At 48.5% G+C, this 71,295-nt stretch overlaps 1 protein-coding gene across 1 annotated transcript; it reads left to right on the top strand.

Moving 5' to 3' along the window:
• The first annotated feature begins 43,418 nt into the window (after window positions 1-43,418).
• On the top strand, window positions 43,419-69,303 carry CCND2 (cyclin D2). Its single transcript, XM_059683833.1, has 5 exons — window positions 43,419-43,902; window positions 45,732-45,947; window positions 48,428-48,587; window positions 56,981-57,129; window positions 63,969-69,303. The coding sequence occupies exons 1-5, from the start codon at window positions 43,708-43,710 to the stop codon at window positions 64,116-64,118; spliced, it is 870 nt and encodes a 289-aa protein (XP_059539816.1). The 5' UTR covers window positions 43,419-43,707; the 3' UTR covers window positions 64,119-69,303.
• Window positions 69,304-71,295: the final 1,992 nt, after the last annotated feature.

The raw sequence follows: 71,295 nt of genomic DNA, 5'->3' as shown, positions 1-71,295 counted from the left end.
GTGAATGGTTAGTAAAACTTGGAGATGGCAAACTTGATAGCAGTTTTCATTTAGGAATGGATGTTATTGAAATCCCCCATGAAATGATTTGTAACGGATCTATTATTGAAGCCACCTTTGGAAATAGTATATCTATAGATAATATTAAAAATATATCTAAACGTACGATTCTTTGTCCAAAAAATGAGCATGTTCATAAATTAAATGAAGAAATTTTAGATATACTCGATGGAGATTTTCACATTTGAGTGATGATTCTATCGATTCAACAGATGATGCCGAAAAGGAAAATTTTCCCATTGAATTTCTTAATAGTATTAATCCTTCTGAAATGCCATGTCATAAATTAAAATGGAAAGTAGGTACAATTATCATGCTACTGAGAAATCTTAATAGTAAATGGGATCTTTGTAATGGTACTAGATTTATTATCAAAAGATTGTGACCTAACATAATCGAAGCTGAAGTATTAACGGCATCTGTGGAAGGAGAGGTTGTTCTGATTCCAAGAATTGATTTGTCCCATCTGATACTGGCCTCCCATTTAAATTAATTTGAAGACAGTTTCCCGTGATGCCAGCATTTGTGATGACTATTAATAAATCACAAGGACAAACTCTAGACAGAGTAGGCATATTCCTACCTGAACCCGTTTTCAGACTGGTCAGTTACTTGTTGCTTTCTCTTGAGTTCGAAGAGCGTGTGACATTAAAATTAAAGTTGTAAATACTTCATCACAAGGGAAATTAGTCAAGCACTCTTAAAGTGTTTTTACTCTTAATGTGGTATACAGAGAGATATTAGAATAAGTTTAATCAATTTATCAGTCATTGTTTTTAATCAATGTTTTTATATTATGTTTTTGTTGTTTTTATATCATGTCCTTGTTGTTATATCATGTTGTTATTGTTTATTTATTGATCAATTTATGCATTATTTTCACATGCATTTTACTAATTTTCTTTCATCTCTGACACTTCTATTATAGAGAAAGGGCAAATAGTGATATTAAAGTATTTCTTCTAATTAATTTCCTTTCAATGTGCACAAATCCGTGTGCTGGGCCACTAGTTTCATATAATACTGGTTTGGTAGTAATGAACTTTTAGATTTTTCTTGTCTGGGAAGTTATTTACCTGTCCTTTGATTCTAAATGATAGCCTTGTTGGGTAGAGTAATCTTGGTTGTAAGTCCTTACTATTCATCACTTTGAATATTTCTTGCCATTCCCTTCTGGTGAGAAATTGACTGACAGTCTTATGGGAGCTTCCTTGTAGTTAACTAACTGCTTTTCTCTTGCTGCTTTAAAGATTCTCTTTGTCTTTAACCTCTTGCATTTTAATTATGATGTGTCTTGGTGTGGGTCTCTTTGGGTTCATTTTGTTTGGGATGCCTTGCATTTCCTGGACTCACATGTCTATTTCCTTTACTAGGTTAGGGAAGTTTTCCATCATTTTTTATAAAAGGTTTTCAATTTCTTGCTCTCTCTCTGGCACCCCATGATGCTAATGTTGGCATCCTTGAAGTTGTCCCAGAGGCTTCTTACACTCTCTACATGTTTTGGGGTTAATTTTTCTTTTTGCTGTTCTGAATGGTGTTTTTTTGCTTCCCTATGTGCCAAATCGCTAATTTGATTCTCAGCTTCATCTACTCTACTTTTGATTCCCTGTAAATTATTCTTCATTTCAGTTAGTGTATCCTTTATTTCTGACTGATTCTTTCTTATGGTTTTTGTGTCCTTTTTCATTATGTTGAAATTCTCACTATGTTCCTGGATCATCCTTATAGCCATTGCTTTGAACTCTGTATCAGGTAGTTTGTTTGCCTTCATTTCATTTAGTTCTTTTTCTGGAGATTTCTCCTGTTCTCTCATTTGGGACCTGTTTATTTGTCTCCACATTTTGGCTGCTTTCCTGTTATTTCTATGTATTAGGTAGAGCTGCTCTGTCTCCCAGACTTTGTACAGTGGCCTCCCCGGTCAACCCAGCTGTGTCCTCTAGGTGTGCCTCTGTGGGCTGTATGCACTGTCCTGTTGTAATTGAGCCTTGATTGCTCTTGGCATGTCACTGGGAGGGAATAACCCCCTGGTTGATCAGCTGCAAGGACCAGCAACAACTATAATGGAGGAGCTGCTATGCAGGAGCTGACCTTACAGAGCAGGACTTGCTTCCATAAGGCTTTGGTGCTTACCAAGTCCGCCCCTTGAGTGTGTGGCTTATGGAGGTGGTAGGGTTGTCTGAAGCTGTCCACCAGGTCACTGGCTCTGGGGCCTTGCAAAGGAGTTACAAGGTCAGCCACCACCTGTGCCCTGCCTGGGGCCACCCAGCATGAGCTACAGAGCAATCTGCAGATGGATGCTACTTGTGCTGGACTAGGAGGTGCCCAGAAGAGGCCAAGCTGAGAACCAGGACCAGCTGCCACTAGTGCCAGATCTGGGGCCACTTAGCAAGAGGTACAGGGCACACCAAGGCCAGATGCTGCTTGCTTGCAATTTATGAACCTTTGAGAGATTTTAGGAAAATCTACAGCAGGAGCCAACACAGGCAGTTTGTTTGGAAAAGTCACTGGAAATGGCTTGGGTGGGCCTGCAAGTTGGATGGGGTGGGGTCTCAGGGAATCACCAGGGCTGGATGAACAATGTGAGCCAGGCTGATGGAGATTCAGAAAAGGCACCCACCTATCAGCTCTGAGGGGGTAGGTCTCCAAAAAGGAACAATGGCCTCTGCCAGCACTTATTGCTGACAAAACGCTGCTGCTCCAGCTCTCGCTCTAATGCCAGATAATTCAGTTCCTCTCATATGCCCCTGGTGCCTTGTGAGCTGCTGCCCCAGCCATGGAGCTTGGAGGGAGGGAGTCCAAGTAAATCCTTATGTGGGCCCCTTAAGAGGAACTGCTTGGGACTCCAGCAGCCTTCTTCTCACTCAGCCACACACTCTGCTGGTTTTTACGGCCAGAAGTTATTGGGGCTTCTCTTCCTGGCACTGGAACTCTGGGGAGCACCTGTTGTGAGGCTGGGACCCTTCATTCCCCAGAAGGGACCTTTGCAGTGGCGATATCCCTTCCTATTTTTATCTGGCACATATGGGTGTATGACCAGCTCATTTTGTATCTCTGCCCCTCCTACCAGTTTCTATGTGGCTTTTTCAAATCCCTAGTAGTAGGACTTTCATTCGGCTCAATTCAGGCAGTTCTGAAGGATGGTTGTTCTATAGTTTAGTTATAATTTTGATGTGTTTATGGGAGGATTTGAGTACTATGTTTACCTACACCACCTTCTTGACCAGAAGTCTGTTTTAAAGACAAAGTCCTCACTACTTCATAGTTTGTCTAATTTCTCTAGAATGTACCTAGAAACAAATTAAGTTGTACAATCCCTCCTTGTTGGGGGTTTAGGTTAATAAACTCATGAATTCATTTAAAAAATATATTGAGGCCTACTATATGCCAGGTACTAGGGATATGGCATTAAACAAAATACACAAGGTTCCTGCCTTCAAGAAGCTGACGTTCTATTGCCACTTGCTCCCCATCTTCTTTTTGAAATGTTTCTTTTTTCTTCTAATTCTCCTTGGAGTGAGCCGTGACATACAAAGTAGGAAAATTCAACTGAGGTCAGAGATCCTATTATAAGTTGGAACAGAAATAACACAAACAGAGGTAATAGCACCTTTGAGGATTCTTTGAAGATATAAAGAATCTCTGGTGGCCCCTGTCTGTCCCAAGGACAGTAAAGAGGTGATGGGAGACCCACCCCTGGTGCTGAGCAGTGGCCGATACAGTGGCAGGAGTCCTTCATCTCTATTCTTAGGAGACCTTTGGAGCTCACTCTCCTTCCTTAGGTTGAAAATTCCATACCAAACCCCAACTGTAGCTGGGACACTAGCTCTCTTTCTGAGACGGACGGGGCATTAATCTGAATGCCAGATAATCCTGTTGCAGAGTTCAATCCTAGAAGCCATGAGAAAACAATTACAGGAATCTCTGGCTGGCAGAGCCTGACCTACACCATCAACATTCTTAGGGTTGCTCCTTCTTACAGCTGGGCCTCTCCACTCTGCCTGCCTGTGCCTTGCTGTCCCATTCTCTGCCCCAGCCTCAGACCTGGAAGGTGAAAGGGAAGGATCAGGGGCAGGCAAGGCGCGAAAGCCTTCAGAGGACGTGAGGCAAGTCCCCACTGAGGTCAGAGATGGCTGACAGAAAGAGTCGGAAGACTTGGATTCTAGTTCCATCTCTTTCTCTGGCTAGTTTATGTTCCTAGAAAAATCACTTTACTGTTTGTGACCTCAGCTTCCTCATCTGAAAAATGGGGAAATGTATTAGCGAAGGTAACACCAGGTACTACAGCAGCAAGAGCCCCAAAGCTCAGTGGCTTAAGAGGAGACGTTTATCATTCACTTAAAGTCCACCTGGCATGGAGGGTGGAGGGCTATGTCACATCATCATTCAGGGACCCAGACTGGCTGTGGCTCTACCATCTTCAATGTGGCTTCCAAGGATGTCTAGCTGCCAGACAGGGCAAGTGAAAAGCGGAATGAGGATTTCATGGGAAGGGTCCATGGACTAGGTCTGCAAATGCCACGTGTCCCTCTGTGTGCATTCAATGCAGACATCTCACTGCAAGATAGATGGGGAAACATAGATGAGCCATGCTGCCAGACGGTAAGGGAAGCAGACAAACTCCCTGCACTGATGGGGCTCCCCTCCTAGGGCCTCCCAGCTCAAAGTGTGGTCCATGGTCCACCAGCATCAGCATTGACTTGAAGTGTAGTAGAATCTCAGGCCCCTGTCACAGATGGGCTCAATCAGGATCTGCATTTTAACAAGAGCCATAGGTGGTTTGTGTGCACATTTCAAGTGTGAGAGGAATGTCCTGTGAGGGGAAATGAAGAGGCTGGTCCGGCACTCTCATTGCTTAGTTAGCAAGGGCTGTGGAGTGAGATGAGCCGGGCTGAATCCTGTCTCTTCCACTTGCTAGCTGCATAATCTCGGGCTAGTTACTTCGTTAAGTCTCCGTTGCTGCAACAGGAATAATAACAGTACATACCTCTCAGGGTTATTGAGATTGAGACCATCCATGATTAATACACATCACGGTGCCTGTATTGTTTGTACTCAATAGATGTTAACTAGTTTTTGATTGTGTGCCCTTATCAGTTTAAATACATGAAGAACTGTATTTAAAGGGCCAGAAGGTTGAGAACCACTGCAGCCTCCTCTCTTTAAGACCTGTTTCCTAGTTCCCCTGGATCTGTCCACATCTCCTTGAATGCAAGAAGCCTACTGTTTCCCTTGGAGGATCTTCACTTCAGTCAGGGAGGACAAGAGAGTGCAGAAGAGGGGTGAGGAAGGACAAGGACAACGTCCATGATGGACTTGCCAATCAATCAAGACACTTTCTCCCAGAGCCCAGACTTGCCCGAGAAGCTGTCTCACACAGGCTCCAGGTAGCTGTCACTAACTGATTGATGTAGGTTTGCAAGATGAAAACTATTTGCCGCTTCTAGTAGCCTTGGGCATTCCCAAAGACCAACTCTCCCCCTTACCCTCAGCTGCACTGGTGTTCTTATCAGTGACTAATATGTGGACAAGGAAGGGAAGGGGAGCAACGACCAGCAGGAAGTGTCTAGCCTGGGGGGCAGTAAGAATGGTGAAATCGTTACAAATCGGGGGATCCAGAGTGGGAGTTATTCTGAGGAAGCTGCCTAACTGGAGGTATGTTAAATTTGAGGTGTCTTTAACACATCTAAATGAAAATATCAGAAGGTAGTTGAAATATCAGAGGATTAGAGTTAGGAGGAACATCTGAGTTGGAGAGAGAGAGATCTGGCCACTGTCTGTGGCAAACACTGTTGATTATCCAACAACCATTTCCCCTTTTTCTGAACTAACTGTACCCCACTTTTGCTTCCATGTAGAGCGTCCATGTTTTCAGAGGATGGTGGACCGTCATCCAGTACCAGACTCTAGCAGTATGGGTGAATCTTGATATCCCAGTACAATCATAGGTAATTCCATTCCCCTTCCCAGCATTTAAGATTGGGAGGAATGTAATACAATTCTGGACAATAAAATGAGAGGGAATGTCTGCTGAAAGGATTCTAGAAAATTCTAGAATTCATCTCTTTTTAAAAAAAGAGATGAAAAGAATCTTCCCTTTTGCTTGCCTCTAGATTTGGCTCTGTGAGGAGGCATTGCCTGAAGCTACTGACTAAGATAAGACAAACCTGAGGGCAAAAACCAACATGCTAAGGATGCAGAGCAGAAAGATGGAAAGAAACTGAGTCTCTGGTGATATCATAGAGCTATCAAATTATCCAGCCCCAAAAACGACCTCAAGCTCCTTGCTATGTGATAGAGACGGTCCGTTCTCCTTATTTGAGCAGTTAAGTCAAGGTCTGTTATATTTCAATCAATACACCATCTATGCAGATAAATATCTACATAACACAGGTGACCACTGAAACCAGGAGAATGTTTGTACAAATCAACAGGCACTCAGGGAGGGAAAAAGCAATGAGGAAGGCCAATGTTATGGAGTCAGAGAAGAAAAGGAAAGAGCAAAGAGACAGAGAAAGAGCTCCATTAGGGCCAGGGAGAGAATGGGAAGGCCCGGTGTCACCCAAGCTCATGGGATGAGAGGTTTAAGAAAAACACATGATAAACAGCTCAACAGTTAAAAAAAAGAAAAAGAAAAATACATGATAGGTGAAATGAAATCATGCACAGAAATAAAGCTGCATTACTTCAGCAACAACAGAGTGGTGCCGAAGCCAGTGGATTGCTTGTTTGGCTGCTCTGCTCCCCAGCACCAGCTACTCCACGGTGGCCGGGATGACCCCGCCATCTAGGACTTGGAAAGCCTTGGGTGAGAAAGAAGCATCCCTCTGCAGATATGCAAGCCACATGGCCAGGGCTTCAGGGACAGGGGGGCTTACAGAATGCTGCCCATTGTCAGACCATGGTGCTGACACCTGGTCCTGACCCTATCTTCTGCAGACAGAACATGAAACAGTTTTGTTTATCTGTTGTAACTTGAGGGAAGTCACTTTGTTGCATTCTTGGTACTAGTACAGGGAACAGCCCCAGCTTCCTGCTACTGTCCTCCCTCCGTCTTCCTTCCTCCTTGCTCCTTTAGTATACTCTGTGCTTCCTGCCTTTGGTCACAGGGCTCCCCTTGCCATGGGTGTCCTTCTTTCTCATCCCATCTCCACTTGTTAAAATCTCTCTTCCTGTCCTTCAACACTGGCACCTCCTTCGTGAAGCCCTCCCTAGTGTCTGGGTAGAAATCATCTCCGGCACTTAAGTGCTCCCATTTCCCTTGGCTTGAAGCTCTGTTCCCCTAAGCACCAGGAGGGAAGTATTTGGGGCATTTGTGGAAAACGAAAACATAGACCCAGAAAGAAAGCCACCTATACAAATAACTGCACAAAACCTGACCCACGTGTGTGCAGTGAGTGAGCACAGGGGAAGTGGAGAAGTGACCTCCTCCCACCTACACAAGAGCCCTTCCTCTCTTCCCTTCTCAGATGACCTCTGGGGAAGAACAACCTTGGCAAAGCAGGCCGGGGAAGTCCCCAGGCCAGCCCTGCACTGCTGGCCTTCCCCACCTGCAGAGAGTAAAGTGACTTCACAGGCACCCAGATACATGTCCGCTTCCTTTGGGCCAGACTCACTCTGTGAGGCTCCCTGTGCTTGGCCCCGCTCCCTCTCTGCAGCCTTCTCTCCTGGGCTCTGGGCCCAATGTCTAGCCGTTCTCTGCTTATCCTTCTCCTTCTTTATCTGGCGTTGTTTCTTTCTCTGTCTGCCCATCTATGTCAGACGCTGTCCTTGTCCTTCCTCACCCCTCTTCCGCACTCTCTTGTCCTCCCTGACTGAAGTGAAGATCCTCCAAGGGAAACAGTAGGCTTCTTGCATTCAAGGAGATGTGGACAGATCCAGGGGAACTAGGAAACAGGTCTTAAAGAGAGGAGGCTGCAGTGGTTCTCAACCTTCTGGCCCTTTAAATACAGTTCTTCATGTTGTGACCCAACCATAAAATTATTTCGTTGCTACTTCATAACTGTAATGTTGCTACGGTTATGAATCGTCATGTAAATATCTGATATGCAGGATGGTCTTAGGGTCGTTCAACCCTGTGAAAGGGTCATTCGACCGCCAAAGGGATCGTGACCTACAGGTTGAGAACCGCTGCTTTAGGGGGTCTGGCATCATGCAGCAGAGAACCTTACACATGTTCACTACACTTGATTGGAGCTGGAAGTAAAATCACTGGTCAGGGTTCAGGAAGCCTGAGCCAGAAATGCAACCTGTCTCCTCACTCGTGTCTTAAACTGGTGGCCTAAATGTTTTTGATTGTGTGCCCCTATCAGTTTAAAAAGCCTGAGCAGTGCCCTTAATGCGCACACAGTTACCCATTTCAAAGTCATACATGAAATGAAATTGTCAATTTTGGTAAAGAATGCTCGCTGCCTCCTGCTATCCCTTTTCCATTCTTCTGAAGTATTAACCCCCCTAAATTTTAGCTGGACACATAGCCATTCAAAATGAAGACTATATTTTCCATAACCTAGCATTTAGGCAGAGCCATTTGCATTAAGTTCTGGCCAATGGGATTTGAGGGGAAGTGATGTATAAATTCTGGAACCTGCTCCCGCTCCCTCACTTCCCCCAGGCCTCCCCTGGGGCACAGACTTGGTAGGAAGCCATCTGGGGCTCTGTGGAGTAGGATCTAAGATGTAGCTTTGGCGAGGCGACAGGAGAGGAGGAGCCTGGGTCTGGACAGCCAACGGAGCAGAGACTGTGCCATCCTGTGCTGTCTGCCTGTAGACACTTCAGTCTAGTTGGAGTCCCGGTGTCATGCAACTGAGCCTATATTTTAACAATGTCATTTATGGTAACATGCCCATCATAAAACATACATGAAAGATAGACTATGCAAAGAGCGCTATTTGTAAACTAAACTTTTTATTTTAGAAAAACTTTAGATTTATAGAGAATGTGTAAAGATAGTTTAGTTGAGAGAGTTTGCATGTAGCCCACACCCAGTTTCCCATATTATTAACATCTTAATTGAGTGTGGTACATTTGTCACAATTAATGAGCCAATACAGATGCATTATGATTAAGAAGCTGCTGCTTTGCCATGGTCTTTTTTAAATAAATAGAAGTTTACTATTTTCATCCTAACCCCGTACATCTTGCTCGCCCTGTGTCTGTGTGCTTTGGGGAGACCATTGCTTCAGGCAGTTCCCGGCCAGTTCTCTTGCTGGTCACACAGACCAGGAATGAGGCACTGGGAGGAGCACCGGGTGAAGGGAGAGCAGAAGTCCTGAGAAATGTTTGAGTTGGTATCACAAATGAAGAACCCAGAAAGCTTCTTGGAAAGTCGAATTTTGCCGGAAGAGATAGGGACTGGTTGCAAGAAGTGTCTGGCGTTTCCAAGATAAGGACTGCCTGGTGCAGACCCCAGGGCTGGGCAGGAGCAAAGGTGAGGTGGGGGAGAGGGCAGGGAGGTGTGATCTGGTTTGCGTCGGGCATGTGTGCTGGGAAGCAGGATGGAGCAAGGCTGAGTCAGGGCGGTGGTGACAGACCGGGTTGTGGGTACTTTCCTTGTTGCAGAGCTTGTCTGTGTGTTTTGGAGCCCAAAGCACCGTCTGTTTTGCTGGGCTTTGTACGTCCTGCCTCTTCATTAAAACAGTGGGATTTCCCTTGACACTGGGGAGCCCATGTATCTGGAGGGCTGCCATAGTCTTGGAAAAATACACAAGACTCCTCCTTTCAGAACAGGCCAGGAGATGAGAGCAATCGAGAGCACCAAGGCCTTTCCTGTCACCTCCCTGGAATATACCCGCTGCACACGCTGCACACCCCTTGCTGACCTGTTCAAAGTCTGATGCCCAGTTAGGAGGGAGAACCAGGTTTTACAAAGCTGGGCAGGGAAGATGCCATGGATTGAGGACATTCAGAAAGCAGGATGCCTGGGGTCACCTCCATTTTTCCTCATTTGGAGAGAAGTGAGCCCAGGGAATTGTGCACAGTGTCCCAGCACCCTGGCCATCATGTAGGAAAGAATGTAAGGGCACTTATGACACAGTATTGAAACAACCGAGGGTTTTAACCTGTGAGCATTCCCAACAATGGAGAGTGGTTTCATTCCTTTTGGATTTCCATGTCTTGCTCAATGCCTGGCCTGGAATATGTGCTTCAGAAATGTGTGTTGAATGTGTTGTCCATCTGAGCATATTTACCTCATTTGTGTCAGGGCCGATAGGATCCTGGGTATCCTGAGCCTTGGATACATTACAATGCATTGCATTGCATTACATTACATTACATTGCATCACATCACCAAATTGCTTCTGCACCTTGGTTGAGCTTAGCAGAGGTTCAGGCTACTTTTTGGTTCTGCCCACCAACTTACTCCACCACCCCACGTATGTCCACTCCTGCTCCTCCACTGAGCTAATTAGAGCTTTAGGCTAATGAAGACACCGTTATTGCTTACCTGGGCTGGTTAGCTTTATCAGGCTGAGGTCCTGGGTCCTGGGTCTTGGCAGTGTTTTTTGTGTGTTTGCTTTTCTTTTTTTTTTTATTGATTTCAGAGATGAAGGGAGAAGGAGAGAGAGAGAGAAGCATCAATGATGAGAGAGAATCATTGACTGGTTGACTCCTGCATGCTGCCTACTGGGGATCAAGCCCACAACCCGGGCATGTGCCCTGACCAGGAATGGAATCGTGACTTCCTGGTTCGTAGGTTGACGCTCAACCACTGAGCTATGCTGGCCGGGCCTTGGCAGTGTTTTTTATAGATGAAAGGTACAAACAAGTACAGAGAGTTTTGTTAAAATCCATAACATCCACTGGGTCCATAGTGCCCAGAGAATAAAATCCAAAATCTTTAGGGTAGAACTGGGATGCTTTGGCCTCCATACCCCTTGTACCTCCAACAGTGTCTTTCATAGTCTTACTCAAATCCTAACTCTTATCACCCACTTCCCCCTAACATAGATGGTTCGGTCAAATTTAATATTTACCATTCCTTACATTTCTTATGCTCGTTCCCAAGCCTTTGCTTGAATCTTCCTATGCCTGGTGGTGACACTCCCATCTCTCCGTACCCAAATCTTACTGCCTTCCAAATTCTGAATTAAATCCCATCTCTAAGCTTCCTGTTACCCTGGCCACCTGCTGGGCGGTCATTAAGATCTCACATCCTATATGTTCTCAGAGGCACATTTACTTCCCAGGATTATGGTTAGTTTTACATACGCTGTGTCTGGGTGTGCAGAGAGCGTGGATGCTGGCCCCTTTGTTTCCTGTCTCTCTCACTCTCATCCCCAGCATTGAGCCCAGGAGAGATTCCGGTACATCCCACACTGAGGGTTGGGGAGAGTGGTCAGTAGCATTTCCTCTGGTTGGGAGGGCAGAGTTTTCTTATTTGTCCACAGTCTGAAGCAGAACACCCCAATGGACCATCCTTCCTTAAGCTAGATGAGGCCATTACTGTGTGAGAAGGTGACGTTAGGTCTTGGGAACCATGAGATTAAGCAGGGATCCTCTGAGCTAGCCTGTCCCCTGGCAGGGGGAGGAGCCTCGGCTGGGAGAACTGGCTGGCCCAGTCCTTGGAAAAGGTCACCCAGATCCTCAAATGGGCAGGAGGACTGGGTTATGGATTCCCAGGAGGCTCAGTGGACCCAAAAGAGTAGAGAGACCAAGTGCGGACATGGCCATGAACCCACCCAGCCCTCTTCCTGCTCTCTCCTCCCATGTCCCATTGCTCTGCTCTCCCTGCCTCCAGGAAGAAGAGTCAGAGGCAGGAGTGACAGCATACAGAAGAGGCCAAGGGCGCGAGGACCTTCTCTTTTGGGGATCTTCTTCAATACCTTTGTCAAGGTGGGCTCAAATTTACAATCTGAAGTTGTCTTTTTAATTCAGAACAAAACATATAAAGCTACTATTCTTTGTAGCCCATCTCTACCTGGCACAAATGAATGATTTGCTAAAACAAATGTTTGAAACTGTTTCCGGTGTGAAAGGGTCTCCCGTAGCAGCCATAAAGGTTCCTGTGAGGTCAGCCATCCTCTCCGGCAGTGTTCAGGGGCACAGTCCACAGACATCACCTCCCAGCTGTCTACTTCTTCCCTCCTTTAAAGGTCTCCAGAGAAACACTTCGCAGCCCCTGGAATTCACTAGCCCAGAGCTTCAGCAGAGCTGGTTCCCATCAGTAGCCTTTTCCCAATGTCCTCCATGCACCCCTCCCCCACTTGCTCTGTGCCTTTTCCCTCGAAAGGCCACTGGGATCTTTGGATGGAAGGCACTTAGCAGCTCCATGGGTTTCCCGGGCAGCAGCTACTCCCCTAGACTTGGGTACTGATGACCTTCGCTCCAATACAGCCAGACCCATGGGCTTGGAACCAGAGTCATTACATTTGCTTCCCTCTTATTCTCCAAAAAGTGTGTGGCAGCGGGGCTGGCTTCTGGGAAGTGACTGGGCTCCCCACCACCTGGTGCTACTCTGAACTTCTGACTCAGGGAAAGAACAAGAGAGCAGCCTGGGGTTGAGTCCTCCATGCTTTCCTGCTGAGGGCCAGCTCACCTGCCTGTGAAACACAGCCCCACGACGGCCCAGCTGTCTGTGCAAGTTCCTTTATCTCTCTGAGCCTCAGTTTTCTCATCTGCGACAAGGGCAGGATAACAGAACAACTACAGCAGTCCCCTTTATTCATGGGGGATGCGTCCCAAGATCCTCCATGGATGTCTGACACCACGGATAGTACTGAACTATATACAGTATATATTATGTTTTTCCAATACAAACCTATAATGAAGTTTAATTTATAAATCGGGACAGTAAGAGATTAACAATAACTAAGAATAAAACAGAACAATTATAACAAAACTAGTGGCCCGGTGCACAAAATTCATGCATGGAGGGGGGGGGGGTTCCCTCAGCCCAGCCTGCACCCTCTTCATCAGGGACCCCTTGGGACTGCTGGCTCCTAACCGCTAACCTGCCTGCCAGCCTGATCACCCCTAACTGCATCTGCCTGCCTGATTGCCCCTAACTGCCCTCCCCTGACGGCCTGATCTCACCCCCAACTGCCCTCCCCTGACAGCCTGGTTGCTCCCAACTGCCCTCCCCTGCCGGCCTGATCTCGCCCCCAATGGCCCTCCCCTGCCAGCCTGGTTGCTCCCAACTGTCCTCCCCTGCCGGCCTGATCTCGCCCCCAATGGCCCTCCCCTGCCGGCCTGATCTCGCCCCCAACTGCCCTCCCCTGACAGCCTGATTGCTCCCAACTGTGCTCCCCTGCTGGCCTGATCTTGCCCCCAACTGCCCTCCCCTGCCGGCCTGATCACCCCTAACTGCCTCTGCCTCAGCACCTACCATCATGGCTTTGTCTAGAAGGAAGTTGGATGTCTGGTCGACCCAGCCTAATTAGCATATTACCCTTTTATTAGTATAGATACTGAATAAAAGTTATGTGAGTTAGGTGTTTCTCAAAGGCATTGTGATGCAGCATAGGCCACTATTGACCTTTCAAAGAGGCATGATGATGTCATGTTTTCCACCCATAAATTTAATGCCTCTTCCATCTTAGCTAAGCACTTACCATGCACTATGGTTGAAACTTTTGCATTTTGAGGCTTAACAGCAAAACTAGCATGACTTTCTTTATCCTTCTTCACAATTTCACAAAAGATTTGTTCTTACTGTAGATCTTAGCAACTGTAGCACACATTTTTTTTTTCTTTCCTTATTAAGTTGAGAACTTTCACCTTTTCATTGAAAGAAAATACTTTATGGTTTCTCTTTGGTGTATCCAAATTACCAGCATCACCACTCTTACACTTGGGGGCCATTACTAAGTAAAATAAGGGTCACTTGACCCAATGATCCCACTTCTAGGAATATATCCTAAGAAACCCAAAATACCAATCAGAAAGAATGTATGCACCCCTATGTTCATAACAGCACAATTTACAATAGCTAAGATCTAGAAACAGCTCAAGTGCCCATCAGCAGATGAGTGGATGAAAAAGCTGTGGTACATTTACACCATGGAATACTATGCAGCTGTAAAAAAGAAGAATCTCCTATTCTTTGACACAGCATGGAGGGACCTGGAAAACATCCTGCCGAATGAAATAAGTCAGTCAGAGAAAGACAAGTATCACATAATCTAGTAATCTAAGTAGCAAAATAAACTGATGTGTTATCTAAGTAGCAAAATAAACTGATGAATGGAGTGGATCCAGAGACATGGAAGCATGGAATAGAGTGTGGAATCTCAGAGGGAAGGTGGGGGAGTGTGGATGGGTGGGAGGAAAAATAAATAAATAAAAAATAAAACAAGGATCACTTGAATACAATCACTGAAATATCAGGACAGTTGATCTGATTACTGAGAGAGATGCCTACTAAGTGACGAACAAGGGATGCCTTGGTCACAGGGTGAATAGGTGGACAAAGGGATGATTCATGCCCTGGACGTGATGGAGTGGGACGGTGTGCGATCTCATCATGTTACTCAGAACGGTGCACAATTGAAAACTTCTAATTTATTAATTTCTGGAATTTTCCATTTAATACTTTTGGACCAAGGTTGACCGAGGGGTAACTGAAACCACAGAAAGCAAAACCACTGTACTATCAAAAATAAACAGCTGTTAGCTAGAGAGTGGCACACAGGGGTAGCCCTGGGTGGCTTCTCATGGTGGGACTCACAGGCTTCGTCTGGGAGGCTGTGGGGCTTCAGGCTCGGAGAACGTGGGTCTCAGAAAGCACTACTCGGGTGGAGGTCACAACAGTGGAGGAGGCATCCTTCGTCGGCCTCAATATTCCAAGAAAATGCTGGAGAGGGGCCGAGGCACTAATGGCAGTGGGAGAGGGTCAAGGTATTCGGTGGGCTTGGAGGCAAAATTGACCATTTGGTGAAACTTAAATGAGTTGAATGATAGAGAAGAGAAATGGAGGGTGAAGCTCTTACCAACTAGAATTATGGTTTTTGGTGATGATTAAAGGGGGAAAATGGAGGGTATATAGTAAGCACACAAAGTTAGCATAATTATTCCTCTTGTTATTACTGAGGTTTCTTTCTGGGGGGAAACCTGGCCATCCCCTCCTTTCCAAGATGGAAAAGCTGAGGCCCAAAGAGGCAAAGTCACTCCCCCAAGACCATGGGTGGGGCTGGGGAAGGGGGTGGGGATGATCAGCCGTGGGGTTGAAACCAGTACTGGGGAATCCTTGGGCCAGGAAGCCAATGACACTGGTTCAACAGCTTCATGTAGAAATAACTGTGCATCTTAGTTTTTAAAACCATGTTATGTGCTATTTAAATTAGCCTTAAAACCTTGTCTCCTGCAACAGGGGATATGGGCCCTTTTATGAGAGGCCAGTTGATGTCAGGGGCCAGACACCCAGTGTCTCAGAGGATGCAACTTGCTGACCTTGAGAGCCCAGGGCATTGATTGGCAGCAGCCCCATGTCAGGAGGACTTTTCTATCAGCTCCATGTCACCGTCCCTGCACCAGGAGCCACCCTGCTCGGCTAGGGGGCCAGATGGGGAACTGAGTGAGAGCAGGCAGGCACATGTGCCCACAGGAGCAAACTGGACCGTCCTCTCCATCTGGGTGCCCTCCGGAGGCTGGAGCTGTGTGAGGATGGGGGTGGGACTGTGTGTGGGGCTGGGGCTGGGGCTGGGGCTGGGGCTGGGGGTGCGATCGGTGGAGGGGGGGGGAGTGGGGAAGGATACAGGGATCTTTGCATACCAGGAGCAGCAGGTGAGTTGGTGGTCTTTCCCATGATTCTGGCCCAGCAAGGAGCCTCCTATATTGGAGGAAGAGCCAGCTAGGGACTGCCAGGCTCTGGTTGACAGGCAGTGTGCACCTTATGTCCTGCCTGCTGGCCCCCACCTCCCTGCATCCCACACACAGGCTCCCAGCCCTCAGCCTGCCAGAGCCACCCACACGGGCCCACGCTGACTGCAGGCGGCAGTCCCCAGGCCTAGCGCAGGCTGGCAGGAGAAGGGCTCTGACTCCCTCCAGCTCAGTACCCTCCAGCTGTCGCTTCCCCTCCATGCCCACCACTTGGCAGAGTGCAGCCCCCACCCCCACCCCGGTCTGGTCCAGCAGGCACAGCTTAAGTTTCCACAGAAACTCTGACTTTCCTGGGGTTTGGAAGGCCAGGCAAGGAGGGAGGTCGGGTGGTGTCTGCGGGCCGCAGCCCAACTGCTGCTGGAGCCCCTCTCCTGCCACAGCCGCTGGCAGGGATGGTGGCTGCCACTCAGGAGGCGTGGCAAATTCTGGAAGAAGAGGGCAGGGAACGCTAGAGTTGGTTCCTATTCCTCCACGTCCTGAAATCCAGAATAACAACAATCACACTTAAATGTCACTTTTAACTTTTCCAAGAACTTTCCAAATTTTATTTCACTGTACTCAGCCCTCATCATTTCCCTGTGAGACAAACAGGATAATTATTAGGACGAACCCCATTGGGCCAAGGGAGAAACAGCGCCCAGGGGGAGTGGGATGACTTAAAGCCCGAAGCCCAAAGCCCGAAGCCAGCCACGATGGCACAAGGTCCTCCCAGAGGTCACTCGAAAATGTCTTCACACTTTTCACAGCCTCCCTCTGCAGACAAGAATGTGGAGGGACCCCGTGGGGGAGCAGGTGGGGCAGCCTCCCCACGTCTGGACACCAGAACCTGCCCTCCCTTCTCCCACAGAATGAAGCCCCTCCCAGACTTGCTGAAACATGTGCTTTGTGATCAGCCCTGTGTCCCGGGCCGGTCTTTTTCTTTATCAACACGAAAACTCCTGCAGGAAAGGTGCTCTGTGCTTTGCTAGAGGGGTAACGGGAAGCTTCAAAGGGTAAAGGAAATGAGAAAAGATCGGGAAGTCTGAGGGCAGAAGAGGGAAAGGTGTGCAGCACGTGTGTGGCTGGACGCGGCGGTTTCTGGAGCTGCTCACGCACGCCCGCTCTTGGCAGTGTCCCCTGTGGGCTGATTGACTTGACCACAGTCGGGCTTGAGAAGAGAATGCCTCCAAGGGTAACCCGGCTGTGTTCACCCTACATTCACAGGACCCCAGTCCCCGGGGCCACGCCTCGGCCTCCGTGCCGGCCCAGCGATGAGGCTGAACCCTCGTCTTAAACATTTCCAGACCAGGAGATGCCTTCACGGTCTCCTCCTGGGTCTCCAGGCTCTGGTGGTTTTGATGCGCTTCCTTACGTCTACCCTCAATCATTCCTGCTGCATTTTTTTTAAAGACCTCTTCTTCTGTTCTCTGTGAAGGAGAGCGGGCATGGTGCCAACAGGCAGGAAATGAAATCACGCTGCTGGCCATTTCCCCCTCTTCTTCCCTCGCCTGTCCTCCCTCCTCCTCCCGTCGCCCCGCTGCCCCCCACCCCCACCCCCCGGGCTGCTTGTCAGATGTTTCCGCTGTGATGAGCAAAGCCTGTGTGTACAGTGCCTTGATGTGTTGTAGATTTTTGCCGTAAGCCTTCAGGCTTCTCCTTGCAGCCCTGACAAGGGAAATCCCATAATGAAGGATTTCACGGAGCTCCACAGGCCGGGAGAGGCTTTTCTCGCCATCTGTCATTTTTCTTCAAGCCTTGACCTTTCTGTTCCCATGCAAGGCAGGGCCAGGAAGAGGCTTGGGCTAGGGAGCGAGTGTCTGGGTTGGGACCATGGACTGGGCAGGGAATGAACCAAAGCTAGGGGTCTGAGTGATTTTAAAATGGGGAGTTAGCACCTGGCTGGTGTGGCTCAGTGGCTGAGCGTCAACCTATGAACCAGGAGGTCACTGTTCAATTCCCGGGTTGTGGGCTCAATCCCCAGTGGGGGGCATGCAAGAGGCAGCTGATCGATGATTCTCTCACATCATGAATGTTTCTATCTCTTTCCCTCTCCTGTCCTCTCTGAAATCAATAAAAATATATTTTAAAAAATAAAATAGCCATAACCGGTTTGACTCAGTGGATAGAGCAGCCTGCGGACTGAAGGGTCCCGGGTTCGATTCCGGTCAAGGGCATGTACTTTGGTTGCGGGCACATCCCCAGTAGGGGGTGTGCAGGAGGCAGCTGATCGATGTTTCTCTCTCATCGATGTTTCTAACTCTCTATCTCTCTCCCTTCCTCTCTGAAAAAAATCAATAAAATATATTTAAAATAAAATAAAATAAAACAGGGAATTAAGGACGATGGTGCTCACCTCAGGGGATGTGGATGAGAGGCGGGGTGGCATGAAGAGTTTAACAAAAGGAGAGCCCCTCGGTTAGAAGGAGGGCCTGCAGGCCTGCAGGAGCAGAATAGCCTAGGAGCCCATGCCTAGCCATCGCTTGCCAGACACTTGGGAGTGCAATTGTTACCAAAGAAAGCTGAGGCTTTGGACCCCCCAAAATCTGGGTTTAAACACTGGCTCCCCCCCCCCCCCGCCCTTGCTTGCTATGACCTTGGGCCGATCGCTTAATCTCCTTAAGCCTCAGTTTCCTCATTTGGAAGTTGGGGCTGGTAACGCAGACTTCACAGGATTACTCTGCAGAGAGTACAGGGCCCTCTCTGGTGCTCAGCTCCGCTGCCGCTGCCCGCAGCTGCGCAGAATCCAGGGTGGCTGCCCGCACGCTCAGATGAGGAGAAAACCTCAGCACCACCTGGAAGATAACAGGAACCAGACGCCCTGCTTGGCCTCTCCTGCTGACCAGGCTCCCCGAAACTCTGAAAGGGGCCCTCACCCCAGGACAAACAGCCGATGGGAAAGCAAGCTCGAAGCTTTGAGGCCAGCGAAGGGCCATCTTCTGACCAACTTTCCCATGTCAGGTCTATTGGGAGACTGAAAAAAAAACCCGTCTCCAAGCTCCATAATCAAACACCCGCCCAGCTCGCCTCTGAAAGGGCAAAGCCCCTGAGATGCACAAGGATTGTAATTGTTTGAGATGTTGGTAACATTTCATCTTCCCAGGGACCTTGTTCATTTATCAGGGTTCTTAAAACCCTTTTGTTCATAAGCTCGTGGTGAGCACAGAAAACATTCTATCTAATATCAGAGCACAGCTGTTCCACAACAGGGAGACTTAGGGAGAAAGCCCTTAAAACAAGGACGGGGAAACCCCACCAGGGATACAAACATGGGAAAAGCAACCTTGCGGGGAGGGGGGCTAGAGAGAGGGCCTCTTGAGCAACAGCTGCCTAACGAGAATATGCTGTTTGGAGAAGTGTGAGAAACTGCATCGCCGCCGCATGGACAGTGGGCCGCCAAGCTCTCAGTAAACACTGTGACCAAAGCAGGCCCCAGAGCTGGGCTCCTCCTCTCTGTAGGGTTCCTGGCAATCACGCCGGAGGCCCTACCAGGGCCCCTAAAAAATGTTTGAAGTAGGTGTGGAGCCCTGAGTAATATCTTCTTAAGGGCCAGTGTGGCTGGGGGAAAAAAAAGCCTAGTGGAAAACTCTGTCCATCCAAGGCCACAGAAGACCAGGAAATGTTTTCTAAAAGGGCTTTGATTGCTCCTGAAAGCACAGCACAGAGTGAGCAGGGCCAGGCCAAGGCGGGGACCCAGTGCCGCTCGCCATCGGCTGTGTGAGGTTGGGGCTCACAGGTCCGGGAGTGTAGGGCTTATTGACAGCTCCTAATTATTGGGTCGGGAGCTATGTAGACCTTCACAAACTCAGATAAAGGAAAACCACATCAGGGTTTATGGGCTGTGTGAACAGAGGGAAAGCCATGTCCCATTTATGAAAAGTCTGAAGAGTAGAAACTGTTTAAATGTAATTCCAGTTCATGCTTAAAGCCAAATGCTAGGAGGGGTAAGCGGTAAGTCAAATGGAGGTACATTTCCAACCCCCCAAATTACAGTTGCCTGGTAATCCAACACGAAGACATCGCAGAGGTTATGAGCATGGGCTCTGGAGTCAGAAAGACCTGGATTTAAATGCTGGTGCTAGGTGACCTTGAGAAAATGTTTCAACCCTCTGTGCCTGGGTTTCCTCATCAGTGAAATGGGAATAAAGGCACCTACTTCACAGGGTTGCTCTGAAAGTTACCTTAGTGCTATATGAAAGCATTCAGGAGAGGGTGGCAACCTATTGAGCACCCTCCCCCCCCCCGCCCCGCCCCAAACAAAAGCTATGGTTTGTTGCAGTACTAAGAAGGGAACTGAGGAGGTCTCAGCTTGACCACTAATTGAGTCTTCTAACACCCCCAGGCCTCCATTTTCCCTGTCTCGGGCAAACACTGCCTGGGCACTTGCTCTGACATGAATGCAGGGGGTCCAAGAAGCACATAAAATGTAAAGACATATATAAATGTGATCTATGATTACTAAAAGTATCCTTACTGTGCAATTTATTTCCCTATGTTCAGGAAACTTCCTAACGCAAGAATTTTGAATGATCAGCCAATCAGTCTACGTGACACTAGAGATCTGGTCTCCCGCTTTGTTTGGATCCTGATTCTAACAGATCAATTGCAAGACCGACAGACAATCAGGAAAATTTGATGATATTAAGGTATTACCAACTTTTGTTAGTTGTTACAATCATATATATATATATATATATATATATATATATATGGGTTCTTACATGATTACACATGGAGCATTTATAGAGGAAATTATATGATGTTTGGATTACTTTAAAATCATCTGTGTGGGAGGGGTGGCTAGGGGTAGGTATGGATAAAAGAAGGTGGCCATATGTTAATAATTGTAGAAGCTGAGAGAGGAGCACATGGGAGTTATTTATATTATATTCTCTACCTTTAGTTTAGAAGTTTTCCATAATAAAAGGGAAAAATAATACCAGAAATACCCAAAAGGAGACTGATGATTAACTATCCGTGACGGCAGCTGAGGACCAGGTAGAGAGTCCTACGGAGGGACAGTCAGCTATGCCGGCTACAAGGAAGAGGCACAGTGATGGGAGAAGGCTGGAACCAGACGGCCTGCCACAGACAAAGCCTGTGATGTGACCGAGTCCCTTCTGTTTCCTTGATGTTAAAGTGAGGAGGTGAGACTCAAATGCCTCTTTCAGTCTTAACATACAACTTTTTTAAGGATTTCAAAATCAAGTACACTTTGCATATTTTCTGAATGGAATGTATAAATCTCACTTTCAAGTGAATGAAACCATTTAAAACATACCAGACATGCTCTCAATTTAAAGAAGCACTGTGGGAGAGCGTCTGGCTCAGGCAACAAATCTTTTGGTGAAGTCTATACCTTCTTCTCTCAATTTTTTTTTTTTTTTGTGGCTTCCAATTTACTTGTTACAGCAAAAGGTCAAATGACCCAAACACACAGAATTTGCAGAAATTTTTCCAAAGTCCATATTTATGAGCTGAATATTAATTTGAAAAACATCCTTTATGTTTCAATTCTTGTTACAGAGAAATCTCTCAAAAACTGGAGTCTACTTTCCTATCTCAGGACAGAGAAACAGAGGCAACCTTCTCGGTGATCTGGGTTAGGTGCTTCTTTGGGCTTGAGGTCACCCCTGGGCGCCAAGTCTTACTGTCCCAGGGCTGGAGATGTAGACAGAGGGGGTTGGAGATTGAGTCGAGTCTACACGGATGCCTTGGCATCTCCTGGAAGGTACATTTTTAACATCAGTCCGTGTAAGAGCTAGTTTTATCTCATATTCTTCTTCAAGTGGAGGACAGGAGAAATAAGAGCCGTTAATGACGTGTTTTTTATTGGCTGAATCAATTAATCAAGGTTTTACTGAAATGGCTTGTCTCCTGAACCCCTCATTCCCAATTCCTCTCACTTTTCCCTGTGTTTTTATGAACTCTCTCTACTCACAACACATTTGACACCAACTGTAGGGCTATTTCTCCACACTAATCAATTCTCCAACTCTGGTCATGGAGTCCTGTAATTCAGTTCAGTTCTGACACTAACACCTGGAGTTAGCATAGAGCCCACGGGTTAGGGGTTCATCCCTGAGGCTGCCCCGCTTTGGATGCAGTCACAAGTCCCATGTTGCCAGCCATAACCCTGACCATAAATCCAGTATTTCCCACAGACCTTCCTCAGATTCGATCTTTTGCTAGAGCTAGAGTGGCTCACAAAACTCAGGAACAGTCTACTTACTAACACCAGTTTATTTTTATTTTTTTAAATATATTTTATTGATTTTTTTACAGAGAGGAAGGGAGAGGGATAGAGAGTTAGAAACATCGATGAGAGAGAAACATCGATCAGCTGCCTCCTGCACACCCCCCACTGGGGATGTGCCCGCAACCAAGGTACATGCCCTTGACCGGAATCGAACCTGGGACCCTTCAGTCTGCAGGCAGAAGCTCTATCCACTGAGCCAAACCAGTTAGGGCACACGAGTTTATTTTAAAGGATATTATAAAGGGTACAAATGAACAGACAAAGAAGTACATAGGGTGAGATCTGGAAGGATCCCGAGCAAAGGAGCTTCTGTCCCGTGGAGTTGGCATGCACCACTCTCCCAGGCACAACTGCTCAAATCATTGGCCACTGGTGATTAACTCCACCTCCAGCCCCTCTCCCCTCCTAGAGGCTGGGGGTGGGGCTCAACGTTCCAACCCTTCAGACATGCCTGGTCCTTTTGGTGACCACCCTGCATCCGAAAGCTCCCTAGGGACCCACCAAGGGTGGCCTCATTAGAACAAAAGACCCTTCTGTCACTTCTATCACCTAGGAAATTCCAAGGGATTTAGGAGGTCTGTGGCAGGGGACAAAAACCAAATAGATGTTTTTTATTATGTCACAGCTTCCCTAAAGACTTAGAGTAGAACATTTTAGACACTGCCTACCAATGTCACATCTTCCCAAAAGTACATGATTTTGTCTAGCGAGGAATTCAACACTATTTTGTCCTCTCAAAAGCACCCCAATTCACTGATCACTGAAAAGGCAGATACAAATGACTTTGGACAGTCAATAAGCCAACATTTACTGAACAACTACTATGTACAGCCACTTGCTAGGAGCTCTAGGAAATGCAAAGGAGACAGAGGGTCCCTGACTTCCTTTTGTTGAGGACAAGTCAGAGATAAACATCATGTTCAAGTCCCAGCTTTCTCCTTAGCTGCTGCGGACTTGGGCCTCTCTTTCCTTCTTAGTAATATGGTGATAATAATAACATAGATCCACAGGGTTGTCAGGAGAGTGAGATGGGATAATCCCAGAACAAGTTACAATAGTGCTTGGTACATGCTAAGTGCTCAAGAAGTGTTGTCTGAGCATCTGAGAAATGCATACATGCAAGAAGCTGCTAGCACAGGAGACATCATACCAGAGAGCTGACAGGGCACCAACACCCGAGACCAAGTGAACAGCAGAAGGGGCTGATGCGGGAGAGGCCCCGGGCCTGGTGGGGCTGGCTTCCAGAGTGTCTGAGGCTTCCATCACCCGAGTGCCTGTCTCAGCCTCAGCCCACGGGGGACCCCTGCCCGAACGAATGTGGACTGGCCTGGACCTCGGAGTACCTAGGCTTTCTGTCCCCTCAGTGGAACTGTGGGTTCCATGGGTGTGGGGGGATAGCAGGTCAGGAAGAGCTTCATGAGGAAGGTGGCGCTGGAGCCAAGGTCTCAGGAGGTGAGGGGCAGAGACAGTGAAGAGGCCAGCTTAAGGATGGCCCATCTGCTCTCTAGGGGCTCAGGCCTGCGGCCACCGCTGCCTGGTTGAACACTGTACACTGGAGGGAATGTGCCCTCCTTCTCTCTGAAACCCCCCTGCTGCTGCCCAAACAGAAACCTACTTTTTCTTGCCTGGCTCTTGGGAGAGCTGCTACCTACACCCCCTATTCCACAGAACAGCCCTCCTCAGATCTGAAGGCTGAGGCCCTGCCAGCCCTTCCCTCCAGTTTTCTCTCTTCCGAGCACCATGTTCTGCTGGTCTCCCAGAAGCCGCGGCTCGTCGTTGTGCACTGCCCAGCACCGGGGTGCCAACCCACGATGCGCTCTGAGGCCTCCCCTGGCAAAGCCCCAGGCCTGTGGCTGCCATCTCATCACCCTCTCCACCCCCTCCATCTCCAGAGTTGCAGGGACGTGGTCGCTGGCACCTCTTCCCAGTTCAGCTCACAGACTCTCTTCTCGGGACCCTGGCACACCCCACTCCAGGCCATCAAAGGAGATTTGAAGTGAAAAACAAGACAAAACTGAGAAATGTCCTATTTTATCACAAAATATAAGCAGTAAAAGATAATCCCAGCTTTGCCACTTACCATCTGGGCAAGCTTGGGCAAATTACAAAACAATATCTGTTCTGTTCCTCAGTTTCCCCATCTGTTACACAAGGATGACTGTAGTCCCTGTCATAGTGCTGTTGTGAGGACCACAGGGGTTCCTGTACCAGGGCTTGGAAGCAGTGCCGTGTACAGAGTGGGGGCACCGCTGGTATCATGTTGTCGTCGTTGTTATCGTGGTTAAGAGGGCAGGGCGCTGAATCAGCAGACACACTTAACCTCTCTGAGCTTCATTTCTTCATCTTCTTAAAATGGAAACAATAACAGTACCTACTTCATTCAATTGTTGGAGAACCAAAGAGATGCTACATGCTCAGGGTATTGTTAATGCTTGAGCACAATGCTTGATACACATTAAGTTAGAAAAAGGTAAGCAAAAAAAAAAAAAAAAAATCTTAGGGAAAAAGAAGAAAGAAAGACCCTGGCTAGAGAAGTCAGGAGAAAACTCATAACAGGTCTGAGACCTGCAGCCCAGCCTCCCTTAAACAGTGCACCCTTGCCTGCGCTCTGTAGCCCCTCCAGCACCCCATCTCCGGCTCCTCACCTTCCCTCGACTGTCTCGCCAGGAGTCTTGCGCCACACAAGACCAGAGTTGAATGAATAGCATGTTTATTTTATTATTTATTTATTATTTATTTACTTATTGTAGAGAGAGATGAAAGAAGAGAGGAAAAAAATACACATCTATTTGTTGTTCCACTTGTTTACACACTCATTGGTTGATTCCTGTATACCCTGACTGGGATTGAACCCACAACCTTGGCATATTGCAATGATGCTCAAACCAACGGAGCTACTTGGCCAGGGCAAATGAACAGCATGTTTAAACATGCCTTCCCGACCCCCAGGAAATCAGGAGAGTAAAAAAGAATCCCTTTTAGCCCAGAGTTCCACCTCCTGGGAGGGTGGCTGCTGTGGGTGGCAGAGTTCCCATGCATCAGTCACATGACTCCGAGTGCAGTGGTCAGAAGCCCAGGCTTTGGCTTTTGAAAGACAGTGGTTCAAGTCCTGATTCTGCCAGTTACTGGGATTCAGGTAAGTGCTAGCCTCAATTTCCTCCTTCATAAAATGGGAATTGTGAAAATTACCTCACCATGGAGTTGTGAGCATTAAGAGAATTATCTGGAAGGAGCCTAGCACAGTGTCTGGTAGATCGGCACAGTGTCTGGTAGATCGAAGTGCTTAATAAATTTCAGCCACTGTTATCCACTCTGGATTTGTCGAACCCCTGAGGACAGCAGGGCATTTGGTTCAGGAAGTGGTTCTAGGGAAAAGCTGGGAGAATCTGACTGATTTTACTGGTTGGGGGTCAGGAGAAGAAGGGTGTGGCCATGGCCTGAGCCCCTGGAATGCTCCTGCCCAGTGGCCCAGCGTTACTGACATGTACCCATCCTGCTTTGGGGTCAGCGTCCTCCTCTGGCTGCAATTGTCATTCCCGTCACCATTAACACCCCTCCTTTGCAGAGATGTGAACACTCTCACATTGTTTCTTCTGGCCAATGGCTTCTCTCTGGCCTGTGATTGGTACCCCCGAGATTCCATCGCAATGCAGGCATGCCAGCTATGTCAGCGTGACTCGAGTTGTGTGTGGCTGACATCCACATGGCCCCGTAGAAGGCAGGCTCCAGCAAAAGGTTATTTGGAATGCTGCTGAATGCTTGATGTCTGTCAAGTTATCTTTTTGGGGTTAGGCCATTAAAGTCGCATCTGATGTTTTATGGAACAAACAAGATAAAGTGCATGTTGAATTTCATGGGGCATGGAAAGAATTTTTATGGATGTAGACAGAATAGCAGCTAAAAGTAGGTTGGGATTTTTTTCCCCTAAAACTTTGTAGTGCTTCTTCCACATGGCTGTTTCACTTGAACTCAAAGCAGAAACAACCCCCAAACGTGAAGCATAGAGGCTGCCATAGTAACAGATTCAGTAAAACCTGGGGCTATTAGGCACCTGTAAAGAACAGGAATCCATCTATCTGGCTCATATCATCCCAATCATAGAGCTGTCTACTCTGTCCTTAAATCCTCCACCCAACCTTGATCACCCACTCTGAAGAAAAACCCTTTTCCAGGCAAATCTGAATCCACTTGGGTGCTTTTTTTAGCCCACGCCTCTGACATCTCTTCTCCCTCCCCCTTCCCAGGTGACCCAGGCTCCAGATACTCCAGCCACACCAGCCAGTTCCTGGGCCTCTGAGCTTACTGTGCACGTTCCACTTTGTTCCTGAGCTTTGTCTCCATTGCCCAGAGCATCCTTCCTTTCCTCCTCTGCCACTAAGCATCCAACCAAAGGTCTAACGGAGTCCAACCAAATAATGGGCACATTGCCAGGCAATGATAGAAGGTTGAGCAGACAAAACATCAGAGCCCTACCATCCTCCAAGCTCGGACTCAAGTACCACCTCCTCCAGGCAGCCTTCTCAATCACCCACTCAGCTGAACCCCTGTTCCCTCTTTCTGCTCTCCCACTGTGGGGTCAGGAGAAGAAGGGTGTGGCCTTCTTACCCCCCATCTCTTATATTAAAGTGAAAGCTATGTGTGTATGTGCCTGTTCCCTTATACCCTGTAAGGCCGTAGAAGATAGAAACCTCAGGCATTCATTTCCTATCTTGGCCCACTTAATTTATAGAATCAAGACCTTAATATTTTCCTCCCCCTATAGACACTCAAATGCACAAAGAAGCAAAGTATAATGATGCTTGATGGAACATATTTCCAAAAGCAAAAAATTGGTGAGAGAGGGCACCCATATGTCTATTAACTGTAGGAAGTGGTTAAATTAGGATACTTTTGATAAACATTCTGCACATATAATGAATGAAATAGAGCTATATGTACCAGCAGAGAAAAACTCCAAATAATTGTTGTTTATCTTAAAAAAAAATTAAGTTATAGAACAATATGTTTGGCATGATCCTGTCCAGGTTTTTAAACTTTTTTTAAAGATCTCAGTGGTATGATTCAGAAGGTGATAAGTTATCTGAAAATGTTGGGAAAGTGAGAAATAATTTTAAAAATCATATATACCTTAAACATTTCTTTGAAGTTAACATACATTTATTTACCAATTTTTTGATGTTTTCCAAAGTCTATTTTTTAGCACACGTCTGGTGATTAGAGTTCTGCACCACCTTTTATGTGTAGTCATACCCATAATGCACTGTTTAAGTGTTCCAGTTTTATTTTTTGTAAAGTGGAATGAGAACTTAAAGACCGGGATACAGTCATTTGAATTCAGGTTTCCAAATTAACGATATGTAGAAGTGGTGTGACCTACGCAACTTAAATAACCTCTCTGAGCATCAGTTTCTCATGTGTAACACAGGGCATCATAATAGTAGCCATAGGTAACCTAGAGGAAAAATATGACTGTGTGTACAATGAAAAATGCTTAGTGCTCAATAAGGCTTACCTAATCTAGGATGCATTTTATTTTCTACTAGAGGCCCTGTGCATGAAATTCGTGCGGGGGGGGGGGGCTGTCCCTCAGCCCGGCCTGCACCCTCTCCAACCCAGGACCCCTTGGGGGATGTCCGACTGCCTCTCGCAATCCAGGACTGCTGGCTCCTAACCACTTGCCTGCCTGCCTGCCTGATCACCCCTAACCCCTCTGCCTGCCTGCCTGCCTGCCTGCCTGATCGCCCCTAACCACCTCTGCCTGCCTGCCTGATTGCCCTTAACCACCTCTGCCTGCCTGTCTGATCACCCCCTAACTGCTCCCCTGATGGCCTGATCGCCCCTAATTGCCTCTGCCTTGTCCCGCACCCAGGACCCAGGATTCCCTCCTCCAGCCAGTCACAGGCACCCAGGACCCAGGCTTCCCTACCTCTGGCTGTCTGCAGGCACCCAGAACCCGGGTCGGCTTCACCTGGGCCGGCTGCAGCCACAGGGGACTGTTGGCAGGCGGCTTTGCCTGGGCCATAGCTGCAGGTGCCCGGCACCTCGGGGTGGGCGGCTTGTCCCTCTCCTGGGACACAGCCTGGCTGGTCCCCATTCCTCTCTCCCCAGTGTTGAGTGTCTGAGCCGTTATGGTGTGACGGTGTGAGGTGTGACGACCATTTGCATATTAGCTCTTTATTATATAGTACTAGAGGCCTGGTGCACAAAAATTTGTGCACTGGTGGGGGAGGAGGGGTTGGAGGGCGTCCCTCAGCCCCACTTGTGCCCTCTCACAGTCTGGGACCCCTCGGGAGATAACCACCTGCTGGCTTAGGCCCGCTCCCCAGGTGGCAGATGGCAGGCCCGATCCCTCGGTGCCTGCCCCACCTCCCCAGGTTGCGCACATGGCAGGGCCGATCCGGGGGTTGGGGTGCCGCCCTGGTCACACACACACAGCAGGGCTAATTCAGGGGTTGGGACACTGCCCCAGGTCAGGTCGCACACAGGATGCCCCGGGCGGGTCGCACATGGGACACCCGGGCGGGCCAGCAGATCGCTGCTGCCCCGCCCGGCCACCCCAGGTCAGGTCGCACACGGACACCCACCACCCCAGGTCACAGATAGGCCCGGATGGCGGCAGGGCAGGCGGGATGGCGCTGTCCCGCCCTGCCTGCAGTATGCAAATTAGCGGCCATCTTTGTTGGCGGTTAATTTGCATATCACGCTGATTATCCAATGGGAGGCATAGCGAAAGTAAGGTCAATTACCATGTTTGTCTATTATTAGATAGGATTACTATACCATAGTAGGAAGATGAAGCATCCAAGAACTACCCTACATGGCACTCTGGCCCCCTTCTCTTTCTGCCTCCAAGATGCTCAAAGTCCACGAATGACAGGGAGGAATAAGTGCTATGGCCTGAAGTTTAGGTGAATGAGAACCTACTGTGTGACAGAACTGGACCAGGGAGCACAGCAGCACAAAGCTCATTAAGTTAGTTTCTGCTCTGAAGGCTATTACAATCTAATGGCAAAGGTTGAATATACTAGTACATGGGAAGGTAAAGATGATAATATAGAGTATCAGTTACAATATTTTTAGTTGCAAATGAAAAACAACAACAACAAAGTAGCTTAAATACTAAATTTTTCAATTGGCTCAAGCCATGGAAAATTCCAGAGGTTAGGGTAACTTCAGGAAGATTCTAGATCAGCCCTGTGCTTCTAGTTCTCTTTGTTTTCTCAGCTCTGCCTTACTGCATGTGTCAGCTTTGTTCTCAGGCTGGCTTCCTGCTGGTAAAATAAAAAATATATAAAAATAAAAATAAAATAAAAAATATATATGGCAATTCCAGGTGTCACATCTGAGACCACATCATCAAACTGCAGTCTTGAAAGCCACTCTGAACTAGTCAAATTCATGTACCTATTTCTAACTCAATCACTCTGGCAAGATGAATGGAATTATGTTGATCAGGTTGGGCCAGTCGGGGCTTACCCCTAGGTCTGGTGGTAGAGTCAATTTATTGAATGCTTCTTGCATGAGTCAGGCACTGTGCTACCTGGCTTTACACATGAGGTAGGTGCTACTAGCATCTCTAGTTTGTAGTTGAGGAAACTGAGGCCCAGAGAGGTTAACAATTTTCCCAAGGTTATCCAACTAATAAGTAATACAGCCAGATTCATACTTTGGCCTTCTGACTCCAGACCCCATATTCATAACCACTAAGCCATAGAATCAATCAAGACATCAGTCCCAAGCGGGCGCCTCATGTGTATTGCAGATGACACTGGCTGGGTAAACTGAGAGAGAAGAGAACTTGGCTAGGGGCTGAGATGATGAGAAGGCAGGGCTTGTGGTAGGTCATATGCAAGTATGGGAAAATTAGATTAAGTGAACCTTCAGACACAGGAATCACATTATAGCAGAAATAACAAATACAGTGGGGTCAGACAGCTGCCAAGTCTGCCACTTACATATAAGCTGATTGGCCTTTTCCAAGTTATTCAACTTCTCTGAGCCTACAGATGAAATAAGAAGCCATCAGAATGAATCAAAGGTGCATGGGGAGACTCTAAAGAGAGAAAAAGTCAGAGAATGCAATCCTGGAAACTCTGAATGGGACCAGAAGTCAGCCAAATCCTATGAACATGGAAAGGCCTTGGGAGGGTAGAGAGTAGGAAGCCACATGGCCTCACTATAGAGACAAGTCTAGAGCAATTTTACAGCAATCTTACCACTGCCAGCTGGGAAATAAGAAAGAAGAGGATAAACATGAACTATGTCCTAATTATGCCTTCATTTTTGAAGGATAATTTTGGCAGATACAGAATTCTTGGTTGATAGTCTTTTTCCTTCAGCACTTTGAAGATGTAATTCCACTGCCTCTGGCCTCCATGGTTTCTGATGAGAAGTCAGCTATTAAACTTATTGAGGATCCCTGGTATATGGTAAGTTACTTTATTTCTTGCTGTTCTTAGGATTCTCTCTTAGTCTTTTTTAAAAAAATAATTATTGCTTTTTAAAAATCTGTTTTTATTGATTTTTAGAGAGCGAGGAAAGGAGAGGGATAAAGAGATAGAAATATCAATGAGAGGAACATTGATCGGCCACCTCCCAGATGCCCCCTACTGGGGATTGAGCTGGAATTGATCCTGCGTCCTCTTGGTTCACAGATTGATGCTCAACCACTGAGCCACACCAGTTGGGCTCTCTTTGTGTTTTGGAAGTTTGACTATGATATGTGTATTTTTGACTGTCCTTGAGTTTATTCCACTTAGAGTTTGTTGAGCTTTTTGAATATGTAGGTTCTAAAATAAATTTGGAAATTTTTCAGCCATTATTTCTTCAAATATTCTTTCTGCTTCTTGCTCTCTCTCCTCTCCTTCTGGGACTCTCATTACTTGTATGTTGGTATGCTTTATGGTGTTCCACAGGTCTCTGAGATTCAGTGGTTCTCAACCGTGGCTGCACATTAGAATCACCTGGGAATCTTTTTAAAATCCTAATTTCTGGGCCTCATCCTCCGGAAATTCTGTTTCTTTGTTATGGGGTGGGGCCACAACATTAGTAACAAAGAAACAGAATTTCTGGAGGATGAGGCCCAGAAATCAGGATTTTAAAAAGATTCCCAGGTGATTCTAATGTGCAGCCAAGGTTGAGAACCACTGCTGAGATTGCTCACTTTTCTTCACTCTCTTTCCTTTTCTTCCTATGACTGAATAATCCCAACTTATATTCAAGTTAGCTGATTTTTTCTTCTGCTAGCTAAAAACCTTCTACTGAAACTTTCTAGTGAAATTTTCATTTTACTTATTATACATTTTCACTCCAGAATTTACATTTGGTTTTTTAATAATTTGCTTCTTGGTTGATATATTCTATTTCTTATACTTCTACTTTAATTCTTTACAGATAGTTTCCTTTAGTGTTTTGAACATCTTTATATTTGAAATAACTGACTTAAAGTTACACACTTAATCAACCTCTGGGATTGTGTGGATGGGTTTTCCCCTGGCCCTTCTACTCAGATTATCTCTTAATACATGTCTTTCTGAGGACAAGGTAATCTGGAGTTTAGAATGGAATTGTTTGAGAGTAAACCATGTTGGCAGCATCCCTGAGTAACTGACCCATGTTGGTAGTAAACAGTGGGTAGAGACACCCTGAGCTGAGATCTAGTACAGAAATGTTGACACTTTCATAGAGGATATAAAATACATTAATAATTCCATGAACTCCTAGAGCTGAGAAAACACAACAAATAGAGTTTAATGATAATAATAAACCCCACTTAGCTTTCTTTCAATGCTTACTGTATGCTAGGGCACTGTGCTAAATACACTACAAACATTTACTCCTTACAACCACTTTATTAGGTAGATATTATTCCCATCTGACATGTGAGGAGTCAGAGAACACAGATAAGGTATGATCATCCATAATTTAATTCACCCAATGTATAGGTGAGAAAATGGAGTGAAATTCGGGGTTTTATTAATAAAAGCAGCTTCCAGAAGATGGGATAACCATTTTCTATTTCCTTTCTAGGTAGGTAAGTCCTCAATGGTACTGGGGGATGCTTGCTCTGGAAAAAATGGGGTGAGGGAAGATCCATTGGCCTAGTGTGTTTTGCTGTAACCACATTGATTGTCTGAAAGTTTCTAAGTTGCTCCAAGTTGCTTTCCTATTAGCCTAACATTAAGGAAACCATACTTTAAGATGCGTATCAGTGAACTATTTGAGATCCAGAGGAGAGTGGCCTGCTAGTATCCAAATGAATCACTGAAGAGAAAGTGTAGTCCAGCCTGGGGGAGAATGGGTGAGGAGATGGCATCCTCATATATATGACCAATTGTCAGCATAAATAAGGGAGATGGCTAATTCTGCCTTGTTTCAGTGGCCAGAGACTGCATTTCTGGGCAGAAATGGCCAGGAAGCAGGAAGTTTGGGGCCCCTTATTGACCTTCTGTAAGTTACTTAACCTTCCTGTCCCCCAGGATGGTAACGGCATATGGTTCTTAGGAAGCTCCTCTGAGGCAAAGGACCTAGCTCAAGGCCCACCAATAGTAAGTAGACACCAGTGTTGCTGTGTTTAGATGCTGATAAAGAATCCTGTTCAGCCCTAGCTGGTTTGGCTCAGTGGATAGAGCATTGGCCTGCAGACTGAAGGGTCCCCAGCTCCATCGGGTTCAAGGGCACATGCTTGGGTTGAGGGCTTGATCCCCAGTAGGTGGCGTGCAGGAGACAGTCAATCAATGATTTTCTCTGTCATCATTGATGTTTCTACCTCTCTCTCCCTCTTCCTTCCTCTCTGAAATCAATAAAAATAAATATTTCTTGAAAAGTAATTATTTTTTTAAAAAGAATCTTGTTCAACCTAAGAAAGCAATGTATCAACCTACAATTGATAGACAATGGGGTATGACACAAATCATTTATCAGTAAATAATGATAGACAATGGGGTTAAGACACAAGTTCTTTATCAGTAGAAATATTTGAGCAAAGACATCACCTTTAGGGATGTTCTAAAGGGTTCCTCTGTGATAGACAAGGGTATGGACTAAGAGACCCGCGGGGTTCCTTTACAACCCTAAAACAGTGTATTATCATGCAGATCTTGCCCTGTTACACAGCTTGTGGCATAGCGGGGACTAGTACACACTCGCCCGGACCCTAAGGACAGTGCTCTCTCCATGACACCATATGCCATACATTTTTAAAAGTGACATAGAACACTGCCCAGAACTGATCTCAAATATAATTGTGTATTAATTACTACAATTTTTTTCTTTCATTAGTCACAAATAAGAAGAAAAATGTCTACAAACACATACATTTTTACAGTAAATAATTTATATCTAAGGATTCTATTGGAGTACAAAGGATCCTGATGCGTGAAGTTTCTCACACATTCAAAGTAATGGAAAGTGGGGAAGAAAAGTGGGACACGGCAGACAGCTTTGCTTGCTTGTCCCTAGTAATCAGAACATGCCAGAAAGCAAGCAGAGATGTCTTATCTAATGTTGCAACTCCAGGAAATTTGCCTTACCCTGTTCTCACCAAAGGAACCACCTGATGCTCCATGAGTTCCATGTAGCTCAGGATGAGCCGCATTTAATGAGCCCCACAATGGCTCTGAGCTGTCAGAGTCCCCTAAAGAAGGATCTGCAAATCAGGGTCCGTTCAAAACTGGATGTCTCTATGTTCTCTGACGGGGGCTGTGTTTGAGTTGTAGGAATAAGCATGTCAGTTTAACTTATGTGCTGGGATTGCGTGAAGCACCCTGAAACAGTGATATATTCCATATATTTTTACATCCCATGTAATTTTGAGAATTGCCATTCTATTCTACTGACTTAGGATAAGGAAAACAGCGTTCTCCTTCACCTGACAACATACATCATGTCTACCTATAGAAGGAACTAAATTTTAAAAGTTTCAACCCATGATGAGTTAATATCTCCCAGATACCTAGAGAGTGAGAATATAGCTAAATCCACAATTTAAAAATCATTTTGTAAAACATCAAATATACAAAAGATGCTATAAGGTATGATTCCTATTTTTAAGATGATGCTTCATAATGCCATTGGGCACTTTATAAATCTAGAGTTGAACGGGAAGTTCACGTCTTTTACTACAGCTAGCTAAATTGTGCAGATGAGGAACTTCAGAAATGAAAACATTTAGGCTATCCCCAGGTCACACAGTGCTGGCTTGTGGCAGAGTAGGAACCAGAATGCAAGTATTCTGACTTCCAGCCTAGTGTCATTTCACCCACCTGGTGCCAATGACAAGAACATTACTCCCTGCATCCATCTGAGGAGACATCCAGGCTAACAATCAGTGGTCTATATTCTGCTCTGCCCATGTCTGAGTGATTCAGGACAAGTAAATGAACTACTCTGACATCAGCTTCCCTAACCAAAGGGGTGAAATGCTAATCAATACCCTGTCAGATTCAGGGTGGGTTCATTCAGACAAGAAACAGATGCTCTGGGAAATACAGCTACTCAAAGAAAGGAATGCTCTCAGAATGGGGGACTAAGAAAGCTGCTCTATCATTGGCTACTTTAAAAGGACGAAAAACAAAGTCCAGAATGTGACCAAGACATCCAACCAACTGGTAGTTTAGTTTCTAAAGATTACAAACAAATTAAGGACATAATTTAAGAACATAATAAAAATACTATGAAATCCAAGTAATAATTACTTGATTAGACTAGTTTTAAAGAGAAGATAAATTTCCATGTCCCTGGTTTAAGGTAGGTTGTGTAACACGGATAAAGCATGGCATCTCATTCTATGCCCTTTGTTCTTTGGTTTTATTACTATTTTTTAAAGCATCCGCTTATGGGGCATTAATTATTTCCCATACTTAATCACTAAACAATGTGCTTCTCAGGGACAGGGACTGTATTCTTTTTTTGGGGGGGGGGGTTGTATTCAACTCTTTTTCCTTCCTGCCTGCCTTTTAAAACATTCATTGAGTGTCTAACTATGTGCCCACTACATCCCCAATGCCTAGCACACTATTGGCACATGTTAAGGACTCAATTTTTATCAAATAAATGAATGAATAAATCACAAAAACCAAAGGCATTTGCAAAGCATAGAAATAACAGGGTACTTGATTTCTCCATTAAAACCATTTAAAGCGTACCTTACAAATCTGAAGCATACCCCCCACATGCTCTGATGTATCTGTGCACAGACCTGTGATGTTATCAGTTTAACACATGTGATCGCTCAGCATGAATAACCTCGATGAATACTATATAGAATTTCAATCTCAGACTCCCAGACACAGAAGGCATATTCTATGACTGGTCATGAGGTTCTACAGTCTATTCCCTTGTTTCCAAACACGAATGCCTCAAATCTATGGTAGAGAACAAGGCTTTCCTAAATCTGGAAGATTTCCACTCAGCAAAACTTACAGGCAGCCTAGGTAAAGCCTTACATGTGTTAACGAAAGGTCAGACTTTGATTTCTTAAGGTAAGTTTGGTTTTCATCCCCAGTGTAGCAAATTTCACTGGCGTTCCATTACGGACTGACTTAAATCATTTGCTAGATGACATAAAATTGCTGGTAATTATACTATAAAGAGTAATTTTATTAACTTTTCTTGTACAAAGGCAAGTAAATTGAAGCCTTATTCAATTTTCTATTAGGGAAATATTACAATAGACATACCATCTTATTTAAAAAGAGAAACATTAGAAGAGTAATCTTTAGAAGTAGGGGTTAGAAAAACTTGCTATTTGCCAGTTAATTGGAATCACACAACAGAGACCTCACGGGCTGCTCCTGGATACAAGGAAGACCCACACACAAAAGGGTCTGCACACATCTTACCTCTGATCTAGACTCCCCTCTCTCAAAATATCTTTAAAAAACAATGCTTCACAATTCTGAAAGAACTGTTGTCCGTGGGATGCCAGATGTAAGGCATTTCACCTGAAACCTTATGTAAACTAACCCAAACCGTTTGTTTCAGACATTTTCCTTGACACCAGGAGAGAGTTTTGGTCCTGGGTTTGCATTTGCTTGATGGGCTAGCTGCTCTCAAAAACGGAAACATATGTGGGCATGATGAAGGGAAGGATTTGGAAGTTAGGCACAGAAATTCTCCTGTTCTTTTTTAATCCTGTGTATTTTTTCTTCACCTTAACAATAGGTATATTAAATTTTGGTGACTTTTTATTTTCAAAAGCGTGAAATTGAGTGCTTTGGTATTATTTCCCAGGACAAAAACCCAACTTTAATAGCCATAATTTTTTTACAATTTGATGATAATTTTTAAAGAAAAATAAAGTGAAGGCTTACACATACACTCATTGATAAAAGAAGAGACAGAGGAATCATCATTATCATCATTATTATTATTAAACAGGGCTTGGAGGAACTTACCTTTACACATCACAAGAATTATTTGGTTTATAGCTGCTGGGACCACAGTGAAAGTATGATTTGAGATGGCTAACAGCAGAAATAAAATAGAATTTTTTGTTCTAATTTCACCTTCCACATAAACCCCTCAGCTCTGGATTGTGCTTTTCTAAGTTGTTTAGATAATGCATAGGCACACACTTTGTTTCAGGTTCATGTAAGAGCAGATGCCCTTTCTTCAGGCTGAGCGAAGAGGAAATGCATTCCTCCGAAGAGTCTAAATCCAACCTAGTTTGGAGTGTCTCGCATACTTATACAAACTGCCTGCTTTCAGGTTAATCCTAAAATAGAAACAACATCTCTCTCCAGAGGTGCACATTTTGAAGATTATAAAACTTTAAAAACAACCTGTTTCACACTTCAAAACTCATTCCTTTTAATGCCAACAAAAGACCACCAAGAAAATAACTTTAGAAAAATTTTCAATCTGCCTCCTGATATTTACCCCTGGGAGAAAAAAAAAAGAAAAGAAAAAGAATGCCTCAACAAGAAAACTATTTCTCCAGTTTTTGTTAATTAGTTTTTAAAAGTTTAGAGAATATGAATTCAGCATGTTGTAGAATTATGTTACAAACGGCACTAACAGATGCTGGCAATCCTTGTGTTTAGAGATTGGAAAATAAAATATGAGTAAGGAATATTAACTAAAAATATTTTATATTGCTTCAATTTGGTTGCCATTTAAGCTGAATAAATACATGAAATCGAAAGAATATTCAATCATACTGAGAAAGTGGACATTTTTAAGGGAAATGAATGTTTGAACTTTGACCAAATTAAAGAGTTTAGAAAACAAATAAAAAATGACTACTGCTCAAAAAAAAATTCTGGTGGGGACAGTCTTGACATTTTACTAAAAATTTAGGTCTACAAAGTGCATAACTTGACCTCCCATCACTTAAATGTCTGAAATTAAGCAGGAACAAAATTTAAAGGGTAGTTGTCTGTTTGGTTTTTTTTTAAATACTTCTTTTGGCTCCTTCCCTTTTTTTTCTCTTCAATAATTTATCCTATTTTTCTACCTTTGTACACAAACCACGTGTCCATCAAATCAGGCACCAAAAAAGCAAGCCCTCAAATACAGTTCACTTATGCTGAGCATCCCCAGCAAATATTGACATTTTTATTAATTTTAACTTTTTTCCCCAGAAAAAAACAAAACAAAGTCACTTGGGTCAGATCAGCAACCATTAAACGAAAAAGAAATAAATAATAAGTTTAAAATAGAGGGATCGTGTTAAAATCAAGAAAGTACTGCTCATAACCAAATTCTGTCATCTTAAAAAAAGAAAAATTTCCACACTTGAAATCTGAATTTAACAGAAAGCTTCTCTTTTACATTAGAAACAAATAATTCCAACTCAAATCCACATTTTCCACCAAGCTCCCAGCTTTCTGCATCTGATTCCTGCCACCATTTCTTCACCTCATTGAGGTAGAAGCCAATTCACATTTACTGTTTTACTCCCAAGCATTCCCACTGAAGCTCCTTGTAAATTTCAGCATCATCTCAGAATTGTCACCGTGGGTTTGGAAATGACATATTTCAGATCTCACCCCCTAGATTGAAAGATTAAAAAGACGTTGCCCAAGTTTAGGGGAAATGAAGGTGCGTGGGCTCACCGTGCCGCCGAAGCTTTCAGCCCTGCAGTCTGGGTTCCCCGCGAGGAGGGTACCTCCGGGGTGCCCAGCGCGTGGAAGGGGAGCCCCCTGAACGTTTCCCACCTATTTGTGGAACTCTTTTTGACAAGCATGTTTCTAGACGAATTTGCTCCTAACAACAAAATGGGTCCAATTTTGCTCACATCCATCATCAGTAGATAGACCTTACACGTAATCAACCAACTCCTAGTATTTAAAGAGCGAATGGGGCGGGCGGCAGGAAGGGATAGGTCGCGCGTGGAACCCTCCTGGTATAAAAGTAAATGCAGAACTCATGCTCCGAAGGACAGAAAAATACGTCCACGTCTCCCTCGTTGGAGAGAAGGTAGAAAGCTAAGTGACGCGGGGTCGCGACCAGCAATCGGGATATTCGGGCAGATGTCGGTATGGAGCGGAACTGGACCACAAGCCAAAGCAATAAGTCTTTTCCGGAGTCAAGAGTTGCTCCTGGTTTAAAAAAACAAACAAACCACACACACAAAACAAAAACACACACAAACAAAAAACAACCACCACAAAACACCTCCTTGGGGGGGGGGGAGGATGGAGGGGGAGCTGCAGAAGATGGCGGGGGCGGGCGGGTCCGGGAGGGCGGACCTGCGGCTTGCGGGCAACTAGCACAGCCTTCGCCCGCCCGCGGGGCGGTGGGGCGGGCAGCGCTGCGGTGCCCGCGGGGCGCGCGCCCCCCGCGCGGAGCCGGACACGCGGCCGCCGCCCCGCGCCCTCCCCGCCGCCGGCCCCCTCCCCCGCCGCTTCCTCTCGCTCTCCCAGCCCCTTCCCCCACGTGTGGGTGACGTAAAAATTCCGCGAAAAAGCCGCGTGGTGGCTCCGCGAGCGGAGGCGCGATTCCGCCGCCCAGCGGCCCCCTCCCCGGGCGCCCGGGGAGGCGCGGGGCCGGGCAGGGCCGTCCTGTGCTCCCCGGAGGCCGGGCCCCGCCGCCGCCGCCGCGCGCCAGGCGCCCTCCGCCCCAAATCGTGTTGGGAAATTCACGTTTAGGAAGCGAATGCGTTTCCAGAGCTATTTTCGGCCGCTTGAGGCGTGTCCTACAGCTGAATCAGACAGGAAGAGGGGGAAGCTCGGGTCTTTTTACTTTTTAATTTTTTTCTAAGAGAGGGGAGCAAGACGCGAGGTGGGCGAACCGACGGCCGGCGCCGCCCCGCCTAACCCACGCCAATCGCCTGTGCCGCCCCGGCGCGCAGCCCGGGTCCGAGCACCAGCGCCGCCCCGACTGTGCCCCCCGCAGGACCCCAAGCGCCCGGGGACGTGGCGGGTGGGGGGCGGGGGCGAGAGGGCCCCCGGAAGCCTAGTCACACCTGGAATTGCCTTGCCCAGGTTTCGGGGAGACTCCCGTCCGCGCGTTCTGAACCACCCACCCACCTTCCCCCTGGCTCTCCAGTTGCCGACCTTTCCCTCTATTCCTTTCGCACATTTTCCTAGTTTGTTCTTACTCCCTTCTTATTCTCCCCCCTCCATCCCCCAGATTTATCTTCCTATACTTCCTCCCGTTCCTTCCCGGTATTCCCGGAGCCCGAAACTGGAACTGGGACTTATTGCCGTGCACTTTTAAGTAACCGTCGGGTTTTCGGTTTTGGTTGTCTGACCATCCATCCCTCACAGGAGAACCACACAGGCAGTTTTACCCTTCGGGGAAGGCAGGGGAGGGCGACGGCCCCCATTCCGGAGCCTGAACTCCTTCCCCTCCTCCAACCCAGCCTGACAGCCCCGACGCGGAGGCAGCGGGGCTCGAACTCTCGGGACCTGAAGCTTGCCGGCTACGGGATCACCCGGCGGGCGGGCGGGCATCCGCCGGGTTAGCTCGGGAGTATGTGTGTTTCGCGTTGCAAGTTCCTGCAGAAATGTGCCTATAAACACCCAACACCCGGCTGCACCCTGCACCTACAGGGTTTTGTACACTTTCCAACCGAAACTCCCAAACGCTAAGAGTAGGAAGTGGGGAGCCCGAAAGGGAGAGAATAAAAAGACCTTTAAAGCTTGCATTTGCTCAAGTTTATCATGGATCCTACAAAGGACAGGGTTCCCCCCCACCCTCGAGGGGTGAAAAGGTGTAAGGAAGAACCAACATTTTTTTTCTTTCCTTTTCCGACCACCCTTCCCCAAGTGCCCAGTTTTTACTTCGAAGCCTCGGCACAGGCGCTGGATTTTCTCTACGAGTAAGTCTACACGGAAAGAAAACGCGCACTTTGCCCAGGAGGCAACATGCTTTCCCCCCACGTGCGAGGTGGAATGCTTTTCACCCAGCAAAAGGAAGACTTTAGCACGTGGTCGGAGTGGCGACCAAAGGGAAAACTCGGTTTCTGGTCCAAGCCTCTCCGAGACGCTCCGGCCAACCTCCGCACCCTCTCGCGCCCCACCCCACCAGTTGGGGAGACCGAAACGGACCGGGGGGCTGATTCGCTGCGAAGTGGGCGTTCAGGAGCAGTCCGCAATAGGAAGGGGAAGTGAATGGGGGAACTTGCAAAGGCGAGACTGCAGCCCGGGAAGCGTCCGAACCTGCGGGTCCCGGCGAATTGAGAAGGGGGACTCCACCCGCGCCCCTCCCTCCCCATCGCAACTACCTCTGCCCCCGCCCGCTCCCCGCCGGAATTTATCTCCAAAGCCAGACTGGGGTAGGGGTAGGGCGGAGGGAAGGGATGAGAGGGCCAGAGACTTGAGGGTTCGCCACCCATGGTTTCTCCCTGGGGTGGGCGAGGCGCGGAGGTAGACCACCCGCCTGTTCCCCGCCCCCTCCGGGAGAGCCGTGGCTGGGGACGCTCTCTGTGCAGGGGGCTGGAGAGAGAGCCCCTCTCGATTAGTTATCAAGTGATGTCAAGAGGCTGGAAGCCCTCCCTGGCTTCTGTCCTTGCCTGTCAGGGTAGATTTATACTTTAAAAATACCTCTCTCAGCCCCCCCCCCCCCGCTCCCGCCCACCCCCCTCAGCAGCTTTCTTTGATCCGTTCAAAGGCCGCTAAGTTTGAGTATTTCCTTTATGGGGGTCTTCAAATGTAAGTTAGTGTATTTACCCGGAGTGACTCAAAGTTTGAGTCGGGAAGTCCAAGTTGAGTAAAATCAATAGGTGATTGTTAGGGACCGACTCTATTCCGAGGAACAAGTACTGCGCCCGAGTGTCAACGCTTTGAGTTTGTCATCCTCGAGTGTTTCATTTTGAGTTTGCTACTCGGGTTTTTCAGCACGCTTTTTTTTTTCTTCCCTAAAACTAATGGCTTCCACAGCAATTAGTCATTTTCCTCGCCCGCCCCTCCCCTCCCCTTGCTTTCTATACAGTAGATTGAACACTAATTCCCGCGGCTATTGATAAGGACGAAGGCGCCCGGCCTCTCCCCAGCCTCGCCCGCCGGCCCCCGCTCTCCCTCCGCCCAGCCTTGGCTTCCTTTTGATGTAGCGAGGAACTCTTCCTACCAAAAAAAAAAAAAAAAAAAAAGAAAAAAAAAAAGAAAAGAAAAAGAAAAGAAAAAAAAGTAATCTGCCCGGTAACAATCAGCGCGCAGTAGCAGGAGCCCCAGAGCCATTGGCTATGCAAATAGAGGGAGGGGAGACGGCGCCCCAAACTCTTACACACCCTTTTAAAGCGATATCCCCTCCCCCTACCCCTTCCGCCCCACCCTCGGTTAGGGGCTGGCCCCGGGCCTGAGTTAATCGCTAGCACCTCTGGTTTTATTCAGTCCCCGCCACCTCTATTCCACCCCCCCCCTCCTTTCAGGGAACCGAGTTAGCTGCTCACCCAGCCTCCCCCCGCACCCCCTCGCCACACACACACACACACACACACACACACACACACACACACACACACACTTGCTCTCCACACCCCGGTTCGGGCCCCAGTTCTCGGTAAAGGCGGCCCTCGGTAAAGGCAGCCCTCGGTATGTCCAGGACCCCGACCCACGCCAAGCTCGCTGCACGTGCCAGGTCGGCTAACACACTGGGGTGCTGGACTCACCCCCCTTCCCCCCAAAGTGAAGTAACACTGAAAGGCAGGGTAGGGGTGGCAAGAGGAAGGAGGTGAGGAAACGCCACCATAGCCCTGGTGAAAGCAGCCTTGACCCGAGGATGCATGTGAGCACGTGTCCTAGCCGACTGTACGGGCAGCGTGTCCACCGCAGCACCGCTCCCGGGGAGGAAGCCTGGCTGGCGAGCAAGGCGTGAGCCCGAGGGGCCTGCGAGGATGCGGACGAAGGACCGGGGGTGGAAGTCAGGGGCCTCGGAGGAAAGAAAGGGGTGGCATTTGCAAAGGGGTAGGGAGGGTGAGCTCAGCCTCCCCCCTCCCCTCCCCCTCCCGGCTATTTCCTAGAAAGCTGTATCAGTGTGGCCACGCTCGGCGCAGACGCCTCGGTCGGCTCGTCAGCAGATACAGGGGCGCGGAAGCGGGTTTCTCCTGCGTGGCCGCTGGCCACGGAGGAACCGTGGCAGCCCCGTCCCCGCCTGCAGCGGCTCTGGGCGCCTCGCCTTGCCTCCCAATAGCGCCCCCAAGAAAGGACGGTTTCAGCTCAGGGTCACATTCTACCACGTCGGAGAAGCTGCCTCCTCCCTCCAACCCCCCCCCCCCCTTCTTCCTCGCCACACACTCGGTGTGCGTGTGGAGGCGGCGGGGGGGAGTAGGGGGGGGGTGATGCAGGGAGGACGTTTTACTGGGCTTTTCAAACACCTTGGAAATGATCAGGAACTTACATTTCAGGGATATAACCTGTATCTCTGGTTATGCGAGGTAGCAATTTTCTGAAATCGCACTCTTTTATTTTTTACTTAAGGAAACTATTTCTAAATTGTCCCAGTTCGCCCCTTCTTCAAGGGCTCTACCCCTCACCCCCGAATCTTCAATGCGTGGGCAGGAGTGATAGGATGCGTTTTGAAGCAGCCAAGTTGGAGGGTCGTATTTTGCTATGATACAGCTACAGAGTGTGAGAAATTAAAGGGAATAAATAAGAATCGGGGCTTTTTGTGGGTTCCCCTATCCGGGGCCCCTGGCATGCGGGGCTGGATGGAGGGAGAGCGCCTCGGAGAGCTGGGGGGGGGGGGGAGCGGGGCGGGGGACCGCGTTTGAAGTTAGGTCGGGCCAGCTGCTGTTCTCCTTAATAACGAGAGGGGAAAGGAGCGAGGGAGGGAGAGATTGAAAGGAGGAGGGAGGGACAGGAGGGGAGGGAAGGGGAGGAGGAACCAGAGAGGGGAGCGCGGCGAGAGGGAGGAGAACTGCCCAGCCAGTTTGCGTCACTGCCTCGCAGAGCAGAAGAGGAGAGCGAGCTGGGGAGAGCGAGACAATTTGGAGGGGAGGAGAGGCAGAGTCGGCAGACCCCGCGGCTCTCCTCTCCACCACCCATCCGTTTCCTCTCTTCTCCCTCGGCTTCCCTCTCTGCCTTTCCCATTCCCCCGAAAACCCCCCTTAGCCAAAGCAAGGAGGTCAGGGGAACCCTTTCCCCTCCCCCCCTTCAAAAAACTTTTCCAGTCCGGAGAAAGCAGGGGACCGAGTGGGCACCCAGCTGGCCATGGAGCTGCTGTGCTGCGAGATGGACCGGGTGCGCAGGGCCGTGCCCGACGGCAACCTGCTCCACGATGAGCGCGTTTTGCAGAACTTGCTCACCATCGAGGAGCGCTACCTTCCCCAGTGCTCCTACTTCAAGTGCGTGCAGAAGGACATCCAGCCCTTCATGCGCAGGATGGTGGCCACCTGGATGCTGGAGGTAGGTCTGCGGACGGACGTTCCGTCTGTCCCCACCCGTATCCCCCCCCCCCCAACTAGGAAGGGGCCCTAAAACTGGGAGAGGATAGCGCCCCCCCCCCCCCGCTCCCGCCTGCCCGCTCCTGTGTTCGAGGTTACCCCGCGCCCTTTGGCGAGACGCGTGGCTTTATTTCAGTTCCTTGCAAGATGCAAGATTAACTGGGGGAGGGGAGGGGAGGAAAGAGGAAAATCTGGGAGAAACGAGGCTGTCTTGGAGTGGGGGTGGGGGAGCATCCGCGCGCGTGTGCACGCATGTGGCTGCTGCTTCCCACCCCCATTCTGACCTGCCCTTTGCGAAGCCCCGGCTGCTTTCGGTGCTGTTAAGAAGGACGATGAAATCGGGACCTAGAAGTTTAAAAAAAGCAGCCCCCCCCCCCCCCCAACAAGGCTAGAGCCAATTCGCCCTAGCCGCGGGTCCCCGCATGTGGTCGCGACTCCGCGTTGGCACTCACGGGGGGGAGGGGGAGGAGGAGGGAGGAGGGAGGAGAGGGACGGGGAATTTAGGAGCCCCGGAAGTCACATTGAAGAAACGTGTGTTTTAGGGGAGACCAAAAGAACCATTTCTTTACCCTTGCTCCAAATCTTTGCCGAGAGCAAGCCGTGTGCCCACGTATGCACAGCTCTGGACCTGCCGTGGTTTCGCCATGTTGCTTTGCAAAACTCGGGTTGGAAAGGCTGGAAAACGTCGCCCGCTCCCCCTCGCACCCCGTTATCGCGGCCACACCACGTCTCCTAGTGCCCTCTCCCCCAGCCCCCATTTCACAGCGGTTACTTACAGTTTGGCTTTCCAGTTTCCTCGGTGCGGAGATTTGGGTGGGGTGGGGAGGGGGGAGGAGGTGTGTGCAGGGGGGATATGGGGGCACCCCTAAAGAGGAGATCGGAGTCCCCGTGCCTCTCCGGCGGCTCCCGGGGCCTCTCGTTCCCCCAGCTCCTCACCACGTCCCCCAGTTTCTGCCCTTGTGGGCCGCAGCCGGACACTCCCGCCGCGGCTCTCACCCCTCCAAGTTTCCCCTCGGGATCCAAAGCCCCAGGGATCGAGAAACGGACCTTTCCGGCACCCGAAACCTCCGTTTTGGGAAGCCTGGATCCTCTTTGGGGTTTTCACGCCAAAAGGGCTTTTCTAGGATATTTCCTCGATTTTTAATTATTTTTTGAAACCGTCCCCCCCTTGCTCCGACTCCTGCCGCCTCGGCTGCGGCGCTCTTCCTCCTCGCTGCCCTCCCCCTCCCTTCCCCACCTCTCCCCACCCACCCCCCCAATAGCGGCGCCTGGACCGCGGGGACCCCCCGGGACAATTTTTCCAATTGTCGGGAATGATAGAGTAGAGTCTGGGGGTCCGGATGAGACCAAGAAGAAGACCCCCGGAGCCTCCAGAATATTTTTATTGATTTTTTGAAAAGATGACGAAATCCAAAAAAGAGAGTGAGTGAGTTAGTGAGGCAAGAAGTGAACAGCCAAAGGGAGCGGCGTGAAGCTGCGGCGGCCGCTGCGAATTTCTTTGCCTCCCCCCACCCCCCACCCTCCCTTTTTGGATCTTTAGTTTCACCAATTTTTTTGGTTTTGTTTTGTTTGTTTTTTAAGGTTTCTGGAGAATCCCCCAGCACGGATGGGCTATTTAGATTTACCCCAGTTTCCTCATTTTTATTCTTATCACATTCTACTCCCCTCCCCCATCCACAAAAAATTAAAGATTTTTTGTAATTTCTATAAATTATGCTTTTTCTTCTTTTTTTTCTTTCTCTTTTCCTGATATTTTCTCCCCCCTCCCTCCAACTCTTCTCCGCATTGTAGGTCTGTGAGGAGCAGAAGTGTGAGGAGGAGGTCTTCCCTCTGGCCATGAATTACCTGGACCGCTTCTTGGCTGGGGTTCCGACTCCCAAGACCCACCTTCAGCTCCTGGGTGCTGTTTGCATGTTCCTGGCCTCCAAGCTCAAAGAGACCATCCCGCTGACGGCAGAAAAGTTGTGCATTTATACCGACAACTCCATCAAGCCCCAGGAACTGCTGGTAACGACTGTCTCCTTTCTCCCTCCCTTCGTGCCCCACTCCCAGCTCTCTCCTAGCGTTCTCCTGGTCTCCAAATAAATTCTTAGGATGCAGAATTACCCACCACTGGAATGTGCACACTCACAGGAGATATTTCTTTTAATAAGATTTTTTTTGTGTCTTCCCACGAACTACTGAGGCTACATCCACAGATAAGGTTTTCATGGAGATTGGTATTGGTGAGATTCATTTGCAGGTGTGTGTGTGTGTGTGTGTGTGTGTGTGTGTGTGTGTGTGTGTGTGTGTAGGGAACACTATGATAATATTTCAATAAAATTCAATCACCGAATTCTGAGAAAATAGTCTGGCTGCGCACATGATAGGAATGTGTCTGCATGATTGGAATGTGTGGTGGTGTGTCCCCTAAAAACTTAAAGTTCAAAGGTAGTGCCTCTGTAGCTATAAAGTCTCAAGATACCTGCACATAGTAGCTGTTCAATAAATATGAGTTCACTGACTTTTGAGCAAAGTCAAAATGTGGCCCCCATCGGAGGAATCTCAGACGTGAGCTCCTGCCTCCAGTGGGGCTGTGACCTCTACAACCACATGGGTTCTGTCTTCACTGGTTTTCTACCAGCAAACCCTTTTCCCATCTAATCTAACTCTTTTTCCCAGCAGCTTCACACTTAAGACGTCCATGTTGCAGCAGTGGAATGGTAGAGCCGTCCACCTTCAGTCTCTGTCCGCACACCTTTCTCTTCACTGTTTAGAAAAAGGGCCCCCTCCTACCGCCCTTCCCCTTACTGGCAAGGCCTGCACCAAGTCCACAGAGCTGACTGGCTGCTGGGACTGAGCTCTTTGTGAGAGGCCTTCCTTTCTGGAGCTGTGCTTCCATCTAGTGGCAGACATGTGCAAGGGTGGGGGAGGAATTGCCGAGAATGTAGAGGGGCCTGGATGACTTCACCTTTGAACCGCTGCCAGATTTCAGCTGCTTCTGGGTTGGTCCGAGAGGCCCAGAAAGGTGCATTCTTCTGGGAGATCTGCTTCCTTTAATAATGGTACAAGAGGAGAGATCTATACTCACATTCCCCTCTGAGAAGGAAGGGCTGGAATTTCAAGACATCTCAGAAGACACGGGTTGTTTAGTAGTCTTACCGGGGATTTTGTTCTACCCCAATACCTTCACGGTTTGTAAAGAAAAAAGGTTGTTCGAATTGGCAACCAGTTTGTTTTTCTCAAGGGGGGCCAGGAACACTAATCTTCCATACGGTTCATTTGTTTCAACATGATGGTAGACTGAGGTGTTCTTTAGGACACCCCAATTTTTCCAGGACCAGCCAGGCTAATTTATATTGCTCCAAACAAGTATGCCTTTTCCGTTCCTCATCTCTTGATCCCAGAGGTTGGGGTCTTAAGGAGCCCTTGCACTTTACATCTGAGAAAGCTGCGTCCAGGAGGGGAGTGAGCCCAGGCCCACGGGCAGTCAGCGCTGCGGAAGCAGGGCTGGCCCGGGTTGCTGCCTGGCAGATGGAAGGGAGTCCGCTCAGCATTCTCAAGGACCGGGAGAGCAGGGTACATGACAGGCTGGGTGCTCCTGAAGATGATCAATTGATAGGCCCATTTGCCCTTCAACTACACATTTTTAAAGTGTTCTTTTTGGCTTGTTTCCCTTTGAACGCAATTCCCCAGAAGTATCTCAATAAGGGAGAAAAGCAAGGTTTTTTGCTAGGTGGGCTGCTGGCAAAAGGCCTAAAAGAGACAAGGTTGTATTGTCCCCCTTCAGCATTTGCACTAAGATTCTGTGACCCTGGACAAGCACCTTCACCTGACCCTGAATCACCTCCCAGGTGCACAATGGTGTTGCTAATGACCATCTTGGTCCTTCAGTTTTGATGGCAAAGGCCTATGAAAGGGTGCTCTGGCTGTGTATCATTGCCCCAAGATTTCTGCATTATGTGTTGAGGGGAAAGTTTTAGCAGAGAGAAAAATGGCAATTTCTGGCACCAACTACAAGCAAGCTAATTGGTTGCCAAGGATTTGGGCCAAGGAACCTTATTTTGAGCTTTATCTGAGTGCATCATTTTTCCGTGAGGATTAAAAAGACTTCAGTGATGGAGACATATACAATAAATTACTACCAAAGGGCCACAATGACCTTGGCAGCATCTTACTGTAGGTTCAGCGTTCTGGGTGGGCAGGCAATAGCATTGCATGGAAGTCAGTGGGGTGGGGGTGGGGAGCTGGAGGGGAAAAGAAATAGAAGAAAGTAGAATCTTGGCAGCCGCTACCTGGGCTCTCATTATTTTCAGTGGAGCCTGACATTTGAAGCATAAGAAGAGCCTTCAGCAACTTCAAAGCTTGAGGACCACTTTGACAAATGGGAAGCCTTGCAATCTAGCAGCGTCCTAATGAGCATCATTAAAACTGTCTGGACCCCAACCCCCAGCCCCAGCAACGCCAGGTCGCCTGTGGGTTTTATACTCTCCTCCCTTCTCCACCAGGAGTGGGAGCTGGTGGTGCTGGGGAAGTTGAAGTGGAACCTGGCCGCGGTCACTCCTCATGACTTCATCGAGCCCATCCTGCGCAGGCTGCCCCAGGACAATGAGAAGTTGCCTCTGATCCGCAAGCATGCCCAGACCTTCATTGCTCTGTGTGCCACCGGTAGGAGCAGGCTGGGGGTGGTGGGGTACTGAAAAGCCCTGTTAGCCCTTTGGGGAGTGGTCAGGGGGAGGCAGACTGGGTTTGGGGTTTGCAGGGAGGTGGGGGGGGGGGGGGGGGCTCAAGTAATCTAGAGTCCAAGGTTTCATTCCTGGGCTGTCTCTCCTTTTTGTGAGCTGCCATATTCTCTTTCCCTACTGAACTCGTAAATGGTTTATGAGGACAGGTGTGGTAAGGAAAAAAAATAGTGCCTGTTAAAATATTCTTTATGATGTCTAAAGTGCTCTTTGAAGACGACATATACTATTCTCTGGTTGTGCTTAAATCTTTAATCTTTTGGGGAAAAGGATGGCTTGGAGATAAGCCCAAGAGGAAATTTGGGGGTGGGAGCAAATACAGGTGAAAGGAACACTGCCGAGATAAATGCACTGCCCGCACTGATAAGTGGTGAGGAGGCCAAAGGAATTCTTCTTACTGGAGGGCATTGGTTGCCTCCTTGCTGTTCCCTTGCCGGGTGGGGGAGTGAGCCTGGTTGGCCTTCAGCAAGGACTCACTTTCTGCGCTGGGTTCCGATGTCCTCCATGGGCTGCTGTTTTGACTTCAGTTGCAGACTTAATACAGCAGCCTCCACTGGCCTTTTCATGTTCAAATCTTTCCACCCATTACGTTAGTCCCACAATGGCTTCATAGTGCTTGCCCCATTTGCTTTGCATGTTCCTAATAAACTAAAGGCAGGGTGGTTTGATACTGTCTCGTTAAACGGAACCTAGGCCAGCCTCTACCATTTTCTTCCCTGTAGTGGCCATGGGCAAGAGAGAGCCTGGAACTTTCATCGTGCAGGGGAAAGGTTTCCCGAATTTGTATTTTCACGTTCAGAAATGTTAGGTAAAGATGTTTTGCCGGGAGGGGAGTTTAGCTCAAGTTAGCCAAGAGTAGTATGAATTGTAGAGGTGGGACTCCAGGGGGTTAACTTTTGAAAATCTTATTACATGTTATTAGTAAGTGGGTACAGATGATCTTATAATATGCAATAGTGTATATGCTTCACGTTCACAGTCAAAAGGTCAGGCTTTGCCAGTTATCATTGAGGAGACCTTGGACAGGCTGCTTAACCTCTCTGAACCTCGGCTTCTTCATGTGCAAAACACGCCTATGGATACATGATTCTACAGCCTTTTCAGGGTGGTTAGAAAAGTGAAAATCAGAAAGAGGATATGCAGGGAAGTGATTTGTAAACCAAGGAATGTGTAGGACAACGTGCCACGGCACTGAAAATGCCACCGTCTCCAGTGTTCACTGCTCCAGATGAGATGGGTGTGGTTGCTTCTCTAGCTGCCTGCGTCCAGTCCCGGTGGGACCCCCGTGCCCATGCCACCCACATTTGATTCCAGGGCTCAGGGTTCCTTTCACTGGTTTTCTATGGTCCTTCCCTTCCAGGTCCAGACCAGGCCTCCTGGTGTTTGAGTGCCCTGTGCCCCTTTGTGGGAGAGTTAGCCGCCCTTCCTGCAGCCGTGGGGGCCATTCTTCAGAGCCCCCTGGGTTCTTGCTGCTTTCAGACAGTAGCCATTCTTTTGCTTCCTCCCTCTGCTGTCTGGCCTGGGCCCTAGAGGTCAGGCCTCATTGACTTGTCACTTTGTCTCCCAGGCCTGGCTGTTTCTTTCCGCTCCCCTGTCAGGATTCACTGTGTGTGGGGGGCGGGGGAGAGGGGAGCAGTCCTTTTTTCTATGGCCCTAGGATAGCTGACTGCGACCCTTAGCTCCCCCGTTGCCCAGCTGTTGATAGCCAGAGCTCTGCTTTGACCTTGTCTCTTGACTGACAGACCTTTCGGGGTCTCTCCGCTCATTTCTCCTCTCTGATTGCTGGTTAGGGCAGGGCTGGCGAGTGGAATAACCCAGGCATGGGCAGATCCCCAGATTCTGCAAAGGCCCATTCTCTAAAATTGGGGATTCCATCCCCCACTCCTGGCCTTCTTACCCAGATCCTCGGGGTGGCTGCCAACTCTGGGGCCAGAGTAGGGAGCCTGGGATTCAGGGACTGAGGACAGAGGTCTGAGGGGAGGCAGAGGAAGTTCTGAAGACTGCCTTTGGGAACTTTGAGCTGGTTTTGGGCAGGATCTGGGGACAGAGAGGAGAAAGAACACCTCTCACCAATGAAAAACCACGTGCTAAGTACTAAGCCTCCATTGTGGACGGTCAGAGCAGAGGGAGGTTCTCAGAAGTGTCCTGGGTCGAGAAAGGATGTTCCTGTCTCCTTCCCTGATCTGCCCTGGAGTCCTGGTATGCAGGACTGCGCCCTACAGGAACCCACTGTGTGCAGGTTTACGCGGTGGCACAGACAGAATAAAAGCAAAGGGCTGCCTTTCTTGTAGAAAAACACCCTCTAATTAGATGAGATTCCACATTCTGGGGCCAGACCGACAGATGGGTGAGTGCCTAGGACTGTCTGGTAAGTAGCAGGCCCAGGGGAACGGAGAACCACAGGTAGGTGGCCCCCCAGTCTTTCGGTAGGAACCCCTCCAGCCTTTCGCTTACACGTCACATCTCATTGCCTCCCCCCAATCCTGGGTCTCCGGTCGTGGAGCTGAAGAAGCACCTGCAGCCAAGGCCTGGAGGCCCGCGGGGGTCCGGAGGAGCTGGTAGCCAGCGCGTTCATGGGGAAAGCTGGTTGTGAAAGAGCTGGCAGGGTGTGCAGTCTGGAGAGCGTATGTGTGTGTGAAAGGGGAAGAGAGAGCGGAGAGCACCGAGGGGCCGCGAGAAGGGGAGCGGAAAGTCAGCCTTCCTTTTCAGGCCTGAAGGGTAAGATGGTGGCAGGACGGAGAGGTGCCCTCCTCCCTTCCCTGCTCAGCCCCAATGGCTTCTGGAAGAGATTGCCTCGAACTGCCTGGTATTCCTCTCCAGCCGACCTGCTCAGTGGAGGCACTGGGGTGAGGATGAGGCCGAAGTCATAACTACTCACTCCAGGTACTCCCTTTCCTAGAGCTCTGACCCTAGGGAGGCAGACCCATGCCTCAGAGCCCCCCAGGCCTGCAAACAAGGAGAGTAGCCCATTTCAGATGACTCGGGCTTGCACTCCTGTGTGGGGAGATTCTTGACACCTGAAACCATGCTTAGCGGAAGATTCCAGTAGACCCTACAAGACAGTGGCATTGAGTTTGAAGTGGGGGTGGCGGTGGGGGAGGAGGTGCTTAACCTCCCTCTCCATGGCGCCCCACATCCCCGAGCCTGGGAGCCCCACCTCAAGATGCTCTACTTGGCTATCGGTGCCACGCACAGGAGGGCCCCAAGGCCTGAGCCTAAGTGATGGTGAGAGCCATGTGCCCGCCAGCCCTCCTGGCTTCTCCAAGAGGGTGTCTCATGACTTTGCGTCACCAGGGGCAGTGGAGGCCCGGAGAGGACCAATGACTTGGCCTCTGACCCAGAAAGGGGAGGTTTACCTTCATGGTTGCCCAGAAGGAAGAATTGAAACCACCTTTCCAGCTGTGAGTCTCTAGCTGCCTCCACAGCTGAAAGGTCATGAGGCTCAGGGGAAGCGGCCAGTTGAACCGGGAAGAACCCAGAGTCTCAGTTCTGTAAGTGCGCTGTGGGGACAGGCAGTGTGACATCTCACTTCCCATCTGGCTGTCAGATGAATGAGGGGCAGGCTGCTCACCATTCTCCAGCCTTCCTCCCCTGTTCCTCCCACCGAGGTCTTAGGCATGAAGTTGGCATTAGCTTTAATGGCAGTCCTGCCACACAAGGACAGGGTGTGCTGAACCTCTTCTGGGCGTGGCAGGTGAGGTGTGTCTACCAACGTCATTCATTGGCCTTTTAAACGCCCACCTGAATGCAGGTTGGAGGAGGGGGAGAGAGAGGAAAAGGCCTGGTTGGGTTAAATATCTGTTTCTCGATTGCCACAGTTCAAAGGTCTCTTGCCCCCTAGTGGCGAGCAAGAGTAAAGCAGTTTCTCTTGTACTTCAAGGCCTTGGTCACCAGAGCCAAAACCATCTGCACTAAAATTACCCACAAGGCCATGGAATCAGTGCCTATAAACCTGTTTAGCTCATAACTCTTTCTTCAGTGTAATCTTACCAAGAAGTATAAATACCAACCTGACAAACACGAGCACCTCTCACTGCCCTTGCTCAGACGAAGGATCCCAGCGGGCCGAGGAGGTCCAGTGGTGTCCTTGGCTGGCTTGTGCAGGTCACCCAGCACGCCCGGGCCATGGCTGGACTGGTACCCATCCCTTTGACCCTTGGGCCAGGGCTCTTTCCTCTGGGCTTTCCTTCCACCTCTGCTAGGAAGGAGGACCCTGTATTCCTTAGTGGGATGTCGGAGGTGATCTTGAGGACTAGTCACCTTCTGGTAAGTTATATAGAGAGAGCACTGGGTCCAGAGTCCAAAAGTCTTGATCTGAACCCCAGGCCTAGCATTAGACATCAGACAAGTCACTTAACCTCTCAAGACTTCATTGATTCACCGGTAAAGGAAATGTTTCAAAGTAGATGAATTGTACACTGTTATTAATTCTTCACTATCCCGACCACATGGACGAGCAAGCAGACAGCAGCAGAGCTGCCTGTGGGCACCCGGGTTCCCCTCAGGTCTGCTCCTGGCCCCCACGACCTCACCAGGAGAGGGGAAGCTGTGCCAGGGGCTTCTAGCTCCTTGGCTTTGGGTGAACCACCCTGAATGAATACGGAGTGCCTTAGGGCCTAGGACAGGGTTGGGCAAACTTTTTGACTCGAGGGCCACAATGGGTTCTTAAACTGGACCGGAGGGCAGGAACAAAAGCATGGATGGAGTGTTTGTGTGAACTAATATAAATTCAAAGTAAACATCATTACATAAAAGGATAAAGTCTTTTTTTTTTTTAGTTTTATTCATTTCAAACGGGCCGGATTCGGCCCGCGGGCCGTAGTTTGCCCACGGCTGGCCTAGGAGGAGAGTTGCCACCTTATGTCTTCCTTGTGTGCTTGTGACCTCTTTCGGTTCTGCTGCGGGGCCTCAGTTTCTCCAGCTCCTGACAAACCATCGGGAGGCTTTGGGGACTTGATGAGGTCATTTCTGGTACACACCCACAACTTACAGGGAAAGATTCTCCAGGTCGCACAGAGCCTCTTTCCTCCCACCCTTGGCATGCTTGGCCTGCTCTCACTCAGCATCTGCCTGCGGACCAGGGATGCTGGGTACCTTTCTCCTCACCTGCTGAGCAGATTCCAGCTGTCAGAACTGCCCATCACAATCCCACACGAGTTTCCAGTGGTAAGAACAGTGGTGGTGATGACAGTGATGGTGGTGTTGGCAGCTGACAGATTCCTTACCATGAGCCAGGCACTATGCTTTTGCATGGATTATTTTAGTTCATCCTCAGAACGACCCTATGAGGTGGGTATAATTATCCTTATTTGCAGGTGAGAAAATAGGCTCAGAGAGGTCAGGAACTTGCCCATTTTCACAGAGCTATAGGTGGTGGGACATCGGCCTCCATGCATTCCGCCTTCCAGTTCTTGGAGCTTCTTGGCCCTACTGTCCAAATCCTACCCATCTCCTTGGAGAGTCCTCCTCAGTGTCTCCAAGGCTTCTATCCACTTAAGTACCTCTTTCTTTGAGAAGTTTCTTTAGAAGTTACCCATGTGTACACCAGTCATTGGGAATGCTCCAGGCTGTACCATCTGACTGTTTCACATCCATCAGAATGGATCACTGGCCAGTTCATTGCTTCTCATTATACTTCAGGAGGAGGAGTCTCCGGAAGTCACAAACATCTCACCTTTCCGTGGGCAGCGAGGGTAGAAAGAGAACCTTACCCTGAATGTGCCTTCTGCACCCAGATACAGCTTCTTGGAATTTTTTACCAAGAGACTTAGAGATTTCTGAGAGATGTTTACTTGGTTTCATTTGCTAAAGTAAAATAATACTAAAAGAAAATTTACAAAAATTTATTTCCCCAACCAAATGGTAGTAAAATTTGTATACATTTTCTATGTACGCTCCTAGTTCATACCTATGTGTGTGTGTATATGTATTTACATATTGATGAAAGGTTGTAAAATTAGTACCTATGCATGTTTTTCTGTCCTTTCCCCACCCCCAAGTGATATCATGGGCATTTCTCAATCCGATCACATAGCCAAAGTTTTAAGGTTTTTAGAAATGGCTGAATGGGTTGGGTAGAATGTCCCATGGATTGGGGTGGAGCGGGAGGGTTGGCTGGCTGACTAGAGCTAGTGCAAGGTCATGACCCTTCAGATGTTTCATTCTGTCATTCTGGTGTTTTTCTCACTGCTGCTCCCCTACCAGCAGAGGGGGTGTCCCTGAGGTGGTGCTGGGGCCGCACCTGATGCCATGCAGGATGAGATGCCTGTGACCGCTGGCTGATGGAAGCCGTGCTATATTCTGCTGTCTCTTCCTTGCTTTTTTCCTAGGGCGTTGTTCTGGGGAGTTTTTCCCTAGGGAGTTTGTTTTTTGTTTGTTTTAGCCTTCACCTGAGGCTATGTTTTTAATTGATTTCTAGAGAGAGCGAAACATTGTGAAAGAAGCATCAGTCACCTCCCACACATAAGGTGATTGAACCACAACCTAGGTATGTGCTCTGACCGAGAATCGAACCCACAACCTTTCCAACTGAGCCACCCACCCAGGGCGAGTCTCTTATTTCAGATTTGAGTAAAAGCAAATTAGAGCTGGAGGGCATCTGGGAGATTAGCTAGCCTGAGGTCTTTAAACTTTTTGCCCTAAACCTTGAAGGAAGAAATAGGCTATATAACACAACTCTGGAGACACATAAAGACATCAAACTGATACAAAAGTTTCTCAAAATGGTATTTACTCTTACTGCAGGCACTGCTTCTGATACTTTCTATCCTCTTCTCTTTCATTAAACAACTAAAAATGCTGGTCATGCCCCACTGATGAATTTCATGACCCGTTAATGAACTGCAGCTGGGGGTTAGAAAAACGCTGATCTTAATGGGATTCCATTAAGGGAGGAAGTGACTTGTTCAAGATCCCATCGCCTGGACCAGGCTTCTTAGTGCTAACGCCACCTCCTGTCTGACTAAGCAGGCGAGCTGGGCAGCTGCTCCTGGCTCTAGAGGACGCTGGTCTGCTGCCAAAGAGGGTGGCATGGAGCAGTGGCCAGCCTGGTTACCAGCAGCTCCTCACCATGGGGGTGCTAGGCCCAGCCTGTGCTATGCTGACCTGTGGAGAGGCAGCTGTGTTCATGCCCACGATGCTCCCCAGTTCTGGGGAGAGGGGACAGTGTCCCCAGGACTTCCCTCAGTGCGTTTTCCTAACAAAACAAGAGAGAGATAGAGTCCTGGGTAACTAGCGCCTGCTGCACCCAGGACCACATATATATACCTCCTGGCTTCTAGAAGTTCATTTGCTACAAATAGGAGTTGGTTTTGCACGCAGAGGGACAACAAAGATAGGCACGTGTGAGGTGTGCTTCTTGGTCTGAGAACTGAATAGAGGAAGGAGAGCCCAAGGATATCTTCCTGCCCTTCCCTGCCAGATGCTCCCACCCAGGCTTTCGTGGGCCCAGGGCCACGGGCTGGCTTACTCCTCTGCATTATGAATGCCACAGGGGGAAGCTAATGAGGTTATTGGGCAGAGAAGCCCTCCTGTGGCCCCCTGGGGACGAGACCTACAGCAGAGCAGGAGGCAGGGAGGTTGGCTTTGTTAGTGTCCATGGGGGTGGAGATGGCTCTGGAGGAGCTAGTGGACAGCAGGCTTTGGGCAGATCATCCTAATAGATGTCCCTCAAGAGGTGGAAATAGTGAGAGGGCTAAGGAAAGAAAGCCAGACAGGCCGTCAGATGGCCAGGCCTGCTGCGTCCATGGGGTTGGCCGAGCTGGGAGGGCGGTCTGAGCATGGTTCAGTGAGCAGCAGTGTTTCTAGGAACACCACTGACTTGGCGCTGGACAGTGGGGTCACTGATAAAAGTGCTTCTGTGGCCCTGGCTGGTTTGGCTCAGTGGATAGAGCGTCAGTCTGCGGACTCTAGGGTCCCAGGTTCGATTCCGGTCAAGGGCACGTGCCTTGGTTGCGGGCACATCCCGGTGGGTGATGTGCAGGAGGCAGCTGATTGAGGTTTCTCTCTCATCGATGTTTCTGGCTCGCTATCTCTCTCCCTTCCTCTCTGTAAAAAATCAATTAAAAATATATATTTTTTAAAAAGTGCTTCCGCGGACGGTTGTAATTGTGCATTGTAGAGGAAGAAAGGGAAACACAAGGTTGAACTGTTTTTGAAGGTTCAAGTTGAAGTGCAACCCATGTCTTCCCCCTACACCCCCCACCCAACCTTACAGGTTGAGTCTGTAGGGTTGTCGGGGTCTGTTTCTGAGTATCTTCAGGCTGGGGAGCTCCTGGACCTCTTCCTGCCTGTGCCCTGACCTTCTGCCTCGTTTCACAGACTTTAAGTTCGCCATGTACCCACCATCGATGATTGCGACTGGAAGTGTGGGAGCTGCCGTCTGCGGGCTGCAGCAGGATGAGGAAGTGAGCTCGCTCACCGCTGATGCCCTGGTGGAGATGCTGGCCAAGATCACCAACACCGACGTGGTAGGTGGCAGCCACCTTCTCGGCTAAGACCAGACCCCTCCTTTCTGGGCTCAGGGAAAGAGACAGCTGGTTCGATGATGATGTGTCAGGTACGCTTGTGGTTGTTGGTTTCTGTTTTCTGAGTTCAACAACCAAGGACGTACAAAATCCAGCAGGGAAGGCCTCCCCTGAAGGTTTCCAAAGCCTGGAAACAGAGAAAAGCACTTAGCAGGCAGGCGCAAGGGGCAGGGCAGGCTGGGTACTAATTTGGCTTTATGGCATGGGCTTCCCAGTGGATGTGAACTCGCTTCCTTCCCATTTATATACATGTCAGCCTGCCTCCTCCCCCTTGGGTTGAGCTTTGGTGTCTGCTCATGCCTGGGCTGGAAGGCACAGAGAAGGGAGGGCCAGAGCACGGACCTGCTGTCCTGGAGGAAGTGGCCGTGCAAGAGGTCCCCACCATGAGAGGGTGTCAGCCTTGGCAACCCCCTCCACCTCCCCTGCCTCTCGCTTCCCTTTTGTTCAATGTGGTAATAGATTATAAGGCACTTTGAGGCGAATAAAGGGCCACACCAACGGAAGGAACTATTATTAGACGTGGATTTTTCCATGCTGCGCCCCGTGGAAGGCCCAGGGGCTGTATTCTGGTTGTCAGAATTTGAAGCTCCTTACAAGAAGGTTTTGAGACAGACCAGGGTTAAGTGAGCCTCCTAGTCAGCTGGTAGAAGATTGCAGTCCTTAGCAGGTCTGAGCCAGGGGGTTCTGAGAGATCAGGAAGGCACAGAGGGGGAGGGCAATGGCAGGGTTGGGATTAGAACCTGGGAGCTCTGACGTGGCCTGGGAACTTTGCTCTCCACCCTTGCTGCAGCCCTGGGATCTTTTTGTTTGAAATAGATCTTTGGTTTAAAGGCAGCTGGGGCGGGTGTTAGCTCTGAGGCCCTTGTGAGTCACCATGGAGAGGCTCAGGAATGCCGGGGGACTTTATGATGGCCCCTCTGGGTGTTCGGGGGAATATATTGAATGTCGTGCCGTGGGAATATATTGAGTTAAGGGATGAAGTGGTTGACAGGCCTGTGGCCTGTGCCTTCACCGGGGACCCTGAGCAGAAGGTTAAACCTGCCGCTTGCTGGCTTCCTCACCCGCCCACCTATCTTTTGCCTTGCCGCTCATGACCATCTCCAGGAAATGATGCAGGGAGGTGTTGATGGTGCCATAGAACCAGCCCCGGCCTCCTCTGAAACAGTTCTTAGACACGCTTTTAAAATGCTGGCTCCAAAGCATAGGCTTTTGAAACATGGTTTCCAAAATATAGATGGCAACGACCCCTCCAGGGCAGCTCCAGGTGAGGAATGCTTTTTGAATCCTCTAGAGACAGGACTTAGCATTTATAGAAATGACTCACTTCCTCCCTTTTCTGAGTAATGCCTCCTATTAAGGCTGCCTTTCAACAAGTACTCCCAACCAGCTTAAGGCAAGCCCTTCCTTTGACCCCCAGAAACAAAAATGTCAGTGACAGGAGTTTGACCCCCCAGGCATGGTAACATCGCTCAGGTACTTATAGGCCTGCTCCAGTTGGCTGATTGCCCCACTGGTGGGTCTCCAACCTTCTCCCATCTCTCTCTTTATCACCCCTTACTGGTTTCAAATGGACTGCCAGATGTCGTTTCTGGGGTACCACCAAGGCTCTGGGGCTGCTCTGCTTTTCAAGACTGCAAACCAGTCTCATTTCATGCTGGAGAAAATGCTTGCCCTTTCAGATATGAGGGAGTCAGTCCATTCAAGTCAGCTGACAGACTGGGTTAAATGGATACAAACTCCCTCAGAGTTCCATAAATCCCAGCTATTGAACCCGAGAAGTGTGGACATGCCTCCTTCTCACAAGGCCTGGGGTTAACATTTTAATATTAAAAAGCAAGCAGAACCTTAGCAGAATCTAAAATTATACCACTTTTCAGGTGACAGTGTGAGACTTCAGTAAGTTTCAAGCTTACCCCTAGTCCCCGGAGGGCTTGCTCACACTCTTGCCTGGAAAGGTCTTAGTGGAAAGGCTTGAGCACCATGGGGCCAGGCTGTCTGTGTGCCTAACTTCCAAGTGCTAAGACTCCTCCCACCCGTCAGCCTGCGTTCTCTGAAGAGCTGACGCACAGAGTGAAGGAAAATATAAGGACTAGAATTTAGAATGCACCGGCTCTTGGAGGGAGGTGAGTTTTGCTTCCTGAGCTCTGTTTACCATTTCTTGGGTTGAGAAGCGGTGTATTTCATCCAAGCACTTACCCTTCGTCACTTGTGGAGGTGTTTACTGAAGGCCCATTTGTCCCAGACCCTTGCATTATGGGCAAGGAATAGACCCAAGGCACTGCAGTAGAAGTTGGGGGTATGGGTCGTGCATGGAAAATAAAAGATGAGGTTCCTTCCTTCAAGGAACTTAGCAGCAGTGTGGAGAATCAAGAGGAAGGTAGGTAAACCCTCGCAAATGCAGGTCACTAATGAATGATAAATCCTGTGCTAGGAGCTATAAATGCAATAGGAAATCAAGTCAGATGAAGGTGCTCACCAGGCCTCACGTCAAATGCAGGCCTCTCAGCAGAGTAACCCTGATGACTGAAAATGTCATTGGAATGGAGAAATAAACTGTGGTATGTATATGCAGTGGAATATTATTCAGCCCTAAAGATAAATGACCTTCTGACACATGCTACAACATGGATGAGCCTTGAAAACATGCTAAGTGAAATAAACCAGACACAAAAAGACAAATATTTTACAATCCTACTTCTATGAGATACCTAGAACAGTCAAGTTCATAGAGACAGAAAGTGGACTAGAGCAGCGGTTCTCAACCTGTGGGTCACGACCCCTTTGGCGGTCGAACGACCTTTTCACAGGGGTCGCCTAAGACCATCCTGCATATCAGATATTTACATTACGATTCATAACAGTAGCAACATTACAGTAATGAAGTAGCACTGAAAATAATTCTATGGTTGGGTCACAACATGAGGAACTGTATTTAAAGGGCCAGAAGGTTGAGAACCACTGGACTAGAGGGTACCAGGGCCTAGGGAGTGGAGGGAATGGGGAGTAACTATTTAGTTGGTTATGGTGTTTCAGTGTGGGCTGATGAAAAAGTTCTAGAGATGGGGAGTGGTGATGGCAGCACAACAAACTGAATGTACTTAAAGCCACTGCTTAAGTACATTAAACATACTTAAACATGATTAAGATGGTCAATTTTATGTTACCCACATCTTGTCACATAAAACATACATGTACACATGCACATACATATAGTGTCCTTGGGCCACACCGAAATGCCCAAAGGTTTTTGTGAGCTCTCCCACAGGGAAGTCAGGCACCCAGGACTGCATGTGCCCCCCGGCTCTCGGCACTGAGTGGGCATTGGGAAGAGCCAACATCTTACCCTCGAGTCCCCGCAGGCTGAGGCTGCCCTGTGCACCTTGTTATTTGTGGTCTCTTGAAGCTTACAATGTTCACTGTGCAGGGATTGTCAGGGATCAAACTGCTGAAAAGGGGGTCCCCTTGATTGGTTGGAGACAGCCGGACAAGCTCCTCTGGCTCCCTGGCCGGCAGCAGAAAGCTTTGATAGGAGGGACCCATGCGGTTCTGAGAAAGTTGGTCTTTGTTGCTCCCTCTGGTTGCCAAAATAAACCGGAACGCTTCATTCCAAACAGAAAGCTGAGTGAGAAGCCTGACAGTTTTACAGGGAATAAAAGTCTCAGAGGGTGGTATATTTTAAGTACTTTTTCCTTCCCCTCATAAGTGTTGCTAAAAACAGACACCAGCCAGGGAGGCAGTGCTGGCTTTTGGGGGAACCTGTACCGGGTTCCGTTGCCAAGGGTAAGTTTGAGAGGCGGGAGGGGCTGTCCTGGTTCCCCGTGAGCCCTTCCCTGCTTCTCCAGGCGGGATCGGGGTGCCTCTTCCGTCCCCTGGGCACCCCGCTCATGCCCTGTGCCAGCGTTGATCTCACTGCTCACTTGTCTATAGAACCTCTTGAACAAGATCCAGCTTTTACTCAGCTCTTTCTCCGGAGCCCCTGGCAGAGCCATTGCGGGGTGATGCTGAAGACAAGGGGAGGAGGAAGGAAGGAACAGAGGACAAAGGCTGGGCACATGTGTCTCAAGTGTTTTTCTAATCCTCTGGTCTCTTTTCAAAAGCTTTCTGTTTCTCAACATCAATTATATGCCAGGGTCCTCAGAAAGTCTTACCTGACCTTGTCTTAGAGCGAGTCGCTTCATTTTCACGCGACACAACTGCACCGATTCGCTAATGAAAACGTAGAATTGAGACCGGCAGGCCATGATGATGTTGTGAAGTTATTGGAAGATATTTATCAGGACAGACATAGACTCTGGTGATCTGGCCATTACATTTATCCTCTTCTCCTTAGGTTGCATCCAAACTCTATCACATGCTAAAATGCCGCCCAGAGAAGGTTCCGAGATGTCCCCTCTTTAGGGTCATCCTGGCATGTCATGACCCTGATGGTCAGTGAGCTATTTAAAAAGGTAGCAGCGAAGTGAAAGAAGTTTGTTTTGACAGCTTATTCACAGGGTCCCTGGCATTGTGTTGGTCCTTCTGGGCCCCCCAGCACCTTACCTAAGGCCCATCTAACAAGACCCACGTGAAGAGGTGCTCGGAAGGAGGGTGGGGTAGGAGGTGGGGGATAGAATTGGAGGTTGAGGCTTCCCTCTCTTGCCTTATTTTTGCTGTGAGCCTCATTGGGATGCAAGGAAATACTCCAAACAGCCTGTGAAGAGAGGAAGAATGAGGCAGTTTCCTAAGTTGTCTCTGCCTGAGCTGGCGAGGGCCTGGGGCTCATTCAGCCCTTTGTCCCCCGTTGAGTGCAGTGCGTGTGTGGCGACAATGGAGTGATGCAGTTACACTGAGGGCTAATGGTAGGAGTTCCGTGGGCCCATTCATGGAGGCAGAGGAGGGTGCAGGGCGCGGGGCTGGAGCCAGCCAGAGGAGGAAGTGGAGGCCGTGCGAGGAGCTGGAGGTCGCAAACCCGCTGTAAGGGCACCGTGGCTGGGGGCGTGGGCCAGGAGGGGCCGGCATCATGGGAGTTGGAGGCTTTCCCGACCTCCGGCTGTGGACTGCCACCTGTCCACGCCGACAGACGAGCATTATGGCTCCCCGTTGGATCAGCTTAATTTGGGGCATCGAACCACAATGCCGGTGCTTGCGGAGGCTGGCGGAAGCCGAGGTCTTGGGCGCTACATTTTACCTTCCACTGGGGGTGCCGCTCGGGCTAGATCTCCTTTGCTTGGAGAATCTCGGGCCTGTAAGTCTCTACTTGGAGCTGGGAAGAAAACGAGGAGCATAGGGGAAGAAGTTCTGAAACTGGAGGCTTATCTTCAGAAGCCCAGTCTTAGCTTTTAACCAGTAACTGGGGGACAAGCCTGGGTTTAGGGTCTAGCTATAAAATGAGAGCACTTTGATGTTTAATGTCCAAAAGTCCTTTGGACCCCCAAATTCGCAGGTTCTGTGATTACCTGTGTATGTGGTCGTATAATTCTGCCCTTTGGAAATACTTTATCCCACTCTTCCCAGCCTGGCCTCCTTCCCCCTTCAGGCTCTTCAACTGGCCCCCGCTTCTATTTCCTTCCCTCGGTGTGACCTCCTAGCACAAGCAGCCCTGCTGGACTGGAGGCAGGCGCCTCTCCTCAGGTCACTGCCTGGGCCCTGCGCTGCAGCCTGGGGAGCTAGATGCTCCTCGGGCAGGACGCGGGCTTTGAGCAGTTGGCATACTGGTTGCAGGCAATGGCTCCACCACTCCTCTCCACTCTCCACCAGCTCACAGGAGATTCACATGCTCCTGGGAAGCCCAAGGAGAGCCCTACATGCCAACCCAGGGCATTAATGTGCAGGAGTCAGCTCTGTCCCAGGAAGGGGATTCTCAGCTGAGGGAGGTCTCATTGCTGACACCTAACAGGAACTCCTTTTTAAATGTATGGTTCAGAGCTTCTGTCTGTCCCTCTGCCCCACATTCAAGTGAGCATATTTTCCGTGTGTACATGCTGCTGGAGAGGGTGCAGAAAAGCAGCCTTGCAGAGGACAGAGGTTGGAATACCCACTGAGCAAGTTGTTCAGCTCACACCCTGCTTGTTAGGAGGAGCCATAGTCTCTCCCTAGTGACACCGTGACTTGCCATTGCATTCCCCATCGGCCAGCTAACAGAGGCTTCTGCCTTGGGGCAGACACTTGGAATTTTCCCTGCCAATATACACTCATATCAGAGCAAGCCTGCAAATTTTTGCTTTTACCCAAATTGGACAGCACAAAGTGTCCAGAATTTGGTAAGCATTCTGTATTGTATTTTTCTGAGAGTTAAGGGAATGGTAAATAAGCAGAAAAACAGGATTTTTGTTTTTAAGCACTTTCACAGCGTAGTGAGAACCGGGTGCAGTTCAGCCCATTCTTCTCTTACCCCTTGTCTCCTATGGCACTGTCTGCCCCTGTTCTCCATCACCTCCAACTTCCCCCAGCAGAAAGTGTCTTTTGGCCCTTAGATTACTGCCAGACACTGCGTGGCTCATCATCTAGGCCAGAGCATCTCAGATTCTCCTGTGCACATGAATCACCTGAGATTCTGCATTTCTAACACGCTCCCAGGTGACGGCAAAACATGGACTTGGAGTAATGAGGTTCCGAGGCACTTCAAAAACACATCTCCTTTACTTCATATTTATTTCTGCTGGAAAACTAGTATGGAATGATAGGCGGCTTGAACTGTGTGTGTGTGTGTGTGTGTGTGTGTGTGCATTTTCTTTATCAAACGCTCTATATATGCCCTGTTAATGTTGCTAACAGTTCTCTGGTCTGGATCATTCTCCTCCTAGGATTGCCTCAAAGCCTGCCAGGAGCAGATTGAGGAGGTGCTGATCAGCAACCTGCAGCAGTTTCAGGAGCAGGGGGATGGATCCAAGGAAGAGGAGGAAGTGGTGGACCAAGCCAGCACCCCTACAGACGTGCGTGATATTGACCTGTGAGATGTCAGTCGGGCCGCAAGGGAGAGATGTGTTCAAATCTGCTCTCTCCTTCTCTCTGGTTGTTTTGTTATGTTTTAGGGTGAAATTAAAAAAACAAAATTCTGCTCCCACCTAGATCATATTGAAGGATCTTTTAGAAGCGAGAGAAAAAGGTCCTATAAAGCCGGAATAATTAAAAGCATTTGGTGCCTATTTGAAGTACAGTAGAAGGGACTCCCTTGTGTATGCGAACAGTTATTGCTTGTTTATGTTAAAAAGTCATAGTAAAATGCTTACAGGTAACTGCAGAGTAGCTAGAGAAAATGTACGCCTGCATTATGGGAAGAAATTAGAGGAGACTTTTTTTTTCATGTTATAAACTAGCACGTATACACCCCTACTAGGATAATTTCAAGGAACAGCGTATACATTTTGTGGCACTAGATTGCTAAGCCATGAACTCGAGAAGGAATTGGAAACAAGGTCGGACACAGTGGGGAGGGAGGATGAAACAATCTCTCGAAGTGACTGAACCATTTTGGATGTAGAAGCACGTTTGGTCTTGACCACCTATGACTAAGTCAGGAGCATTGCTGGATCTCTAGTTAGGAACTCTTGCTGTCTACAGTAGCTGCTACCTAAAACAGATGTTTTACTTTCCAGTTGGACACAGGTGATTGGGACCTGGGTTTATGTTTTTTGACATCTTGCTTCTTCTTCCAAACATGGTTCATTGCATATACCACCATATTTCGTCTGAAGGGGCAGTGTAGCTCTGGGCCATTACCAAACCTCACATGAAACAGAGGCAGATGGAGACCAAGGGTGGGATCTGGAATGGAATCTTTTAACGTCTGAAGAGAGTAATGTGACCCTGGCATTCCTTACTAGGAGAAAACTAATTTTTGGTGCTGATTGGCATGTCTGGTCCACACTTTAGCGTTGTTATAAACCATTCCATTCGAAAAGCACTTTGAAAAATTGTTCCGGAGGGATAGATGGGATGGTTTATGCAAATTATACGGAATAGACTCCGCCTTCTTCTCCGGTGCCCCTCCCCCTCCCACCTGGTACTATTTGCTTCTGGTATCTGACATTCTCTGGGACATAGCTCTGGTGTCCCTACTAGGACTGAAGAGACAACCCTCTCCGCTGACATTCCCATCACAACATTCCTCAGAAAAGTCTAAAAACAAAGATCTGTTATCGTTTTGATGCATGTAAGGATCTTAATTCCCGCCTATGTACTTCCCCTTTGGACATGGAAAGAAAAATTATTGCTGGTGCAAAGACAGCTGAACAGCAGTGTGGCATTTTGTTCCCTTGTACACTTTTTGTTAATTAGTTGCAAAGTTGTTCAGTGTACTTGAATATTTTTCCTCTCCACATCTTAAACACATTCAGTTAGCCAGAAGTTGGAGCAATAACTTTTTTTTTTTTTTGCACAATTATAATTGACAGGTAATGAAGCTATTTGTTAAAATATTTGCCTTTTTTTTTTTTTTAAGCAAAAAGGAAAAATCAGAACAGGGCTCCTTTGAAGAATTATTTTATACACAGATTCTGCCTTGTTTCATAGTATGAGGGTTGAAGATGGAGAAAAACGTAAGGGTCTCTTATTTTCATTTTATTATGTTCAGTTTTTTTTTATTACTTTTTTTTTTGCGCTGCTAAGAAGCTAATTCATCCTTATTCACATTAACAGTACCTAGCTGTAATGTTTTTCACAGTGTGCTGCTATTTTATAAACATTTTTATAATATATTATTTTACTGCTTAAATTCCAAGACCTGAAGTAGATGGTTGCTATATGAGTTCTTTGTACTGGAAAATCCCTTCCATAGTTTTTCTCCTGGTAGCATATTCACAGTTGGTGTTGGTTTTTTTTATTTCCCTTTTGGATTTTTTTTTTTCCTCTCTGATCACATTCTTCAAAGACAGAGTATCCTTTACCTCAGGTTTACTGGTCAAAAATCAATAGCTACAACAGAAAACAATTCACATTTTTGTTTTCATAATACCTCACAACCTTACAGTTTCTGCTTGGGAGCCCATGAGTGTGGGGAGAGAAGGCGGGAGGAGGCTGTGGGCAGCGGGGTGGGTTTGGCCCAGGGTCTCACACCCAGGGACCTCTTCAGTGGTGAAGGTCATCAGGCTTCCATTTTGACTCTGGTCTCCTCATCATGATGGAAAAAATACAATTGAACCAAGGGGTTTCCCCTCCCCCCACGCAGACATTCCGCACAGACATTTAGGCGGTGGATGAGGAAGTCATGCTTTGCACTTAGGTATCAGGAGACAGGCTAAAGAATTCAGCAGACTGCTGGGAGACCCTCGTCTTACAGACCTTCCTACAGCAGGGCTTTCATCACTAGGGTCCTCTCCTCTTGCAAGGACCTTTCCCTCCCTCTCCTTCCCTGACACAGGCATCCCCAGGTGACGGTGATCACAGAGGTTTTTCTAGGTCTGAATCTGCAGCTCGCAGTGTTGTGGGGATTCCTCCCCCCACTGGTCTCCCACGGGGCAGCAGGCGCTGTGCAAGGCCAGGTCCTCTGCTAAGCAGCAGTGCATGTTTTAGGTTTACATCCCATTGAATTGGTGTGATGGGGGACATAGGCCAGATGGTGACTGGATGGTAGCTGAGGCGGGTGGGGGGGCCGCTTCCTCACAGAGATGCGAGTCCTGATGCGTGAGATTCTCACAGCGTGTTTAGGAGGCTCAGGACTTGGTGAGTTAGCGTCACCCTGTATTCTAGGGAGTTCCTGGTGGGGTAGTGGGTGGTGAATTCTGAAGTTCTGGAGAGGAAAGCCGTGCAGGCGGTCTTTTATTAAGAGCCCACGTGGCACAGGACACTCTGGGGTCTGGGGAGCCCATAGCGTGGGAAGAGGCGTGGTCCTAGAGCTCTGGAGGGTCTGGGAGCATAAAGACAAGATGAGGTACAAACTTATTCCACAGTGACCAGCCCGTAAGCCCGGACGGAAGCAGCAGCAAAGGAAAGAGCCTGACGGGGAAGGAAGCAGGCCAGCAGACGCCCTGCAGCCTGTAACTTCCCGCTTTCTCTGAGGGCCCAGATGCCCCTGGGGCCTGCTAGCCGTTCCTACTTCCTGTCCTCGGGGCCTAGGTGCTCGGTGTGGGGTTGCTGATGGGGAAGGTGCTAGGTTGTCTGGTTTTCCTGCCGGTCCCCTCCTTTAAACAAAAGAGGGAACCCGTTGTTGAAGTGGCTGACGCCCTCTCCTCGGCCTTGGTTTCCTTGGTAGGAGATTTTGTCTCAGAGAAGCTCAGTGCTCGTGGTTTTATTTTTTTATTTTTCACTTCCTGCTTAAAGGGGTTCCAAACCTGTTCTGATCTTTTTCTACTTTTAAACAACAACAACAACAAAATCTCTTCTTCACTTCCTCCTCTCTGTGTTTTTGTTTTTCTCCGTCAGTGGGGGCTAAGTTGTTCCCCAAGCCTGCCAAATTTTGTTCCTTTCCCTGTTTTGGCCAAATCCTAGGTGGGGAAAATCCTCGTATGCCAAAAATATATGCTAAGCATAATTTAATCCCATGCGGGTTCATATCAGCCACGAAGCCTGCAGGTGGAAGCAGGGGACAGATCCCCCAGCAGAGAGTCCCCGGTGCTACAGCCCCTCGGAACGGCTGCTCTTAGAGGAGCCTGGGCTGGGACTGCCCCAGGACCGCTGAGGGCTCACCACGCCTGACGGCCAGGTCCTCCTCGGTCTACACACTTTGTTCAGAGGCTCTGTTCTGCCTCTGTCATCCTGTTAAGGGCACCCATGGCTCAGAGGCCAGCAGGGGCTTCAGTGACAAGGCTGGGGGAGGAAGCAGCTCTGACTGCATCAGCCTCATTCCCTCGCTAGCAGGGTGGGCTTCTCTCAGAGGGCGCCGCAGCTTGCCTGCAGCCTGGCCCCTTCAGGGCCTCTCCACACTGCCCTGGGGGCCCCGGGACGGGGTTAATAAGGACAGTAGGCAGGATTGGATGACTTCTCAAAGAGGGCAGGGGAATTCTCTCTCCGTGGGCCAAAGCGGGTAGGCCTGGGGGAAGAAATAGACTCGCACCTTATATCATGTAAATAATGATTTTCTAGTTCAAGGAGATGACACTGGTAGTGTGGGAATGGAAGGTAGGGATGGGAGGAAGTCTGAGTAAGCCAGTTGGCTTCTAAGCCAAAAGGATTCCTCTTTGTTTATCTTTGAGACAGTCCAACCCTGAGAATAGCTTTAAAAGGGAAATCAATGCTGAGACAGTAAAGTCCCCTTAAGCCAACAAACCAGCCATAGAAAGTGCAGGCTTCCACTGCTATGGGCTTGGACCCGTTTTCAAGAGCTGCTCATGCCATTGTCCATTTGTACAAAATAGGGCAGGAAGACTGGAGAGGATGTTTATGACTTCCTCACGCCACATGGTTTCTAAACCCAGACTCTAAACCCAGAACATCATTCAGTCTACATTTTTCAGAACTATTCTCCTATATTTGTGTGCCTCTGCTTTAGACTTGGCTGGGCTATCAGACCTGATTCTTGGCTCAGGTTTCAAGAAGCCATCAGCAAATGTATCCATGCACGCTGTAGCTGCATCATTTATTCCTTTGCCTGCAGCCTAGGTTGGGGGAAAAAGTGCCTTACTGATTGTAGCCATTATAGTATTCAATGTATTTTAACAGGTGCCTGTCCTTTAAAAGCAAGGTGGTGTTTTGTTGTTCATGGGTTTCAGTTCTTATTGCTAGCCAACTCTTATCCCCAGCAAACCACCAGGCCATTGGATTTTTTCCATTACGTTCATTGCCCTTGTACCGTGTACCTCAGATCTCTCTCAGTTACAGTGTCTCATCTTGGACTTCTTTTATTATTATTATAATTTTTTTTTTTTTTTGCTTTAAATGAGTGTGATGCCATATCAAGTCAATGTAATTCTCTCACAATATACTCTATAAGAGGTGTGGGTGTTTATTTGGTCGGGATGCTAGCAAGTGCTAAAGTAGCATGATCAGTATAAAAAGGTTTTTAGGAAGTTTGGGAAAATGCTTTATTGGCTACGATGGTGACATGGTATAGTCAGTTGCCTTTGAAGAGGTCCTGTCTGTTCAGTGTTAAGTGATTTTAAGAAATAATAACCTGTTATTCTGACTAGCGTAAAGATGGGTTTGGAAATGGTTTTGGATGCGATTAGTAATGATATGTGGACAATAAACTCACCTTGACCTAAATTCTCTGGCCACTTTGACTTATTTGTAGACCAGAACTTCCCACAAAGGAATATATCTTTCTCGTGTCAAAGCCCTATTGGCAACATCTGATAGTGGCAGGATTGGTGTAAAATACCAGTCCTAACCAGGAAGATAACCTACAGGTGCATCCAGGCTATCGCAATGCAAGTAATTGATGACTTTTTCCCCCCTTTGGGTCACCCATTCTGCCATCTTATAAACTAGAAGCTTCAGCCCACCTTCATAAGGTGTGAAAGCAGCTGCTGTCAGGATAAGGCCTCAGATGCTGGCCCCAGTTATTGCCAGCTACTCCCTTTTGGCTTGGAAGGTGCCATCTCCACATTCTGGAGAGTCTCTGAGAACCCTACCCCTGCAGCATTCCTGGCTCTCATCTGACTCCTGGCCTCTGCATCCCTCCCTCGAGGACTGGGCCACAGCTGCCCTTGGTGGAGAGGTGGTGAGGCAGAGCCTGGGGAAGGGGTGGGAGAGTCAACACCTAAGTGAATTGCCAGGCCCTGGTCCCAGCAGCTCCAGGACCTCAGCTGCTCAGATCAGCTTCCATTCCAGGAGTGAAGGGGTGATGCAAAAGGCAGTGGCTTAATAGCCATTTTGATGTTACTATAAAAACTTTTCTCTATGGCTCACTCTCAGTTACTGAAGGCCGTTTTCCAGTTTAATAGTGGCTGGAGCAGTCTGCAGTAAGAGTAGTGCTGCTCATTGGCTGGCTACATCCAGATTAAGACAGTCCCTGTTCGTCTCAAGTAACCACACCGAATAGGACTTTTAATCCTACAAGGACTCTAGAAATTCCCCCTTTGTCTCCATCCCTGACTGACATCACTATTCTTGCAGACAAGCAGGGATAACTTTTTTCTTCGGTTTCTGCCTAGTGGAGTCTGCTGGGCCCCCTGGGTTGCCGGGAGCCGGTCCATCCTTGCTGTTTCAAGGGACCTGGCATATTTGGCATACGGTTCTTAATATGTTTGCTCACCTTCTTGGCGCTGTGTTTTAACCAAAGTCACCTCTCCGAGAAAGGTTGAATCCCCAGGTAGGGATTTTCCCCTGAAGTTAGGGAGGGAATAAAACCCCTCAACTAAGTGCCAGGCGGGTAATTAATCCCTTTAACTACGAACAATCATGCTTAAACTACATAATCTTTTCTCCCTGGAATGGAGATAAGAAACGCCCTAGCCTTTGTAATAGAGATTGATAGGATTGAATCAACTGGTATAAATACAGATGCAACAAGACAGCGAGAGACAGAACTCAGAACTCAGAACTCAGAACACAGGGCTTGGAAGACAGGACCAAGAGAGACAGAGCCTAGGCACAGAACCTACACAGAAAGTTCTCTAGAGACAGAAGAACTTCGCTGGCGAGAGCATGCCGGAGGATCCTGGACAGGGACTGGCCTCGGAGCCTGGAGGCGGAGCCTGGCGAGAGAGCATGGCAGGGGATCCTGGACTGAACCTGACTGCGGAGATTGGCAGGAGAGCCTGACTAGAACCTGGTGACTGAACCTGACTGGAGAACCTGAACAGAACCTCTCTGGAGATCCTAACCAGAACCTCTCTGGAGATCGAGACCAGAACTTGGCTGGAGATCCTGGCTAGGCTGCTGATCAACTGAACACTATCTCCGTGTCATTCCTTCTTCGCCGACTCCGTCCACGCCTTTGGGGACCCCTGGACCCGCTGGGGCAGGACCCCGGCACTGGGTGTTTCCCAGGTGGTCACTCTCACCCACCTTCCGAATTCCCTCTGCATGACCTCCCACCCCTCCCCCATCAGCTTACCCTGCAGTCCTGGGGCTGTGTCTGTTAATAACACTAAAACACCACTCCTTCCAAATGCCACCCAGACACAGGGTGTCTCCCACTCAGGCCTGTGGGTGTTTAAAGGTGGGAAGAGCAGACGAAGCATGCGCTGCACTCCCCACAGTGGGCTCGTGACACACCTACTGGCCCCGTTACGCACTGTCAGACCTGTTTCA

Source organism: Myotis daubentonii, chromosome 2 (assembly GCF_963259705.1).
Source record: "Myotis daubentonii chromosome 2, mMyoDau2.1, whole genome shotgun sequence".
Lineage (NCBI taxonomy): Eukaryota > Metazoa > Chordata > Mammalia > Chiroptera > Vespertilionidae > Myotis > Myotis daubentonii.
The sequence above is the reverse complement of the archived record's forward strand: the minus strand, read 5'-3'. Positions and strand labels throughout refer to the sequence as shown.

Coding starts and splice junctions, on each gene's coding strand:
- CCND2 (XM_059683833.1), top strand. CDS start 43,708: ATGGAGCTGCTGTGCTGCGAGATGGACCGGGTGCGCAGGGCCGTGCCC. Junction 43,903..45,731: donor TGGCCACCTGGATGCTGGAG/GTAGGTCTGCGG, acceptor TCCGCATTGTAG/GTCTGTGAGGAGCAGAAGTG. Junction 48,588..56,980: donor CATTGCTCTGTGTGCCACCG/GTAGGAGCAGGC, acceptor CTCGTTTCACAG/ACTTTAAGTTCGCCATGTAC.